This window comes from Aptenodytes patagonicus, chromosome 8 (assembly GCF_965638725.1).
Source record: "Aptenodytes patagonicus chromosome 8, bAptPat1.pri.cur, whole genome shotgun sequence".
Lineage (NCBI taxonomy): Eukaryota > Metazoa > Chordata > Aves > Sphenisciformes > Spheniscidae > Aptenodytes > Aptenodytes patagonicus.
The window spans coordinates 11,670,765-11,733,100 of record NC_134956.1 but is presented as its reverse complement, the minus strand read 5'-3'; the positions used below and the strand labels follow the sequence as shown (position 1 = coordinate 11,733,100).

General features: G+C 45.6%; 1 protein-coding gene and 2 long non-coding RNA genes across 3 annotated transcripts in view; all 3 read left to right on the top strand.

Annotated features, from left to right (window-relative positions):
- Window positions 1-1,772: 1,772 nt before the first annotated feature.
- LOC143163936 (uncharacterized) lies at window positions 1,773-35,700 on the top strand. Its single transcript, XM_076345862.1, has 4 exons — window positions 1,773-1,782; window positions 21,925-22,003; window positions 33,939-34,315; window positions 35,459-35,700. The coding sequence occupies exons 2-4, from the start codon at window positions 21,988-21,990 to the stop codon at window positions 35,549-35,551; spliced, it is 486 nt and encodes a 161-aa protein (XP_076201977.1). The 5' UTR covers window positions 1,773-1,782; window positions 21,925-21,987; the 3' UTR covers window positions 35,552-35,700.
- Window positions 35,701-40,844: 5,144 nt separating this feature from the next.
- On the top strand, window positions 40,845-49,094 carry LOC143163934 (uncharacterized). The gene is made up of 3 exons (XR_012995997.1): window positions 40,845-40,902; window positions 42,244-42,302; window positions 48,741-49,094. It is a non-coding gene; the product is annotated as an uncharacterized LOC143163934 (long non-coding RNA).
- Window positions 49,095-54,049: 4,955 nt separating this feature from the next.
- The window catches only part of LOC143163933 (uncharacterized), an 8,647-nt gene continuing 360 nt past the window's right edge, over window positions 54,050-62,336 (top strand). Inside the window, exons 1-2 of the long non-coding RNA XR_012995996.1 lie at window positions 54,050-54,158; window positions 61,791-62,115. This is a non-coding gene — a long non-coding RNA (uncharacterized LOC143163933). The remainder of the gene's footprint in view (window positions 54,159-61,790; window positions 62,116-62,336) is intronic.

The following is a 62,336-nucleotide window of genomic DNA, read 5'->3' as shown; positions in this document are numbered from 1 at the left end:
TATTGTGTTCCTTGTACTTGGGTCTAGAACAGAACTCACCATGATTTCCCATCTCATGAGAATTTCTTAGGACAAGAAAAATAGCCAAAATCAAGTAATCTCCTAAATCAGGATAGAAATATCTCTTCTCAAAAATCTTAAAACAAAATCGCCCTCCCCACCCCAAAACCTAAAGCCCCAGGCGACATATGATCTGAGCAATTGAAACATCTCATTTCAATTTTTACTATTTTTATTTTCAATTCTTGTCCAAGTGTAAATTAAACAGAACATTGAAATGAAGAGTGATGGCAAACAAAAACCTGAAACCTTTTCCCCATTTTCCCCCAAGTCAGAAATATCCGTCAGAATTAGCCCTTTCTTACACACGATGTTTTGCTTGAGATAATTTGGCATTTCAGGTCAGGGGGGTTATTTTTCATTAAAAAAGTTCTTGACATGGAATTCTGCAAGTGGAACTCCCTTCTTCTCCACCATCAGCTTATCTCTCTATTCCAATCCCTCCTTTAGATGTATTTCTTCCACGAGGCTTTTCAGTGCTTATCCACTGTGGAAAGAAATGCATTATTTAACAAGGCAAGAGCAAGAGAACAGTGTATGCCCTTCGTGTTTAACCATCAGCTGCTGGTATCTTGTTTGGGGAACCAGGGTTTCAAAGGAGCTCAAGCTCTTGAAAGTGCTTAGCAGAGTGGATGCTGGTGAGTGCTCAGTTCTTTTGAAAACCTGGTCATCACATTCCTAGTAGAAACTGTTGGTTTGAACCAGAATTTTTTTGAGGTTTTGCCCTGAAAAAAAAATGTTCTCTATGGAAACTCTGTGGCTTGTCAAATTTAGGGCCCAATTCTTTCAGTTGTTGACTGTCTTCCAGGCACACTGAAGTCTTGCAGGTGCTCTGAAGCTTACATTTGCAGAAGCCCCGTCTTCCATCCCTGTCACGTTGCCTGCTATGGCTCCGTCCCTGCGCAGCACAGGGATGTTCCGTTCACTGTGACTCTCGTGGGGTGATTTGTTATGGCTCTCCTCCATTCATCCTACTGGAGTCCCGGTGGGTTGCAGAGAAAAGTAGGTGTGTTAGCAAAGAGTCTCTTGCTTTCAGGGATGAACTGGACAAGGTACTGCTTCGCCCACTGCGCTTACTCTGGGGGAACATTTGCTGCTGGGTTGTTGCCGCTGCTGTAAAGTAACCTCTTGGGCATTTCATAAAGTATTTTTCATTCCTCGTACACCAGTTCAGCCATCAAATTAACAAATAAGGTTCTTGGAGGAGCCACCTGGGACCTATTGCAAAAGCTGGACGCCAGTAAAATCCAGTTGCGTGTTGCAAAAGGGAAAAGACCAATAAGGAAACAATAACAGAAAAGCTCTATTAAAAAGGCATATGGATACAATGTTGCTGGCCCAGTTAATGAACCTGTTATATTCAGTAGTGCAATAAAATCCAAAGTAATTGCAAATGAAACTTAATGCCTTGTAAAAGAGTTCAGCTCCTTTCTTCCATAGCTACAGCTTTTTGAAATAAAGGCCTGATCCAGCAGGAGGTGTATGTGTGCTGCACAGCTTAAACAGTGTTTTAGGAAACATCTGATTAGCTGTGGACAATGTTAAGGTTGTTTGAAATGTTCTGGCTTTTCTGGCCAGCCCAGCCTTCTGCAGGAGGATGTGGAACAGGGCAGCACGTGGAGAATTTGACCTCGACCCTGTGCGTGTGGGATCCTGCATATTCTGGTCTTCCCTGCAGGCACAGGAATCACTTCAGACTAGTGCAACCGGGAAGCTACTGAGGTGATGGTTACTTTTTTCCCCTTATTCTCAAACCCCTGTGTTTCACCATCGTTCTGACTAGAGTGATGGGCTCAAAAGCCCTGCAAAAGCAAGGCAGAGGCGTCCTTCTAACCTTGCCTCTGTGTGTATTTCTTCCGGGCTTTGGTCCATACTTTTTCCTGACTTGTTACAGCATGTGATTCCTGCCTGCTTCAAGCAAACCCCATTTGTTTGGGGAAAATAGACTCATGATTTTGCTCTCTCTTGCAGATTTTGGATAGTAACGGTTTCTTTAAGTCATAGGACTATATCCTGATTGTCTTTACTCAGCTCTCAAGTAAAACTTCCTTTATGTGAATAAGAAATATGTAGGAGGAGGGGATTTGCAGCACCAGCATTTTCTGGTGAGGAGAGTGATATTTTTTGGTTGTTTAGTGCCTGGTCTTTGGGAATTAAATAACTGCTTGAGAATTTTAGCTTCATTTCAAAGGTGTGTTTCTAGTCCTTATGTTTGTGTGAACTCCACCCCCCAAATGAAATCTGAAAGTGTGACTTGGTTATGCCTGAAAGACTCAGGATCCAGAAGGCAGAGAAAAATAACCCAAAGCTGACTGTTATTTTAAAAACAAACACCACCAGCCCCCTCCCCAAACTGATGGTACTTGAATTCCTGGGTTTGCACTGCTGATTTTGGGCCAAGGGAACTGAAGGCAGGTAGAAGCCTAACTTGCATTAGGTCAGAAGCAGGAACCTGGCAGTTTGCTTGAAAATGGCCTGAGCCTGGTGAACAAGCACCTGCAAAATAGGGTGAGCAAGGACAGAGTGAGTGCCGTGGAGGGAAATACCAGCCCTTAGAGAAAATCCGTCCTGCTTCGATCCATAAAACCTCATTTTTCAGGAGACAAGTGTCAGTCCTGCAGAGGGTGGTATCCCCTCCTCCTCCTTTACTAATCAGGTTTTCATTTAATTTGCAATGCTTTGTTTCCCCACATGAATTGACTATAGTTGGTAGATAAAGCTGTGAATGGCCCTTTTAAGTTCAAATGATGGTTCTAGCTGCACATTCCTCAGTCAAAAATGTGTAGTGTCCTTCTCTCCTGGCATGCGTTAGCAGAAATCATGGCGTGCAGTCTGAGAAATAGCCCCTGCTTGCTTTATTGTTGTTCTTTCCTTCCTCTGATGGCATGAGTCAGGCATACTGTCAGTCTCTGAACCGACAGCATCTCCATTTTGGCAGTTAGTTTGCTCATTTCATTGTTTGACTGAGCTGTGCCATGCTATAAGTGCCATGCTATAAGTGCCATGCTATAAGTGCCATGCTATAAGAAATTCTAGTGGGATTTCTAGAGAAACTTCCTTCCTCCTTTTCCCCCTCGAAAGGAAGCAACCTCCTGCAAACTCACCAGCCCACTTCTTTTCTTACAGGGCTAGGGCTGGCGTCCTTTATTAGCTTCCTGCATAACCATGGGTTTGACTTGGCTTCTCTCAAGGTTCTTGCTGAAATTGGTCTAACGCTTTATCCTCACATCCACCGACGCACATGAATTCCTCGGTGTCATAAGTTGGTTAAGATCCATGTAAGTCATGGCATCTCTCTGTCTTTGCCCCTTCATCCACCCCTGTGAAAAACGTGTGGCATTGTAAATGGAGGCAAATGCAAATATATACGAGGTGGGGAGCCTTAGTGATAAGGAACTAAGAGATGAGGGCAGTGAAGACATAGTCTGTGGAAGGCTGTTAGGGCTTTTCAATAATGAAATGCAAGACTGTCCCTTAAAGCTGGATGTGAAGTCTTCTGATGTCAATGGAGAGATTTGTATTGATTTCAGTGAACTTTGGATCCGTCCCTTCAAAAGCAGCAAGGAATATGGTCCTAATCAGATGACACGATTGTGGCGAAAAATAGGGCTTAGTGTCTATGCAGGACACTAAATGAGACCTCAGGTCTTTCAGAAGTGCTCAGTAGGAAAGTACAGATCCTGTACTCAGGGTATTACAGCAGGGGCCGGTGGAGGTTGTGTGCTTTGGAAACTCGTCTCCTTTGGTTAAATGAGAACACCATGTATTTTCAAATCTGGTTTCAGTTGTAGGTGTTGAATGCTTGAAAGTCTATTTCTGAACAAAATTTTAAAGACTGCCTCCCCTTCCATTTCAAAACTGAATTTTGCAAGGTGTTATGTTCCTTCAGCTTTTAGGGCTAGACGTATACATAGCCGAGGATCACTGTTGGGGAAATTAAAAAAAAACAAAACCAAAAAACCCAAAAAAGATTTCGATATTTAGATCAAGGATGTGAACGTTTGAGATCATTTTAGAAACGGCAGGCTAGCCAGCAATTTCACAACTAGATCTTGATTTGAACTCTGAAACCCCAACAAAGTTGGGGTATATGATCCCAAGACTGGGGTTGTCTAAACATGGAAATCACTCAGAACTCAAGTCAGCAAAAATGTATGTAAAGGCACTGAATAAATGCAGCGGTCATGGGTAGCTAATCTTCCCACCCCGGAGCTCTGGTATTCTCAGTACGCAACCATTATCATCTAAAATACTACCTGTCCCATTGCAGCCTGGATTTGGTCTCCTTGCCTGTGGATTAGACATAAGGAATATAAAACAAAATACATGCACAAAACCCTTGTGTTTCCTTTGCAAAATCAGGCTGTGCACATAGCTAATTCTTTTCATGTTAATCTACACTTACAACCCGATAACAAGCTAGAGCTTTCTTCTAACCAGGCTTGATTAAAATTGGAAGATTTCTTCCCAACAGGAGAACCCTTTCTGCTTTCATGCAGTAAACATGATTTTGTGCTTTCTGTATTTCCCTTTTTTATTTTTATTTCAGGATTTTTTTTTATTATTATTATTATTATGAATAAGCTAGTTTTAAATCAATTTCAACAGCTGGAATTAATTTTCCTGTTACTGACTCTTCACTTGGGCCTGTCACAGAGCGGGAGGCTTTCTATTAGCATAAACATAACTGAAAGCTCTGGAATTTGCATTAATGTACTTTTAACAAGTTGACAGTCTTTTGGCACACGCTCCTGAGATCTGAGAAGCAAGGGGAAAAAAAGACTGTATTATACCTTACACTGGCTGGATTGTAAGAAGCTGTCAGGTAAAACCTCAGGTTTCTTTTCCTACTACAAAAATATGGGACAAAATATCCACTCATAAGCAGGTGCATATATCTGACAACTTTGCAAAGTCCTTACTGCTTGCCTCCTAGCCTCTGAAAGAGCATGCTCGCAACTCAGGAGCAAGCTGTTTTATTGTTATTTAATGGATGTGGGACTCGCACAAGGGCTGGAGGTGCTGAGGTGCAAAATATTTTACAAAGTTTTTAAAGGGTCTCAGGAAATGTATATTTTAGTGACGGGGCTACGGGGCCTTTGAAAAGTCATCCAAACCCTGCTAAATAAGTCAGAAGGTGTGTCAAATAAACAGCTGGTCCTGCAAGCTCCTTATTACCACAAGGTAGGAGTTCAAGAGGGCTCAGCATGGCAGTTTTGCCAGCAGATAACAAAATCGTGACAACCCGAAGACTGAGACGATGGTTTTATACATCTCTGTTTAAACCAAATAATTAAAGTGATGGTCTTTCCATTTGCTTCCAGCTCCTAGGTGGCAAGTGAATTGTGGTTGAACCTGGCCTTCATTAGCCACAGGACCAGAACCCAATTTGTGGATAAACAGACGCTGATGTTCCCACCAAATGACATGGCTGTAGCAGCAAGGCCTTAAAGGAGGATGATTATTAGGAAAGCTGGTGTCAGTGACATTTGGCTGAACTCTGCTGGCTTTGCAGTCAGCGTGTAGAAGTAGCTGAGCTACTGCTGGGTCGGTGTGGGCAACCAATGGGCTAGTCTGTGCGCCACCGTCTGCTTGCAGGGATGTCTGCGTGAATGGGCTCTGCCATGGCTGGAAGGTAAGAGCTAACTGAGCCCCTGCACTGCAGGCATCAGCTGTACGGATAGCAAGCGGATAGCAAGCATTGGGTAGCTCTGGATCCCTCAGCTATGTAGATGTTCTGCCTGCATATCAGTGGGGTTGATGTGTGTATTTAAAGAATGAAATATGTTAAATATGTTTTCACCAATTACTTAGGATAAAGGTGTTACAGTACTTGCAAAAAATGTACAAGCCAACATCAAATTTGTGTGTATATTTATGTGTATGTGTTTCCAGTTATACTATAAAAGTAGGCAGGAGAAAATACTTGGGCTGCAGATCAGACTCATATCAGTTGCCATGGGAATAAAAGGGAATACAGAGAATTTAGGGAATCCTTTAAACTACAGGATTTTTTAAATTGAGTTCTTATTTGACTGTTTATTTAGGCCCTACATTAAGACGAAAATGTGTGTTTAGCCAGCTCCTCCTGCTGGATCCAGAACAACTATTAAAGCTTATTTCTGTAAAGATATTGCAGATCCTGGCCCCAGAACAGAGAAGAAACAGGCCTGGGAGAGCCGCTGTGCTTAGTGGCACTCGGCTCGATCTGCGGCTGGGGGCTCACACAGCCCCCTCGCAGCTTGGCAAATAGAGGCTGGCTTTATGCTTACGTGGTAAAGCTGCTGCCAGTGGTTTGGCAAGGCTGTGGTATTCATCTGCTCCAGGCTTTGTTCCTGGGTTTGCCTCTTGAGTTTGGAGAGGCTAAAATGGTACCCCTTTGTCTGGAAACTATCACCCGATCTGGCCAGCATGGGAGTGATGTGATGCTGCTTACAGTCAGTTGTATGGTAATAGTCTCACTGCTGGGAAGAGTCACTGAAAGGTCTGCTAGTTAATTAGCAGTGGGATTGTAAATAGCTAAAACCTGACTGAATTCCTCTGTCAACTCAGGACAGGATCCTCCTGCCACTCTTCTTCCTGCCTCCTTCACTCTTTGACCACAATCAGTTATTCTGGAGATAATTTTTCCTCTCACAGCTGCTGTTCCAGTCACTACCATGAAACTCACTGTGGCTGTTATTTGTTGCCTAGAGGAAAAGCAGCAACTCAGTGCTGTGAAAGAGCAGTATCCCCTCAGTCCCCTTCACATCCTTTGTAGTTTTTCCCTTTCCCAGGGAAAGGCCCCAGGGACGCTGGCTGAGAGCAGAGGCAGCCTGTCCAGCGCTGCTTGGCTCAGATGCTGCTGTCCTCTCTTGCTTCGACTGATGGAAGGCACTTGAGGTACATCTGCTTAGCTGTGACTGAATCACATATAAGTTTTCCTGAGCTAATCTGCCTGTGTACTTCTGGCTGCGTGGAGCTCACTGCAGGTTCCTCGTCCAACCAACAACCATGCGTTTGTGCACAACCCGTGTCAGACTGGATGGTATAGAGATACCTCGGTGATGTCTCGAGTTGCAGTCACTCACCAGTGCACAGGGCCAGATCAGTGGAGAGGGGAATGGGACACTTCTTCACTGAAGCCTCCAGACCCTACGATCGTGAAGCCAAGAAGCCTTCTAGAAGGTTTATCTCCTTCTTCTTAGGGCACTTCAAAGAGCCCCTGGAAGAAACCAGTTGTGTTGGTATGGGCAGTGCATCAGTGCTGCAAATGGGTGAGAGCTTCACCCATCTGACAACTGTGTGTCCTCCTTTGATAAAAAGGAGACATTTCTCCTCTCTCACAAAAACATTTTTCCCTACCTGCTAGCCCAACCCCTTCCAATCGCATGAGCCCAGAAATTGTCCCAAATGCAGGAGTGGTGAAAGGATAACAGCAATGTTGGAAGCAGGGGTCAGCAACTGTGCTTGCAGTGAGGAAAGCTGTCCAAAGCCGAGGGCCTAGCGCCTACACCAGCGTTGACTTCATCAGCATCAACGGAGGGCGTTGCATGAGCCAACATGGACAGCATCAGGCCTCTGGTCAGGGTTCATGTGTGTGAGCGGTGGGCAGAGGAGCTGTGGGCTGGGAGAGCTTTGCAATGATGGGAAGAAGAGTGTGGGAGGGGAAAAGGGAAGAGTAGTTTGGTTTAGAGATACTGTCCGCAGCGCTGATTCACTGGGCTAATCGGATCTTGGTGGCGTTTTCCCTCCAGTATCTGCTCTGGGCGTCTGTCACTGTTTTTGAGAATTTATCTTTCTCATCAGAGCTTGGGTTTTTTGTTGGTTTTTTATCCTCTCTTCATTCAATGCCTGTTAGAGGAAAACATTTAAAAACAAAATGTCCTTTTGTCAGAGATCTGTTCAGTAGGCCTGAGCTGTGATAAAGTTTCTTCTCATGTGGATTGCCAAGGAATGTTGGGTGCTCATGGGCAGCCGCCCACCAGGACTACCTACAGCCTCTGCTGTGAATTTTTCCTTTTTTGGTAGGAGTTCTCAGTTACCCCCAGTCTCAAAACAGTACTTCAGGGCCATTTCCTTTTTTCTGCAGCAAAGGCTGCGGTATAGTCATTTTTTGTTGAAGCATGCCCTATGGCATGGATCCTGTGGGTGAGGATCTGGGGCCTTTCCTTAAGTCACCCTGTTTCAGGCAAGCTTGAGAAATGGCGGGCTGTGATTTAAACTGGCAGTCCTAATGGGCCACGATGGAGAGGATCACTGTCTTGCCTAGTAGGTCCTTGTTCATATCCTCCCACAGAAAAAGCCTAACGAAAAATACTTGAGAAGCTTTTATTATAGTTCAGGTTCTGGTACTGTTACTGGAGGGGTTTGAGCAACTCTCGTGGAGCTCCACCCTGTCCCATGCAATCTGGCCTGCACAGATTGAGGTGAATCCACAAACGAAGTGGAGCTCGTGATGACCAGCATGCCAAACCTCCAACCTCTGCAGCATGGAAAAAGGGGTTCAAGTATTAGTTATCTGGCAGCTGAAACCTCCCCTCCAACCCCTGTTGTATCTGTTGAGCACAGCATGAGACAGGGGGCTTTTTGGGGGAACGTCTGATAAAAGAACCTTAGCTGTGCAAAGCTCTGTCGGTGAGACCTCTCTGTAAATATCATCTCTTGTTAATTCAGCCTTGCATGCTTACAGACAGACATTTGTGTTGATTATTTGTGTTTTCTGGAGGAGAGATTTTTAAATATGGAAATGAATGGAGATATTTGCACAACCGGTTAGCATCCATTTCATATTATTATTGAATACGTGTATTACGGAAGTGCCTAGAGACCTTAGATTATAGTAGGGCTTCGCTGAACAAGGTACAGAATATGCCTAGGGGAGATACGCCTTGCTACAAATAGCCTGAGGCAGTTGGGCAGAGGGAGGGCAAGCACAAGGGGTAAGGTGACCTGCTCAGGGCTGTGTGCAGGAAGGTGGGAGCGGAGCTGGGCCAGCCTGCAGGTCTTCTGGCTCTGCCTAGTCCTTAAACACTGCTGTTCCCCCAAGCTTATGTGGGCAAATGACAAATAAGAATAGCCATGTAAGGAAGCCATGATATTGCTATAACTCTCTCGGCGGTGTTTTTATCATTCTTCTCATGACGTGTCTGCCCTTAGACCCTGAGCTTTTGAGGGGAGAGGTGCTGGTTTTCTTGAGAATAAAGCATGATGCTAATTTTACACTTTTTCTGCATTCGAAGTGCCAGAGACAATAAGAAAAGTTCTTGTTATTTAAATAATATCAAAATTCAAAGAGTGGTCTCAAAAGCATGTATATTAGTTTATAGGTCTGTATAAAACAATATATTTGCTTGTCTAAATTTGAGAACTTGGGATGAGGCAATGAAAGGAGATCAAATACAAGTGGAGACACAGGCTGTTCTGACCTGTTTTAGGACACTTTGGTTGAGGATTTGGGTGTGAGTGAGAATCTGAATCCTCCTTCGCTGGAGCTGATGTTTTGTGCATTTGAATTTCTACCATCTTGAACATGGGGAACCTCAGGAGATCAGCTGAAGGTTATAGCCATCATAACTGCATCCCAAATTGGGCTGGTGTGGGACCAACCCCAACCTGTTTCTTGCAGACAGGTTCTGACCTAAAGAGTTAAGTCATTATTTCCAGACACCAAAAATGTAGAAATGGCAGTTGACAGCTGTGTCCCACTATCATGGCGTGACACTTGTGATGCCTCTGTTCTTGCTGAGTAACACCATAACCCAAAAGGCTCATACTAGTTTTCAGAGGCTACTCTTGGAGTCAAATGTGATTTCTTTGCATGCCTTGTCCTGTCTAAGCTACTGCTGTCATCCTTCCTACTCACTGGTGCCTCTGGCCTGATCTCTTATGTCCCAGAATCAAGTATCTCTGCATTTGTTCTTTTTGTCCTTTAGTGAAGGATTTCCAATAGCATTCAGGATTGGCCAAACTCTGCTCCTACCAAAACCAAAAAGTGTTTTTCCACTGCCTTCACTGGGAGCTGTTAGAGCAGAGCTTGGTGCTGTTGGAAATCGCATGCCAGCTGATGGAGCAGGTGGGGAAGGGGCTCAAAGGATCTGGCATGTTTCACGGCAGAAGCAGTATTTTGGAGGGCTATTGAGAAAACTGTCATGAAAGGCATTTTTTCTGTGATGGGGTAGGTTATCTTGCTTAGGAGTGTTGTGGCAGGTGTAGAACACAGAGCCCAATGCTACTGGAAGAAGTGGAGGAGTCAGTGGGGATATGTGGGAGCATTTGTTCCTGAAAGGAGCTTACGTGTTTCCTTCTGCCTGGTTTATGGTATCACTTATTCCTCTGACTGACTTTTTTTAACCCTTCAGACTGTATTGATTCTTCTCTTAACACTGCAACGTCCTTTTTCTTGAATACTCGTTCCCACAAGTCTTAAAGCTGCACCAGCCCTACAGGGACTGGAATAATCATTGCAATGCACAGGACATGTGCCAAGCCCGTATTTGCTGGAACTGGCAGTAGGCCACAACCAAGAGCTTTCTCCCATCTCAGGGTGAGCACCTCGTGCTGATGCAGCTGGCACACTGGCAGCAGGACCCTAAATTGAGCTTTGAGTGCATGGGGAGGCATTTGAGTGCAGAGGGAGCCCAGGTTTACGTGGCTTCAAGGAAACCTGTCCGCAGCCTCTGCTTCATTGTCATCACCCAAAACTTCAGAACCTTCCTGTGATACTGGGATGGCCATTTGTTACAGTTATCACAACGGTAAAATTGCCATGGGTAAAAACATCCCATTGTCCAGAAATACAAGACAATAGCATCGGCAGAGAGGGCCCATCCTCCACACCCCCCTTCCCCTCGCAACTCCTCCACACTCAGGAAGTGGCAAGGCTGTACTGTGCGGCCAAAAACAAGGCAGAAAAACTCTAGTGAAAAAGGGAGTTAGAGCTGATCGGTAAGCCAGGCATGGGCGCTGAACATCTCTCAAGAGATAAGTCTCTGACGCTTGATTCTTTTCAGTCCTTTTGGAGACAGTGATAAGGAGGCGGCAGTTGCTTTGTCAGGGTTGCTCATGCTCTTTTGTGCAGCGTGTTCAGTCACTGAACTTGTTCAGATAAGACAAACATCTAAACTCCATTTCCGGAGACACATACCAGTCTTTGCACTCAGGCGATGGTTATACCAGGGGTGGGCTACTAGAGACAGGACTGATGTTGAACGCCTGTGAGAAGGATGCTCCGTAGCAGCAGGTGGTTCTGTGTCTCCTTTGCTTCCCCAGAGCTCCAAAACTGGAGCCCAGACTTTCCAAGCAGTCCAAAGTCCTGGGGTATTTGGCAAAGGTGGCCACAAGCATCCCAGCAGTGGAGGGGGGAGTACTTCTGAAAAACTGACCAAAATTCTGGGTGCTTTGGGCTGAACAAAGCTGGGCCCTCCCAAAATCCAGTTGCATCCAGACTGGTGTGTATCTCTTTCACAGGATTTGCGAGTCCTCAGCCATCAGGAGGAAACTTGTAGTTAGCGAGTGCTTCAGTCACTGCTGAAAGGCAGCCACAAGGAAATAGAAACATGATTGATTAAAGCAAACAACGTCTGGACACAATTGTTTAGGACAGCGCAGGAAAATAACATAGGCAACTGGAAATCTGCAGAGAATTTCATAAGGTGTCAGGATGTGATAAATGCCCGAGGTAGAAATCAGTCCCGGTGTTACGTAGCACCCCTGCTGCAAGAAGTGCTGGGACAGCTCTTGTAACTGCAGTCGGCTAGAGTTTCTTTCTAAAATCTTATGCAAAATGAGAGATTTGCTTTGGGGACCAGTCCTGACTAGCAGGAAGAAACGCTCCCTGTCCAGTTGCCCTAATTTTTTCAGCTTCTATGCTTTCTGTAGAGGGCTCTCGAATAACTACTCATCTTGCTTTTACCTGTGAGCTCTGAGAAGTCTTTGCCTGCGTTGGTATGGGCAGATATACATCAAATGGCTAGAGCTGTCCCTGCTTCAGCAGGAGAAGCAGACTCAAAGCGGTCATGCTGTCTGGGCAGCGAGGGTTAGGGGAAGCTGAGTCTGTGGGTGTTATATTTTCTATTTTGAGAGTCAACATGAAATGGCTGAGACACAGCTTGTGTAGAGACCTGTGCGTTTCAGAGGCATTGTAATGTGTCTGAATATTGTATGATTTCTGGCATCTCCCAGTCTGGCAAGAACTAATCAAGCTTTTGCCTTCTCCTGGCCAGCTAGGGAAGTAAATACATCTAACAAACCTTCACACTCCAGAAGAGACTCAATTCCTCAGTATGGGGACGATTCCTCAAGTTGAACAGTGGCAACCTGAAAAATGATTGTCTTGTTCTCCTGGCCTGGGATGAAGCACATCCTTGCTGCGTGCTACCCACCATGAGCGACCTTCTGAAGTCCCTTATCCCCATAAAAGCTCCATTCTATAACTCATGGTATTAGTCTGCAGGTCTGCGCCCAGCTAGTGGGAGGCTGATCCAGTTAGCCTTGGAGGAGATGAGAAAATATGTCAATATTGGCAGGGAGGGACTGCAGGAAGAAAGTGGCATCATTTGACTTCTGTGGGAGGGACTTCTTGGTGGTTTTGTTTTTCAAACAAAACTTAAACTTAGTTACACAGTGGTGTTGGGTTAAACTTAGTTACACAGTGGTGTTGCATCCCTGCTTCCTAACTCAGGACTAGCCCCTTGCAATCTCCTGAGGCCTGGGCTTGGTAGAGCTGAGTCTACAGCCTAAGGAGCAAAAGGAGCCGTGCACTGCTTCTGAGGAGATCTCTCATGAAACTGCCATCTCACACAGGGTCAGTTTATACACCAGGATACCAGTAGCAGACTGGTGTTGGCTTGTCCTAAACTGGGTGCCTAATTTTGCTGATGTTCTACGCTGAAAATGGATGTACTTTAGATGCCTCCTAGGAGTCCTGGAGGGAGAGGGACTGCTGAAACATTGAGAACTGGCTTCATTATTCTGTCTGAACCTCCTCTGAGATCCCTATGTGAAGGGATTTAACAGAAAAGTCTTCTTTCCCCTCCTCAGATTTCAACTAAAAGCCACCAAGAGAGCTGGGGATCTTCAGCACTCGAAGGATTTGGTCCCCATTGAGAGTACTGTCGCCACTATGTCCCTGGGGGATGTTCCTCCCTGTGATCCTGCACAGTGCTCAGCTTAACCCTCATGTGAGCAGCAGTTGCATCACTTAGGCGTCTAATCCCATTTATAACCCGAGATACCAGTTATAAGATGCCAATAAATTTTACAAAACCCTATAATGGAAAGGCCTATTATTAGACCATCTAGGATGCAGTTCTGTCAGTGCAGGGTTAGTCAATTAACTGGGATCCAAGTCATTAGTATGGCAGGGGTTTTTTGTTAATTGCTACTACCAGAGCAATGATTTAAAGCGTTTCTGAATTTCAGTGACATTTCCATTCACTGCCAGTTGCCCAGGGTCAAATATTGGGCCTAAGGCATGTGATGGTGTCATCCTGCTGTGAACTGCAACAGAAAATCCTGGCCTGAGAGATGCTCTTTCTGGGAGGAATGGATGCACACAGACCTCCTCTCCTTTCTCATGCTGCATTGGATTCTCTTTTACAGGTCACTTAGAAGTGCTGTGTAATGGTGTGGATTTCCCAGCTTTTCCCAGGCTGTTTTCTCCAGGGGCTAGGGGCAGTTTTGGCCAGCGGTGACCTAGTTGTGGTGCCAGGGACCAAGTGAATTCATGACCTCGTGCTTCACAATTTTTTCCTGTGTTCTGCTGATGTGCTGTGGAAACTGGAGTAACACATTCTGCCTGCAGGCAAAACCACCGAGTCCCGCTGTCCTACAGCAGCGTTTCCCAGATGGAAATGCTTCTCCTGCTTTATCTGAATATACCTGTCTGTGCCTGAGGTGGGGTGCACCAATTTCCCTCCCCCCGCCCCCCCCCCCAGTCCATTCTGGTGCCCTCTGCTTCCCCCAAGCTTTCATCTCCTTCTTGCTCTTCCCCAGACCAGCTGCCTGCCCTTTCGGAAAGACTGCCTGTGCCCTTCTTGTGGGAGGCAGCTGCCTGCATCAGGGAACTCCAAGAGCTGCCCAAGTCCTGAGCAGTGAAACTTTGTTGTTTCAAAGTCACATTGACCTGAGTGCTGCAGCAAACGTGTATAGCGTCTGCTGCCGTTGTTTCGCATGAGGGAGCTGCAGTCAAATATTAAAAAGGCAGCAAGAGCATTAAATTATTCGGCAACGGAACATTGTCATTCCTCCATAAAACTATTTTGACCTGTAGTTTTCTATGGAGTCCATTGCTCTTAAATGTGCAGTGAGAAAGGAAATTAAAAATTAATCTTTATTTCCATCTCAGAAGAAAACCTTAATTCTCTGCATTGAAATTATACTCGTAATCCAGGGTAATAAATTATAGTTTTTAATTGCAGCTAGTCACAGCCAATCAAATGGGAATGTCTCTTTCTTTTGCTTGCTTTAACTTTGCTATGCAGAAGAACTCATGGAGTGCTGGAAAAAATTCATGTAAATTGACCCAGGCTCTTAACATCGTGTAGAATAAGCCCAGGACGTATTACAACAGTAAGGCTCTGCTCCTGTCTGGCACCCTTGAGCCAATGACCTGAAAGTACCTCGTGGGCACCAATTGCACCATACAAGCACAGGGAAATGGGTAAATTTGACCCCGTTTCCACGTGGAGAAGGTGTGGTGTAGCACCTTGTTCAAGGTTATGTAGTAAGTCAACGTTGAACGAGGAGCAAAATCTTGATTCTGGTTCACCTGCTTTTGACTACCAGATGACACTCCTCCTCTGAGCAGGGAATAGGAGCCAGGATGCCCTGCTCTGGCCCACTGACCAACTTGGCTGACCTTCAAGCATCTGAGCTCTGACGTCGTACCTCTTCTGACAAAAAGGACGGCTGGTTAAAGCAAATACTTGTTTATGGTCAGTGTCTGGTGCAAGTAACCTCTGTGTTCTTTCACATTACAGTGTGTTGCAGATGAATGAAGTGTTTCTTGGGATTTGACATTGCTGTATTGCATATGACAAAAGCTGCCTTGGAAATGGGCTTACTGAGGTATGGCATGCTTTAGCACAGCCAAGGAGGTGTCTCTGTTCCCGAATAACTGATGCTCTGCATGTGCCAGCTCTTTCCATTGCTCTCTCACAATGTTTATCTGAGTACTGGCATACTCGCCATACTGCTAGATCGTCCTGGCTGGCTGTGATCTCACCACTTGCGTAGTGGCACTTAACTAGGTTTGTTGCCTCTAAGAGCAGCCCATAAGGTGTTCAAATACCTGTGCAGTGGAGTACCTGAAATGTTTATGGAGCACCTTTCTCCAAGCAACCCAGCCTTGGCATTTTTTTTACCCTGTCATATCCCAGACAATGAGATAGACCTGTGCTAACAGGGAGGATTTTAAAGGTGTCTTAGCACTTCCAAGCTCAGCTAAGAAAAGAGAGAGCCGACAGGAATGCAGTCCTCAGTTGGAGGGAGAAATAATGGTGGTTGGAGTCTACTATTCTGATATCTCCTAGTTTTTTTCCTTTTTTCTTAATTGTACCAGTATGTGGAAGAGTGGACAACAGAGAAAAAGGAAGGAGAAGTGGCTAAAATATCAGACACAGCTGTGGGAATGAAATGAGGTCCACCTCATTTAAAAAGCCTTCCACGGTCATTATCAATATAATCACAGTGAAGGTGTTTGTTACTAACCAGGATTAGCCTGGCATGTCTATAGTCATTGATCTGAAAAAGACTGTAAAATCTCTGCAGTCAGGGTCTTCAGTCTGTGACCATTCCTCCTCGTGAACTCAGTACTATTAGTTGCAATGAGAACAGTGTTGTGAAATCCTTACCCCAGGATGCATAAAAAAGTACAGAAAAAAAAAATCTAAAAACATTTTTGCCCAAGAGCACTTATGTTCTTGATGAGTAGTCCCTACATTCCAGACAGGAGGTTTTATGGGGTCTTACTCTGCACTTGTTAATACTGGCTGTTTCTAGAGAGCTTTAGGGGGACAAAAGGAAGCATTAGCATGGGCAAAACATCCCTTTGCCATTGTGACAGATTCACGCCCTCAGAAATTCTGCTGCCCACCCCACATCACTGGAGGTGAGCTGCTGTGCTCATCAGCCGTGCTGCTGTCTAGGGAGGATCTCTGACCCCTGTGCTGGCAGGGCAAGGGGCCACATGTGTGCCCTGCAAAGGGCCCTAGTGCAATTAGGGAACCCAAATGATGCAAGCCCTTCACCAGGTGACTGTCTTTCCTGGTCGGCTGATCAGCAGCTCCACATTAGCAGGGCACACGTGTGCTCCAGCAGTTGTGCGAAAAGGCTGGTTTACCCGTGTGAAATTTCACAAGGGAACACGAGCGGTCTGGGTGGGAACGACTGTCCTCCTGCGTGCCGTGGGGAGTACTCATTCATGTGCTCTGCTGCCTCAGCCCCTTTCTTGGAGCATTTAAACATGAGTAAAAGCTGCATAGCTTTTGCACTCTTTCGCTGTTTTCCCTCCTAAGCCAGTCCCTTACAGTTCTTGGTCGTTTTTTATTCTATCTTCATTTCCCACTTTCTCTTAGTTTCCTATAAATAACGCAGTGGTAAAACAACTGTTGGGCCTCTTCTCCTAGTTGTTGAAACTGCAGAACAGCATACTTGGATTGCTGCTGAGGTAAGTAACAAATATAGTCTCTTATGGCTCATGAAAGTGATTCTTAAATTTTGAATGAGACAACTTTGTGATGCAGAAAGCAGAGACTGCCAGTTACATGCTCACCCGAAACCGCTGTTTCCCAACAGGGAGCAATCAGGGAGAACAGGAGAACACCCAGCGGACTATAACTTGTATGTGTATACAGACAAGGCTCCTTCTGGAAATTAAGTGGTTTATCTAAAGTTATCAGACTGCTGACTACTCTTTAAAAGAGGTACTTCAGGGCTGGGGAAATAACTGCAGTTCTATATGTCAAATCCAAAGGAAGAATGATCCTGGAATTTATTATCCTGTATGCGTAATTTTTGTATTTAGCAAAATATTGAAACGAGGATTTATGAACTAAACAAACATGTTTCCGGAAGATGATGGCAGCTGTATGCCTTTAGCAGTAGTGGCAGCATGGTGAATATATCTCATCAGAAAATCTTTTATTTTATAGGACAATAAAATTAGTGAATGAAAGCAAAAAGAGAGGTATAATGGATCTGGATTTTAACAGGCATATGAATCAGTATCTCATGAGATCTTGCCTGAAAAAAAATGTAATTGTATTCGACTGAGCAAGGACATGCAGAGAATAAGGGAAAGAGAATAGGGGAAAAGAATAGGAGGGGTAATCTTGTGACCATGGTTGGAGATTTGACTAAGAGGGGTTGGCCTGGTTTTCAGGGCCTCAGCCAGTGGGTTTAATTCCTTTCTCTGCCAAGGACTTCACAAGGGCACATCAGTTCTTTTCTGTGGATCTTGGTTTGCCATCATTAAATGAAGAACAGTACTATTGCCCTTCTTGCTTGTGAGAATGCTGGCATTTAAAATAGAGAGGTTCTACGAACCATGGAGACCATGGTTCTGACCAACGTCAGATTTTTCCACCCCGCCATATGAGCAATTATAAGAAATTATCCATTTCTGATCATTTCATCCTTCATGCACAAGGGGGGCAAACTCTGGTTCCTATTGGAATAGTAGCATTTCATACACGTTTTCCATCGGTGCAGTTATTGACGCAAGCTGAGGAAACAAGAAAAATAAGGCAAAAGGTCTTTGTGACTGTGGGACAACCCCTTCCCCACAAGTAAGTGTTATATATCTGTTACAGGAAACTGATTATTTTTTTTTTTCTTTCATTTGACTAGGAAGAGGAAAAGATTTATCTGGTGTTTGGAAAGTTCCTGTAATGACAGCAGGAGAGAAAAAATGTCTTTTCTTTTTTCCTCCATCCTGGAAATATGTAAGAGCAGCTCTTCAATGGGGCTACACAGTGATTGCCTTCTCTGTCCCCCTGCAACCTGGGGGCACTGCTGTTCCTGGGCCCAGGAGCGTTTGCTTTTGCCCGCTCCCCTGAACACGTGTGCTAGCCAGAGAGATTGTCTCTAACGTCAGCTGAGCGGCTCTTCCTCACGCGCTCTTCTGTATCAAACACTTCCCACCTTGAAAACTTCCTTGGTTAACTGCTCATTTCAAAATCATTATTAATGTATTTGCACAGGGATTTTGGAATTTAATTAGCCTCTTTTGAACTGCTCTTAGTGTGTTTGTCTAGAGAAACAGAAAATCCCTTCATGACTTGTTTGCTTTCTTCACTCGTTGGTTTTCACTGGAAGGGAAAGATACCGATGAGTTTTTTTGCAGGGTTACATCCTCCTGATGCGACTGGTGCTGCATCTGAGGATAAGCCATGGGGCTCTGTGAAGGAAGCTGCTGCTTCTGTGGTGCATCAAGGCCTCTCTTGTCCAGGGGAGGGTGCGTGAGCATTGGCACAGGCTGGGCTGCTGAGCACAGCAGGACTCGGTCAACTGGTGATAAGGATCTGTGCAATGTCCAAGCACACGGCTCGCTCTTACTCCTGACCCAGACATGTTTGCACCGTGACAGCTGTGCTGGCTGAACTGGACTCCCGTTTCCCTCTTCATTAGTTTCCCTTGGGAAATTCACATCCCTGACTGTGATCTGAATGTATCCCACTTCCAGCGGACAGAGGCCAATTGGCACAACATTATTTCCATCTCACTTCTTGAAAGTGCGTGTTCAGGGCAGCGGTTCTGCTACACCGCGTCCAGAGCGCGTTGCAGGCTGTGCGTGTACATGCGTGCAGACCTGCAGGCTCTTGGTTTTCATTTGAAGGCTGTTTTAAGTTGTTTTTTTTCCTTTTGTCCGATCCTGCTTTGAAAACAAAGGCTGGGCAGAGCAGGACAGGGGTTTCTGGTGTTCCCTGCCACCGCGGAGGCATGCACATGCGCTCTCTTTCTTTCTCACAAACCACAGTGGTTATGACCACTGCCTCTGGTACTGTTGTATTGGTCCCAAATTGAGGAAGGATGACTAACTTAATCACTTGATAGTTTTGATTTCTAAAATTAAACAGCCTGCCATATGTGCAACACTGTTACTATATTTATGCCAGCAGTTAGCAGACAGCATCGGCTGAGTTAGAGGGGCTTCGCAGCTGCAGCTTGTGCCTGTGCTGCTGTTGTGTGTAAACAGATGTTTCTTCGCCTTTTTCCTAGACGTTTCTCTGTAAAACCAAAAGCACTTGTGCTCATAGAGCTTTCTGGACAAACTCTCAGCCATTGCTTTGTAAATGTGTCCTGATGCTCCTTGGTGCGCCTCCGCTCCAAAGAACGGGTGGAAGAGTTGAAGGACTGGATCAAACCCAGGAGACAGTGCAGCAAGCCAGCACTGAAGGCTCCAGCCCCAGTGCTAAAGCAGCTGCTCTCTGAAGCATCAGGGAGAGCAGGCGAGCTGCAGAACGGGGCTTCCCTGGAGAAACGGTGGGTGCTCTCCCCAAATTCAAGTCACTTTGAGAGCCGTGCGTGGCCCCAGGGGACACGTGGCAGCACGCTGTCCCAGGCTGCCTGAGCTGTTTGGTGAATAAGGGGATGAGATGCCTTTCTTCCACCATTTGCTTTGTAGGAGCTCAGTTAGCACCATGCAGGTTTATTTGGATTCTAGGAGAGAGGAAATAAGAGAAATAAGCAGTGGATAAAAGCCAAGGTGAAAAGTACTGAAGTGGAAGGAGCGGAGCCTCATTCTTTGGAGGAGGACAGACTGAGGGATGAGATGTTAGTTATTATTTCAGTTCAGGCAACATTCCTCTGTGATCTTAGACACGTTACTTAACTTTGTTTTCTAGCAGGAAATCTGGCTTGCCTGGCAGAAGGATTAAGAGGTGGAACGAATATTTAGCACTAACTAACTAAGAGTGTTTGGGTGAAACTGAAATATTTTGACATATTAGATCTGATGTTACCAACTAACTTGGTGACTTATACTTGCTTTTGTTTGGTGTTGAGCAAGTGTTACTGCAAAGCATTAGCAGAAGTGTGTTTTGGTAGGGTTGCATGTGCTTGTTGAGTAGGTGGCAGGAGAGGGTTTGTTTTTCATTTGCTTAGGCTTTTTATTTAAAACAATTGGAATCCTTGGGGATTTCTTTCTTGCAGAATAGAGCTATATGGATCTGGCCAAGTGTATGTAATGGAAGCAGAGAGTACCTCTGTCCCTTAGGACAATGTCAAATTGAGAAACTCACATCAATTACATCAGAAAAAAACAAATCATAGTGTGCAGCAGGCACAGAAACTTGTCTCTCCTCTAAGGATGCATGAATGATCCTAGGGTACAGGGACACCTCAGAGCACCCAGGGGTGACCCATACACTTCATAACCCTGTGCACTAACCTGTCACTTGTCCCTGCGACTTCTGGACATCATCTTCCGTACCTGAACATCATTCTAGTGTCTATAAACTGTCTATAGCTAGTTCTTGTTTGTCTCTTAAAGTTGCATGAGACTTGCATGCACGGACCAGTTTTCATTCTGGAATTTCCCCACAACATGCAAGTTCTTTCAAATTTCATTGACATATAGGGGCAAAATGAAACACCAACAGGTTGCTTTTTCAAAATCTTCTCTCTGGTATTTTTTTTGTGGGGGTGGGGGGTGTTTTCAATCCACTTCCTTCTGCTCCTTGTCTATTGGGAGCCAAGGAGGAGGCCTGTTGGACTGTTTGCTGTTGTTTATTAAGCTTGCTTCCTTTACGAAGATTTTCAAGCCCACTGTGGCCAAGGCAGGGAAATGCCTTCCTATGCTCCACCTCTGCTCAGAGGGCAGGAGTCTGGCATACAAAAACAAACAAGCAAACCTTTGGAATAATCCTTTCTTAAAGAGAGACAGACCAGACTCACAGCATTTGAAGTTTTCTTCCGAAACCAGGGATCAGCACTTCCATGGATTCACAGAACTGCTTTTGTACCTTAAAACAGCATTTAGCTTTGCAGGCAAAAGGAGCCTTTATGATTACTGTTTTGCCTGTGGATAGTTCCAGGTAAATTACTTATACTTCTCAGGTCTTTGGAAAGCATGGAGCACTGGGAGGGAAGGAGGGATGCTTCTGTGCCAAAGGCAGCATGGGCAGCAGGCAAGTGAGCTGGCTCCTCTCTCTGGCTTCTCACCTTGGGTAGCTCAGCCTCCCTGCTCAGTTTCTGCATCTGGACAGTACTGTTTACCACTGTTTTTGGTAACGATACATGATAAATTATTAGCATTTGGAAAAGGCTTGTATTTATTTGCAGAGAGCTGCTCTGGGGATGCAAGGGTGACTAAGTTTTGGGATTTTTTTTCCCCTCATTTAGTTAACTAACTTTGAGTCCATACTTGGACTCATATTTTAAATGGTAAAACTGCAGTGTCAAGGAACTTGCTGTTTATGCCAGTAGGGCATTTGGCCCTCTCCTTTTTGCTGTGCTCTCTCTGCCTCCCATCTGAAAGGCAATGCGGGATGTATTGATCCTAGCTTTTAGGACTTGTTCTATTTATGAACCCAGATCGCAGTATAAAGGTGCAAACACCATTTGAAAAGGGAAGATCTATATTAGAATGACAAAGAGAATAAATAAAAGCAGCCTCCCCTCTCTAATGGTCTGCCTGGCCACCGTTACTGGAGAGAATGCCCCAGTGCTGTCTACCTGAATGATGCTTTAAAGTCTCCATCATCGGGGGATTTTCTTGAGCACAGTATTGATTTTTGTTACTACGTTAAGCTTTTAGCTTTGCAAATGGTTTTCTTTGAAATCATTAATATTGCGATGCATAGCATGAGGGGTGAAATAGCTCTGCTGCTGTTGCGTAGGTACTGTCTGTGATCACTTCCTTTTTCCCTTCCTCTGTTGAAGCCCCATTCAGCTGATGCACCTGGAGGAGGGCGAGGAGAAAAAGAAGTAAAGTTGCAAGCTAGAATGGCCTCTGAACTGGGTAAGGAAGACCAATTTTTCAAGAAATTGAAGCCAATGGTTTAAGCTTTCTTAGTGGTTTTGAGTCTGGGGTGGGGGAGTCAGAGCACAGCCTAGGGCTGTGGTTGGGGTCCTCTGGGTGGTTGCGTGGAATGGACGCGGGGAGGCTGTAACAGCTCAGTGGGGGCTGAGAGCTGTCATCAGCATGTTTATTTCTGCTTGAACAAGGAATCTTAGATAAACTCAGTTATTGGGTAAACTCAGACTTTCCCACCTCAAGACTGAAGATAGTTAAGAATAAGTGGTGACAAGGCAGGATTGGAGGGCTGTTACTAGCATTGGACTGAGGTTTAGACCAGGTCCCAGGTTTGTTACTGTTAGAGAGATTAACACAGCTGAATCGGTAAATCCAGATGGTTACGGTTGTTTCAAATCTATCCAGCTCCCTGTTTGACGGGAACTGCTTGCAGACAGGAGCATGTTACTGCAGACGCAGCAGCTATGCTGTTTGAAGCAGCTCATTCCCTCCATCCCCTGTTTCCTCCCTCTGTCAGTCTTCCTTCTCCATGCCCTGCTTCCTAGCCTGGCTTCCTGCTTTCAGGGCTGTCCCTCACCCCAGAGGAGTGGGAGGAATACTGCAACGTGGGTGGATGCTGCAAAACTGTCATCCTCTGCCAAAGATTGCAGAGACACCCACCGGGATACCCAGGCAGGGTGGGGATTATCCACAGTGGGAATGGTCTCCTCTTGCAGTTGTGTTGTGGGGGGAGGATGTTAGTACCAGCTCTTTTGCTCTGGAGGAAAGAAGGGGAGGGGGGCTGGCTTGCCTCTTGGCTGTTTCTCAACCCCTGTGCGGCATCACTGCTGTCTCTAAACAACTTTGTCCTAGGAGCTTGAAGGGCTTTAGAAATTCCTGTGTGCCAGTCTTCCTGCTGCTTCCCAGTGGAAGGATATGGGCCTTCTCCATTCTCCATGGACAAACTGAGGTCTCACTTGTGCCAGGCAACCATCTAGCAGCGCGCATCTCACCTTCACATAGTTATGCTTGACTCTAGACATTATTTAGTGTAATGGGCCACAACCCCCCATCCAACAGTACTGCTCCCTTTGCCAAACCATCTAAAAGCCAGTTTACGAAGGACTTCAAGTTTCTAGGTGTTAGCCACTGGCTGGGGCAGGACCCAATCCCATGCTGTTCCTGCCTATCCACAGTTGCAGGAAGTCCTAAGGCTGCCTAAGGCATTCCCTTCAGATTGCGTGCAACACCCCCTTCCCCTTTGCTGCACAGCAGTTGATAAAGTCCCCTATGCTTTACTACAAGGGGTGAAGCAATGATACAGTAGGACAAAAATAATCTTCCAGGTCCAGAAATAAATCACTGCTTTCCCAGGCTGTTATTAGTCATTTTTGGATCAGTTTGGCTCCCTGGTCCTCAGAGTCTACGTGCATGAGCCCAGTGACCTGGGTCCTTCAGGTCTAATAATATTGTTTCATTCAGGACAGGGCAAGGAGCTTTTTGCCCTTAACAATCCTGACTTCACTGCTGAGGTGAGTTCCTGGGAGACATGGAGGTCTGTCTCTCCTGTTACAGAAAGGAGAGAGATGTTGTGATGTGGTCACAGAAATGACAGGTGCCAAAGGTCTGGTGGCTTCTGTGTCATCTGGCCCTCACAGTTACTTTAGTGTCAGTCCTTCATGGGAAGGAGGGCTGGAAGGGACCTGGAGAAATTGTCTAGTCCCTTCCACTGCCCCAAGATTGAGTCAGTTCACTCAAAGATTTGTTTTGGTGCAGCATAGCACAGTATGGGCTCTGCTTCTCTGACCAGCTCTGCCTGTCATACTCCCACCAGACCCCGTTGGACAACCCTCTGCAATGCAAGTGGATGCTGCTCAGGTAGGAGCTGCCGTGCCCTCTTCTCTCTGCACTGCACAGTCATTTTGAAGAATGCTACAAAGCCAGTGCCCAGTTTATTTGCAGCAGCAGTTAAAGGCAACCTATCCCATTGCTCTGGAGACATGATGTTTAGTCTTCTGTGTTGTCATCCTTCACCTAAAACAGTAATTCACACACACAGATTGTGTGTGTAAAGCTGAAGCATTAGTAAAAGCTCTATTTGTGTTTTGATTTAGTTTTTAATCATAGAATCATTAAGGTCATTAAGGTTGGAAAAGACCTCTAAGATCATCGAGTCCAACCGTCGACCCAACACCACCATGCCCACTAAACCATGTCCCTAAGCGCCATATCTATGCGTCTTTTAAATACCTCCAGGGATGGTGACTCAACCACTTCCCTGGGCAGCCTGTTCCAATGTTTAACCACTCTTTCAGTAAAGAAATTTTTCCTCATGTCCGATCTAAACCTCCCCTGGCACAACTTGAGGCCATTTATAGAATCATAGAATCAGATTTATAATATTTTGTTCTCTATTGTGTCTCCATCCAGACAGCTCAAATAGGAGGCATCACTCTCATCACTAGAAAGAGTTTCCCAGGTTTGCTGACAGCATGTGTGCTTGGGGAAGTGACGAGCCTCCTACCTTAGCAAGCGGCAGAGAAAATTTTTCTTTTCTGCGGTCTTCCCCCCTCCCCCAGTCCACTAGTGTGTCAAAACCTTGAGTTTTGTGTAAAGTTGTTAAATAAGCTTCTAGGCAAAATAAAAGATCAAAAGGGGTCTAATTAGCTGTAGTCTGCTTAGGAATTGTGGATGTTCACCTAGTTTTATAAATTGACACTTTTAACATTAGAACTCAAAGCAAAAAACGATGTAATTATTCCCTTTTTTTGAAGCTTAGGTTTAATGTCTTTATTGAAAATTGGGTACTTCTATGGCATCTCAAGATGCTTTATTCTATCAAATCTGGAGCAAGTCATTTTTCATTTTGGATTGTAATGTGGTATAAATGATAAGGGCCTGATTCAGAAAGCCTCCCCCCGCCACTGGCAGCCTGATGAGAAAGCTTCATAGTCACATCACAATAACCCTGAAGATAATCTATGGTCTGAGTCTTTGTGAAGCTGCTCACTTTAATACAGGAGGAAAAAGTGAGATTTTGAGCTCTAAGTTAGGATGCCCAAACCTAGCTTGTCATCACAGGATTTTTAGTTCTTTTTATATCTTTTACCAGATATAGCATGCCAAGGCAAAAGTATATTTTTCCTACGACCTTTCTGTTCTGCGATCGTGTCTCTGGGAGTACTTCGGGTCCAATTTAAATCTTGGAGAAGGTAGCAGGTAGTTGAAAGGAGAACATTTGGTGGTTAAAGCAAAGGAGGAATGAGAGATAGGTAGATGAGTTTTGTTAAAATTTTTCAATTTTATTCTGAAATGACCTGATCATGTGTCTTGTTTCTCGGTCTCTGATTATTTGGACATACCATGTATGATTCACTTTCACGTGTTAAACTTCACTAAATTTAACCTCAATAACCTAGAGTAGCATGGATAGATGAGGGGAGGGTCATCATGAAGTCATGTTAGAGCTGGATGAGTTAAGAATTTTATTTATACCGTGGCAGGGCACACAGGCTCCATTTAGAACCAGAGGTTGATGGTGCTGGCATTTTACTAATTCATAGGAAGTCCTGGTGCCTGCCCTAAAGACCTTACCACCCATAAAGACAAATGGCAAATACAGGATTTGTGTGAGGGTGACTCCAGAAAAGGGTCAGTCCCTCAGTGAACTTTAAACTTTTTTTGGATGTTTATCTAAAAGTTCATGCAAATGGAGGTGGGTTTCTTTGATCTGAGATTCTCATGAGAACTGTCTTTTGTAATTTTAACTGCTCCCTGTCTTGCGTCAGAAATACCGTGAGTGGGGTCTCCCCAAGGATTTGGCACAGCCCAGATTTTAGCTGGGCTGGAAGGGAAGTGGGGCAAGATTTATGCATCAGAACAGGGCTTGCAGTAAAGAAATTTTTACTGGCATCTTTTATATTGTCCTAATTCGAAAGCTTCAATTCTTGATGATCGTGCTGGGCATAGGTTCAAGGTTCGTTTGCACTTGGCTCAGCTCAGATGCTGGAGGAAACTTCTGTGATGGGAGACAGATCCTTTTCCTTCAAAAACATAATTTCTCAGTAGATGGTAGGATCGGATTAGAGCTTCCTTTAAGAATCCAGTAGGGATTTGCTTGAATTTTTCCAACTCTGCTTCTCTGATGCAGTGTGGTGATTAGAGAAGAGCTTTTCGGGTGTCCCTGTGAGAGTCTGAGAGCGGTCTGGCTACTTGCTTCTGTGGGTTTTTCAGTAATTAGAGCTCACTGAATGAAAAGCTCGGTGCATCCATATATTATTGATTCATAAAGGTTTTCCTGAGAGAATGGGTGTTCATTCTTTATTACTCCTAAATTATTTTATTGGCTAACAAGTAAACAGACATTGCTTTCTAACCCCGAGACAGCTGCTTTCTGGAAAAGGTTCAATTATTCTTTCTTTGTGCATACCCTATATGGACTTTGCTGCCATACAGCGTATGTATGGTCCAAGGCCTTTTCCTATTTGCTACTTAGCAAGATGCCCAGTGGCTTCGGTGGGAAGAGACAGAGCCCAAAAGCGGCTCTGAGAGAGCCACTGCAGTTTGACGCAATGAGCGGCTGACTCAATTTAGTGGCTGATGTAACATAAGGCTGCTTTTGTTAAGGAGTTAATGAAGGGGAAGTTTTGGTCCCTCTGTCCCACCCAGAGCAAGACGAGATGGATGTTCTCTCTGGCCGTACATTGGGTCGACAATTCGACCTCCAGTGAACAGACAAATGTTGTGGAGCTACTCCGTGCTATTGGACTTGTTGCTGGGAGGGTTTATGTCATGCAGAGCATCACTCCTGGGAAGCTGAGCTTGGACAGCACAGAGCAGCTTGCATCTGGCTTTCATACTGCCGTAATGGTCATTAAATAACACTTTAATGTCTTAGAGCTCAATGTTTTTGTTTAAGTATTAAATAAAGATTTTCTTTTAAGGGAATTTAAGTTAATCATCTGGGTGCGTGGCTGACTTAAGTAGGAGCACTGAAAGTCTGCAAAATTCCCAAAATGCACCAGAGAATGAAAGTCATGACAATTTCATAAATTATACAAGATGAAATAACTGGACTAATAGGTTTGTGATCTGTAACTGAGGGACATGAATGTGTGCACGTTAGAGGCAGGAAACCAACACTTCCACCAGAATACACAGCTGCTATCTTAGGTGAAGTGAATACACTCTTTGGTTTTTGCTTCATCTTTCCTAGGTTGCTTATACCAACCTGCCTACTCTCAGTGCTTCATTTAGAAGTATGTGATTTTTCCCTTTTTTCTCACTCCTCAGGAACATGCAAGTCTTGTAAATTCCAATTATCGTTTAACCCTTTAGAAAGTCACCTAAGTTGGTCAATACACCGTACGGCTCCCCCTCGAATCTGCTGTATTGCCTCTAGATAATGCTTTAGTCCCAATCCAAAAATTCCCAGAGTGCACATCACCAGTTAGGTAATAGAGAAACTCTTATCTGAACACAGACTTATAACTACACATTAAAGAGTTGGATTAGACAGGTTATTATATGTATTATTACTAGGTTTTGACTACCTACAAACTAGGGCATTAATCATGTAATTATGTAACTTATGATTACCTAAAAATGCTCCCTCTTCAAATGGCCGTTGCAAATCTGACCTTTCCTCTGCTGAAGTGACCTGTCAGCTGCTCATTGTGATTCATTAAATATGTTGCAACTGAGTTATAATCATCACTAGTTTTACAGAATGCATCCAAAACCAAGGATAACCTTTTTTGTTTTCACTGAAATGAGCTGTCATGGGTGTTGATGCGTGTCTCCCTCACCCAGAGGAGTCTTGATCCTAAAGCTCACTTCCAATGTTTTTGGTTCTTGAGAGTTTCTTAGGAGTTTTCGAGAATAAGAAAGCCTCTTGAGAGCAACATATCAGCATACAGAAAACAGAAATTTGTAAAATAATATTAATTTCTATAATTTCTTGGTTTTTATAAACTTAATTTCAGATTACTTTCTTTTGACCATTTTGCTTTCAGAAGCATTCATCAGAGCACTGGGTTTTCACTTCCTTTCAACTGACAAATTTTGGAATCAGACAAGATACCTCAGACAAGATTACTGCTGGACAGGGCTTATAGGTAGAGATGTCTTTTAGTAGACAAACTAGTATGGCTGGAGAGCTTAGACAAACTTTGAGGCATATGAGCCCTTCAAGTCTGAAACAGAAGGTTTCAATGCTAAGCACATGCTGAATAAGCAGCTGCTTGGGGTTTAGTTAGATACGTGTCAATTAGACCATCTCAGTGGAGTGGAAGATAGTGAGTACAGGTATCTCTAGGTCATAACAGCGACTACAAAATATTGCTAGGTTATTTGTAAGCATCGTCTGGGACACAGATGAAGGGTGGCAGAATTTTATGAGGAAGAGTCTTTCTGTGTCTTAGGTGTGGGAAAGATGTGTTTCTCTTGAATGATCTAGTAGCAACAGATGAACGTGAAAGTTCCTGTTTTATGCTTAGGAGTGTGTCCCCTCCAGAAATTACTCAAATGTGCTTCAAATTTTCTTCCCTTTTAATCTCTGCAGGCTTTTGCAGGAAGCTCGGAAAACGGCCCTTACATTTACAGCCTTTTCTGCTCTGACACAGGCAGAGTAGTCTTCAACACGGAGGCTGAAACCCTGTCCCTGGGGTAGCGAGTCCATGGAGAAGGTCACATATGACTGACAGTGCTGAGCTAGTGAGATCTGCTGTTCTGGTTTTGTCAATGATTACCCTGGTCTGACAAAGGTTCTACCATGAGCATTGTGGTAACTTCTTAAAGTTGATTGGGAGCTATTAAAGAGTGATAAAAATCAGATATTTCTGACCATGGTGATCAAAGGAGGAATTCAGTGATACTACAATAGGTGCTTGGAGTTCTCCGGGCATTGCCATCAGTATTGTTTAATGACCCAAGTGCTATGGCTATGTTGGGTAAATAGCAGCTTTGGCAGGTATATAGAAAAGAAGTTCTTAGGAGACAGGGGTTTCAGAGCGACAACATAACTCACTTGCAAACTGTCCGCTTTCCTTGAACACTGGTGGTTGTCATATTGTGACTGTCAGCCAGGAGGTTGACCCCACTTCCAGAATCCTGATTTATTCAGAAACCTGCATATTTCCTCTCTCGGGTTTCAAACATGTTGCTTGTGGTCTAAAGGCAACAGTTCCACCAGCTGAGCTGTTGAAGGTTTCTTTCTGGCTGAGGTTACAGACACATATTAAAAGCTGGTGTCAGCTGAACTTTGCCTAATAGGATTCTGAAATTTTCCTTCTCCTTTAAGAATGAGGGTAATTTAATGCTCCTACCCTACTCATAGGAATATGCTGGTTCGGGAGCACAAATCCTCCACTCTGCCACGCTGAAAGATTTTAGCAGCCTGTGCTAAAGTTGGGAGGCTCGGTGCATGAAAAGCGTTACGCCAAGAGCTTGGTGAGGGTAGCCACCAAGTCCTCTGGCAACCCAGAACGTTTTTTCCCCATGTTGTCTTTCACCCAAAACTTGTGGGCATCCTCACGCTGCTTGGTGTGTGGAGCAGTGGCTGGGGGGAAGTTGGCTTGCTGCATCTCAGGGCTTTCATGCCTGAATCCCCCAAATTGCCTGAACCCGCCACACGTTGGAACTGTATGAATCTCCTTGTTCCTGCTGACCAACAACCAGCAATTTCCTGGGCATCGAGTACATGTGTGTGTAGTATTGAGTCATTTCTTTGGGGCTATTGTTTAAGTCTTCAAACCATGGAAGGAAACCGGGAGCCTGTTTAGATGTCACTAAAGGTCACTGGCTATTTTTATAGATTACATTAAAGAAAACCAAAACTGCACAAAAAGAATATTCAGATTGTGAAGTCAGGACTTTGGAAAATATTTTTGCTGCCAAATTATCACAAATCGCTACAGAGCATGTGCAAACTGATTTTTCAGGGGCTCATAGCTTGGCCAAAGGTGCGTTACTCTCCCTGTAAAAAATTATTCCCTGGCACCGTTGTGACCTTCCTGCCAAATTTTAAAGCAGTGCTCCAAACTATAGCACTGAGACTGTTCAACCAAACGCTTGCAAGAGATATCCGTTGTTTGGGTTTTTTTTTTTAACTTGGGTAAAAAGTTTTCCTGTAGTGGATGAACTGCATTAGCTGAAATTTTCACCCCGAATTCCAGCCGGGGCAGACAACCAGCATGGAAAGCTTTAATTCAAAAGATTAAAGTCTGGCAAAACTCTAAGCAACCGGAGTCTTATAATAGTGAGTTTTGTACAATGTGGTCAGCCTATCAAAGGGAAATAATTTTCTCTGTCTGTTTTGGTTTTGATGTCATTCCATCAAACATTTAATTGGGAGACACAGCATTAGCTTCAAACTCATTTTGAAGCAATGAACATTAGTCAGACATAAACAAATGGGCTGGGGGCAAACTACATGAGTGCCAAGTGGTGGGAGAGATTTTAACAAGGGGCTTTGCAAACCACTTCCCTGAATGAACGAAATTGCTGCAGAGCAGAAAACAGACCTCAGCCTGGGCTCTGACGGAAGGAAGCAGGGCTTGTACAGCAAATGGGAGGCACCTAAATTGCCCAGTCTTGAGCAAGGTATGCGAGGACTCAGAAAAAGCAGGTCAGGTTGGGAATGCTCTTAGTGTGCAGACCTTGCATTGGAGTGATCCGGGCAGGGAGGTGGTGGACTTCGACAATGTGGTGCAACTGAGTGGTGGCTTGATCCAAAAGCCTGCCAGCCTGGTCTCTTGGGGACAGCAGGGGTAATCTTCTGATGGTTTAGAGGCAATTTATGAGGTTAAATTGGAGGTTATGAGGTTAAATTGGTTCCCATGCAAATGTGGGTCAAAATGCTAATAGGTACATATACAAAAACTGTGTGGGCAGCAAGCTGCTTGAAAAATCGTACTTGCAGTGACCAGACCTCAGACAGCATAAAATAAGGAGTAACGTTTGCCTAATTCCCAGTCATCACCACTGCAGAGTATTACGGATGAGGGACCGCAGGCCAGAGAGGCAGGTGGGACTTACTCAAGGTCATATCTCAAGTCAGAGCAGAGCTGAAGGTTCATTCCCAGGTCCGTGGTCTCACTGCTGGAACAGGCTGCCCAGAATTACTGGAAATACGTTTGTTTTTAATCTTGGCACTGTTCTTCTTGCTGAGGTGCCTGGAATTTATCTCCAAAATATTTTGGAGGGGAAATGTGATCATAAAGCTAGAGCTTTGGGCTATGCATGCTTCTTTCCAGGCTCCTAACATCTTTGAAAGGGGTAAGTGTTACTAACTTGCCTCCTTTGTTTTTTGACAAGGAGAGTAATTTAAAAAAAAAAAAAAAAAAAAAAAATTAATCCTTTACACTGAGTTCATGTCAGCTTTAGCTTAACTCAGCACACATTGCAGGAACTTCGGGAGGCGTTTTATGTTTGTTAAAATAGATTTGGGTCTTTTATTGTTTTTATGACTATATCAGTAACTGGGGCGAGAGCCTTGTCATGACTGGCACGTGCAGTGGGTAGAAGTCCTGCCCTCGGTGGCATAAGTGAGAGAAAGCTGCTCAGCCCTGGGATGAGGTTTGCTGAGCAAACAGTGTGCCCAGCCTCCAGCAGAAGGGCTGAGCCTTCAGTTCCTGTCCAGCTCCTTACACAAAACCCGTGCTTCCTCTCCTGTATCTCTGGAGCCTCGTAAGACCCTTCCTCTTCCCAGCATATCGAATTGCAGCTGTCTCAAGCTGACTGGCAGCGAATTGCCGCCCCTGAGTCTGCCCTTGTGTTTTCCCAAGCAGAAGGAAGAGGCTGAAAGTTCCCGGTTTCTGCGGTCCCTGGCCGACTGTCCCAGCGAGCTCATATCTGCCCTGTTGAGAGACATCTGTGCCCGTCTCGGCAGGGGGAGAGCATGAATGCGGCTGAGGAGCGCCGGTGTCAGGCAGGCATCGTGCCTGCCTTTACCAGGCTGATGGGAACAGACAGGGACAAAGGTAAAGCTTGTGGCATGAAAAGGCTGCTTGTTGCAGCGTTTCATGGCCAGTGAGCGTGACCAGCCTTCAGGGCTAATTACCAAAGGAGAGAGAAGTATGTTCTTGTCAGCAGACCTACAGGGTTACTATTTAATGAAGCAGATATGCAGGTAGCTTGTTCAATGGCATGAGCAAGTGACTGACTTGTGTCCACGAGGATGTAGGTGTGCGTGGTGGGGTGCTTCAGGTGGCTTTCGACCCCTGGTCTTCTTTCTAAGTGTAGTTGGGCACAAGTCGTCTTCTCTTACCAGTGGCGATCTGCAGCCTGCTTTCATCTTCTCCGTTTTTTCCTCTACCTTCTCAGCTCTCCTTTTCCCTTTTTTCTCTACCATTTTTCCCCCTTTTCCTACCCCAGTACCTCTTGTTTATTCTATCCTGTCCTTTCATAGCTTTCCACCTTATTTTTCCTCCTCTTTTTCAAGTACTGATGCTAAACGGCATTGAACAGCAGTGCCATCACTATTTCATCAGGCCTGCCCCAGTTCCCTGCTAGTGGTTTGTGAAGCATGTGTGAGCCGGGAACAGCCAGTGTCCTCCGTGTGCTTGCATCAGGGTCCCCTGCCGATCACAGTTGCTCAGCACATCTGACAAGTGTTTCTTGTCCTTTTCTTGGGACTACCCATGGTTGTGTGCAGGTGTGCCAAACCCTGGTGTTGTGCTGGTGGGGTTACAGCGAGTGTGAGGACACCTCCGTGCTACAGGAATCCTTTTGTATTGCTGTGCAGTCATATGCCCAAAAGTTAGTTGTGTGTTAATCCAGTGCCTGTGCTGATGTCTGTGGAAGAAATGGGACAAAACACAGCGGAATTAATAAAATGGTGATTCTTTTGCCCAAACCAGTGCGTATGGGCAGACCCAATGGCTCTTTCTGACTCTTAAACTCATACTCTGAATTCATACAATTTACTCCATCCAGTATCACCTCTCAGGCTTGTCCTGACTTCTAGACTGGAGTAGGCATTACTAAGGAGGAGTAGCATCTATGGTGTGACTTCTCTCAAAGTTTGTTATGGGAACTACTCATTTACTTCACTGCAACTTATGTTTTGACCTGACAGCAGAGCTACGTTTGACAGGGGAACTTTCTAATGCAAAAGTTGATTAATATATATATTACTGTTATGGGTCTCCTCTAACAATGTCCCTTGTGCATTTACCAGAAATGATAATTTGATTGTCAAAATTTCACCTGAGCTGATGGTCCTCCCATGGTATTGGGAGGAACATTCCAATTGAAAACTTAGTGTAGTGTGACAGCAGAGATTTTGAAGCACGACAGCCTAGGTGTGTATGAGGAGCACAGGCTGCAGGAGGGAGGATGTTGCAGGTCAGAAGTGAGATGCATTGGCGGAAACTTTGGGAGAAGACACACCATGTCTGTCTGACTCGAGCCTGCTATTCCCTGCCTGTAGGGATGTCCCTCAGATTCTTTTTGCAGGAGGTTCACCAGGGTATGATGGTTTGAAAAAACACATTTGACTTGTATATTCCCTGGAATTCATGCTGTTTTCTCTGTAGAGAAAACATTTTTTTTTTTTCCCTGGGATATTAAGCAAACAGATCTTGGGAAAGAGCCAGCCTTCCTTTTATTCTCCTCTTTGTCTCTGAATGCTACATAAACCACCTGATATGAGGCACTGAAGATGTTTTGGTATACAGTTGTGTGCTTGGCCTCAGTTCAGGCTGCGAAAGTGGCTGCCACCCACAGGAGAACATGAGGCTGGGATGCGAGAGTCAAAGCTGTGCTACTGCACGGATGCTCTGGGTCCCAGCCTCTTGCTCTGTGTCTCTACAGAAAAGACAGGCTGTTGAAAAGCAGCCCTTGCCAGCTCCAGGACCTGTCACCAGTCCACTTGCAGTGATGCTAGGAAATTCACTTGTTTATAGTTGTGCTGCTTCACGCTCTCCATTTCTACCAACAGGATCCGGGCCAGCTCTCCGAATCTGCAGGCCTGTGCTGTCCCCTGGAAAGGGTCCTCCTGCTACATTGGCCGCTGGTGACCTTGCAGGGGACATGGAACCGCTGGCTGTCACAGCACCAGAGGGAGCAGAGAAGGATGCAACAGCATCACGAGCCAAGGCAGAAGGAGCAGAAAAAGCAGCGGCAACAGGGGAGGTGGAAAGCCCAGAGGGAGCAGATCCGGGTGGAAAGGTGGTCACCCCTGAAGAAGCAGCGGCGATAGTGGTGGAAGCATCAGAAAACCCAGAGGCAGAAAGAGTTACTGAAGCATTTGCCCGGGCAGCAGAAAGGATTGCACTATCAGAAGTAGCCAAGGTGTTGCAATCAGCAATAGCTGAGGTAGAGACCCTAGCGGCCTCGGGTCCCTACTGGGGTGAAGGGGCTGTGGGTGCACGCTCCCCTTGGCTAGGCTCACAGATACCCAATGGCATGGGAGGCTGCAGCTCCAGCACCGAAGCTAAACCTGGCCTTTCAGCCTTGCCCTCTGAATGCCTCAGGTGGATGGGACCATATTTCTGCTTAGCCTCAAGCTATGTGAGAGATCTTTATTTTGGAAAAATTGAAAGCAATCAAAAAAAAAAAAAAAATCCCTGAAATTCCTGCTGAGAGTTTGTGTGCTTTTCCCATCTGGTTTCCCTCTGTCTTTTCAATGAGGTTTTTTTCATGATAGCGGGCACTTTATCACGCCTGGTATAGTTAAGGATACGAAGCACTCTCCATTACGGCCCCGCTGGCCACGTGCTCATCCTGTTCTAAAGCATTCATATTTGGGGATCAAAAAAGGTCCATGCGTGGTGTTTACTCAGCTGAGAATTTTTATTTGACGTTTGAGCAATTATGCCTTGTGTTGTTTGTGAGTTTGCTGAGGGTGATAAACGTACTTTTCCCATTTGAAAAACCCGTCTTTTAGCATTGACGATGTGGTGACAGATTTTCAGCAGGGCTGAGAGTCGGATTTGCCAGGGCTCAGTGCCCACTCTGAGCACCAGATTTTCAGATGTGTTCGGCACCCAGCAGCTCCCCGTTGGGTGTGAGGCCCTTGGACATGTTTGTTCCCATGTGTGGAGCTTGTTTGAAAAGCTGCCTGCCTGCAGCACCACCAAGCATCCACCTTCTGCTCATAGGAAAATCTGGATCTCATCTCCCCGAGCTCTGATTTAATTTTGGTTTGCAGAGTCAGCTTGCTGCTATCACTGTTTCCTGGGCCCCAGAGCTGTCCTGAGTACCTGGCGTTTCTGTAGGATGTCTTCTTTTAACTTATCCCACAGTTTGGGCAAGTAGCTTCACTCAGGAAGGGCTCTTCAATGTGTGTTTTGAGTTTCGGTGTGTTTTTATGTCTTGTGGAGATCAGCTGGATTTAGGCACATGCCAAAACAATTCTCTAAATCAGCCTGTGAATAGGGACCTTTATTTTTAAATATCAGCAGCTTACTTTCTAGTGACTTTTCCAATGCTCATGTATTTATTCTCTTGACTTTTCAGCTCAAAGAGAAGAGGAGGAGCACGTGGCTAAAGCCGAGGAACGCCACTCAGCAGGAGGAGGACGACTGGGTGAAAGAGGGAGAGGTGAAATGAAGTGAAGGAGAGGTGGTGTTCTGGGTCATACCTAAGCAGGGGCTGGTACCCTGACACTGTGAGCGCTCCTGGAACACAATAGGGCTGCCAATTACATCTCTTTTGTGACTGCCCATACTATTAAAAATAAAGATATGCCATATTCCGCACACAGTAGTGTTCATGGTCTTTCAAAGGCCCTTGTCTCCTGGTTTTGTGAAATGGCAGCTCTGCACCTCCTCCTCAAAGATGAGGAGAGCAAAGTGTGCTGTTCATGTTGGAAAACATGCTGCTGGCATGAAATTATATAAAAAAGAAATACTCTAAATTTGGGATCAAGTTTTCATGCCTGTAGGCCAAGAGATGGTCCATGGGATCACAGCTAGTATGAATTAGTTTCACATCCTAACTGAGCAGGTGCATTTATCCAGCTTGCTCCAGCTCTGAAGTTGTTTCTTGCCTAGATGGGAATGGTAGGTATGATCTTTTTTCTTTTTTTTTTTTTTCCTAATTCTGCTTATTCATCTGGAGCAGGGAATGGGAAAGGTCTCTCCATCCAGATTGATAATGGTGAAATACAGGACAGAAGTCGTCCAAAAGAAATTCGAGAAAAGGGAAATAACATCTTCAGAACAGTGGTGGACTTGTCAGCATGAGTGACGTTCCCCAGGCAGTGCAGATTGATCATTAAAACAGGCTTCTGATTTTTGAGAGGAAGAAACATTCTTTGTTGTAAGATTGTTTTCTCAGCCTGTGAGGTATAGGTAAGTCTGTGCTGTAGTAAGAGTTGGATGATGGGGCAGTCACCATAAGAGGTAAATGGTGATAAAGCGTTACAGAGAGTATGGGATTAGAACAAAGCCAGTCTTGGTGTGTGTCTCCTGGGTTTTCCTATGAAGGATCATCACAACTCGGAAGCGCCTGATACCTTCAGCAAATGTCTGCTTCATTAATTCCTTCCAAATACTTCATGGTTTGCTGCTCCGAGCTTGCATTTAGCAGCCTGGGGAGATGGGGTCAAATCTGTAGTTGGATAGAAAATTTCTGAACCAAATGCAGGTGGTAGCGCCAGTGCCTGTGTGTGATTTGTTGCTGCACCCCAGGTGGGGTGTCGAGGCAGTGCCACCAAGTACTCCAGGTGAAACAGAAAACAGCACCCTGACCACAGATGGTCATTAGCGAACCTGTAGCACTTTTGGAAAGAGTAAAGATTGCAGCCCTGGATTCTGCCCCAAAAATCCATGTGAGTATTGACAACCCATCTCTAAACTCCTGTGTAGTTGCAGCTGGATGTGATATTCTCCGTATACTTTACTTCCAGCTTCCAGTGGTGTTTCTGTGGGAAACACAGCATTTGTTTTAGTGCACCCCAGAAGTGGCAGCATATTTGTAACAGCTACGGCATCGTGTGGAGCTGTTCTCTGCATGAAATGGGGTCTGTTGGGACAGAGCCCTGATATAAGGGGAGGGGAGGGTGTCGGGGATCTGCTGCTATCCTGCGCTGAGCTGGCTGGCGATGAAGATCTCTCTCCATCTCCCTCTCGGGAAACATGTCCTTGTATTGCAGCAAAGTCAAGGGGTTTCAGTGCCAGGCTTGGGTCTTTGCACCTCTGCAGCACACCCAGCACCCGGTGCATCTCCGCTGGCTTCTCTCTCCGTGTAGTGACAGGCTGGGGAGGAGAGAGGAGGGGAGAACAGCAGCGTCTGATTAAAACTCAGCCCCCCTGGCCCTAGATCTGAGGAGACAGAGCCCGCCCTCCCTTCCCTTACAATAATTTTATTTTATTACAAAAAGAGCCCATATTAAAAAAGCTCATGATTATGTTTTCTGTTCACCAAGACTTTTCCTGTATTCGACCTTTGGATAACCTCCAAGGCTTGCAAACATTTGAAAGGAGTAAAGGAGCTCGTTTTATTGCAGGGCCTCAGCATACATTCTTTCCAGCCTATCTTTAACATCAGTTGACAAGAATTATATAATTGCAGTCTGTGATCCCTTTAAGGCTAAAATGTATTCGTTTTCCCTCAAAGAACACTTCAGGTTTCAGAGTTAAATGTATACTTTTTTTTTTTTCCATCTGGGTTATTCTGTAAAAAGCCGTTTTCTCTCAAACTGGCAAGTTCCACTCTACCAAGTTGCGTGGATTTATTTTTTACTGCGGTTTTAAACTCACATGTTAACAAGTAGAAGAAATAGCCTCCAAATCCCAACCCGTGTTTCCCATTCCATTGGAAAATTAGTGGGTTACAGAGAACACGCAGGGGGAATTATACTCCTTAGGTAGAATCAAATAAAATTTCAACATACTGATTTAATCAAATTAGTGTCTAATGCTAATTGATAGGCAGTCTGGAGACGGACAGGTAGCTGGATTGGATTTGATCTTGCATTTCAGAGGCATGACGTAATCTGCTGGGTCAGGAAGGAATTTCTGGTTTCCTATCAGAATGGCATCTGCCACCATGTTTTAGGAAGCCATGGACATCGGATACTTGGATAGGAGCTGGGGAACGATGCCAAAAACGGAGTCTGAAGATATTACCTGGAATTTAAAAAATGAGTTAGCTGTTGCCACAATGACGTTCTGTTTGCATATGTTCCTCGCTATTCAGGTTTTCACTGGTGTTTGTGCTTCTGGAGAGTAAAAAAAGCACACAAACGCGTGAGTATTCCTGGAAGCTTTTCACGACAGTTGTGTCTGTGTGTCGGGGCCAGCGGCGCTTGGATCCTGTGCTCGGAGGAAACAGAAGTGATGCCACCGCGGTGCTCTGAGCACATCTGCAGTGCTCCTCGAGAATGGAGCGAGAAGTTCAAAGAAACTGCAAAAAACCTCACCTCTCCGAGTATTTCTGGACAATGAAAAATGGAGGGAGCAGCAGCCTGGTCATGGGTATTTGCATGTAAGAAGGGAAGTTAAATTTGTCTGGTAAATTGGCTATTAGGAGTGATTTAGCTGGTTGAAGCTGGAGAGGAGACTGGGCTCAATGGGCCAATTGTCTGCCCTGGGTGCAGCAAAGGGGGCTGGGTGGGGTTGAAGTCAAAAGGTCTGGGGGGCTGTTCTCAATTTTGCCATGGACTTACCCAGACCTCAGTTTTCTTACCTGAAAAGAGGAGGACAGTGGCGGCTGGCGTGCCTGCCTTCATGCTCTTTTATCTAAGCACTTGAGGAAGTGCAAACTTTTATTCCAAATAATGTATGCCAGTAAAAATGGGTCCCTTCTTCAAATATTTAGTTAATCTAACACTGATTGCCCCCCTTCCCTAAGGGGAGGAGGAGGCAGGGGCAGCATTCCTGGTTTTATAGAGGGGCAGGTTTGAAAGGGCTGTAAATGCATGTCGCGGGGGTTGGATACAATAACCAAAGAGAGAGGAGCCAGTAACAGAATCCTTTTAATGAACTACAAGCCCACAGTTTATAAACTTGGACACAGATTACGCTCCTGCCTAGTGTATAAAAATAACCGCATTTGGATGCCTTTGTGGCCAAAGGATCTTATAACCTGTTAAGTTTTTGTTGCCTGTTTTTCTAACGTAGGCAGGACCTGTGTAATACCCTGCGTTGCACTGAAAGGGAAAATCTCCGGTCTGTTAAGCTGTTCCCTGCCTTTGGTAGCCTCTCTGTATCAGGATTCACATTCTTGTTTCCGTTTCAAACAGGAGACTAGTTTACAAGGCAAGTTCCTCCTTGGAGATCACAAGAGGCTTGCTTTCCCCTTTCTTTTTCTGAGAGGAAGGATTAGGTCACCAGTAATACCGTTTGCTTTTTATTTTTTTCTCCTTTGGCTAATCTGCTCTCCAAGATGTCCATGTTACAAGAGAAATAAAAGGCTTTAAGTGAGCGCGGGATTTTTTTTCCCCTCACCTCAGCACTCCAGCCGAGAAGGGTGATTTACAGAAATCGCCGCATGGAAAAGCCTTAAAACAGAATTTCAGATGCTTGTAAGACAAAGCAGAAAGATAGCAGAGCGGCAGGTGCCATCTCCTTACCTCACAGGGTCGTGTTCTGCCTGTTCTTAAGGAGTTTGGTGGGTGGCGATTACAAATACGTCTGCACCGTATCCGGGTGTATTGTACGTGCAGTTACAGCTTTGTGTAGCTTGTGTAGTCCCTCACCTGCAATCAGGAAGCTTATCATTATTCAGAGACCTTTATTTTCTGTTATCTTTGTGCATTTTATGTGGTGCAAGCATTAATGGTACCACATTTTAGGATGTGCTTTTTGAGTCTGGCACCCTTCCCAGTAATGGCATGCAGTGTGCTGTACATTGCTTGGCTTCACCTCAGAGGAGGACGCACGCTAATGCCGATTCCTCTCTGCGGAGAGTTTTGGGACTTTCTAATCAAAATGACTTCGGTCAAAGCATGCTGAGCACGAACAGATTATTGCTTTAGTGAAATCTACATTATTCTTGTTCAAATACCAAGGACTGGTACTAGTTTGTGGTAAGGCATAAAGATTTTGCAGCAATAAGTTTGAATCTGCATTGGGTAGTTTGTACCTAGCACAGGTACAGCTTGTTCATACTGGTCACGTTATATTTGGCAAACTATCTTTAAAGGGCCAGGTCTGTCTTGATTTAAATCAGCACAGCTCTGCTGAACTCCATGCCAGTCCCCGCCAACCAAAGTTCTGGCTCTCAAATATTTTCAGGTGTTTTTTTCAGTCCTTTCTTTCCAAAGAGTTTTAAAAATGCAATTAAATGGACAGTAATACTCAGCAGTTACGCACAAAAAGCTGTTTATCTAAGGATATCAAAGTACTTGACAAAGGTGGGTAATTCTCACCGTGCCCTTTTTTTGCAGGGTGGGATGCTGGCACGCAGACACAGCGAGCGGTTTATCTGAGTAACAGAGTCAGTAGCAGAGGTAGTAATTAAAACTTCGGTCTCATGACACCCAACTCTGTACTGTAACCACTAGACAAACTGCCTCCCGGAACCGTATCTCATCTCTATCTCCCTACATATGCACAATAAAGCCTTTGTAGTATACGCTGTACACTTGCTATTGATAGTTGTATCAGCTGAAAGATAATGCTTGCTCTTCTAACTGGCTGCGAGTGTGCTCCATACAACCTCAATTATCTGAACATAATGGGGGAGAGGGGGAGAATTTTGGGTAATCGAGGTTTCAAATAATTGAAGGAGTTTTTGGTGTAATTAACAGACATGGTGGGGAGACAGCATGTTTTGGAGAGCAGCTTCGGATAACTGGTGTCAAACTGTGCAGTCGGTTAATAACCAACATGCTGCTGTTTGGGATATGTTTTTGGTTTTCTTTTTTCTGAAAGGAGGTGTGTCTCTTCCTTGCTTTGTTTCAGGGAAGAAAAAGGACAAATGCATTTCAGACGTGTTGCTGGTATCCCTTTAAGGTTGGTGAAGACTAACAGCTGTCCTGTTGCTTAATGGAAAGCCTCTTATAGACGTGGGTAGTTTAAAAATACCGATCGATAGACATTACGCAGCCTGGACAGCAGCAGGGTGTGGGCTATGTGGGTGGCTCTGAATGTCTGCAGAGAAGTAGGACCAGAGATCATCTGAAAAATAATTTCCCCTGCATATGCCATAAACTCTAGGATTTCAAGTATGACCCAGCTGTTAATGAGCTCCATACAGGCAAACAAATGTATGGTTACTGTAGAGACGCATTCATTTATGAAGATAAAACATGATCTGCAGGACCTGGTAACTGCTCACATAGTGACTTTACACTGAAAGCTGACCTCCCTGTGATGGAAATCTTTACTAGTGTGACTTTATAATAAATTTCACCGTGCCATCTAGGCAAGCTTCACATCACTGCCTACTTTCTCTACAAGCTAATTTGTTTCTAAAAGCAACAGAATAAAAAGATGGGATAAAGTTTGCAAAGTATAGCACGAAGCGTTACTGACCCTGTTCAGCTTTCATCGCACCATACGCTCTCACCACAACTTGCTTTTTAAAACCAGCTCTGTCCTCTGCCTCACACCAGACGCAGAAATTAAGAGCAGCCTTTGCTCTTGAAGCTGTTACGAACTAACAGATGGGTGCAGGTAAAGCTGAAAGACCTTCAGGAAGGGATTAACTCAGTTTGGTTTTTATGAAATACAGTGTTAGGCAGAGGATGGCTATTCAGCATTGACCAGCCACACAGTTCATCCTGAAGCATTAATCTGTTCTGAGACCGTGGCAGTTACGTGCCCCCCATTGGAGAAGCACACGCGCACGTTCAGATTAGTACCAAAACCACAGTTTGGTTTATTTTTCTCAGCTATTACCTGAGGGACAGGATACGTTGACATCTGGGAGCTGATGTCTGACTTCTTTTCTGAAAAGATCAGTCCAATCTGAGTTGCTTTAAATTATAATCTTAACTTTTTCCCTCTAAGTTTACAGTGCCTGGTCTCATCAGCTACTTTAAATGCCTGAAAAATAAATATGTTTTCTTGTGTGCTTCAGTGCTTACCCCAATATGCATGTTTGTGCAGAGAGAACATGCATATTTATTATCTTTAATACAGTCTGGATGTACACACATATATATAATTCTCTTTCTATTTAGACACCAATCTGTATATGTGTATTTATGAGGGCTTCAGTGGAAACAGGACTGACCCCAACATTTTATGCATTGTTAGGAGGAGCAACAGTTCACCCTTTAAAATGACTATATTTGGAAATCTGATTCTAAACTCACGCTGGTTTAACTTAATTTTGTGGCTTTTCTCCAGATTTTCATAACCGGTGGAAGTGAGGACAGGATCAAGAGGAACATTTGTGCTCCTTGAAGGTGAGCGTCCGTGTAGACACGCTTGCGTGTTAGCTGCTGTAAGGGACCGGGTAAGCGCACAGCTTTCAGCCCCAGCGCGAGAAACTGACTGCACCAAAGCGCAGTGCTTTTACAGTTCGATTTTTGTGCCTTTTCTCTTGCTAAGCTCTTTTTTCTACCACTTTGGTTGTCGCAAGTCCCATCTATCTTTTTTTTTTTTTTTTTTAATATCTGGTCAGCTGCTTTTGTGGGAATCTTGCGCTCCCTTTTCTTTTCCCAGATTGTCTCGATCCCTTTTTGGGATCATTTTGTAGCACATAAAGTAGTGAGATAAAGCACAAAAGGGCCCGTGATAAAGCCCGGAGTTTTGTTTAACAGTTCAGATAGTGAAAGTTTACAAGAGCCGTACTGGGAAAGCTATGCTGTGAATAGAGCTATTATTGCCATTATCACATTGTTTAGACTGGTGGGCCAAAACACAGGCATTTCATATTTGTTTAACAGCTTCATCGAGCTGCGTATTTGTATTGTCCTTTGGGCCGTGTTGTCAGAGGGCTGCAAATGACATAAGAAGAAGTACCAGCGGTTCCTTGGGGGATCTGGCCGTCCGAGAAGTCGTTCGCTATCAAATAGCAGAGCCCAGGCAGAGGGGCGGATTCGGCTTTCCCGAACGGGCAGGCAGCCGCCTGCTGGGGCGCCGGGGCCGATAGAGGGCAGCAACCTCCTGCCGCTGGGGGCTGCCTGCGCGGGCGGCGGGCGGGCAGCGCTCCCCGGGCAGCGGGCGGCGGGCGGGCAGCGCTCCCCGGGCAGCGGGCAGGGCTCCGCGGGCAGGGCTCCCCGGGCAGCGGGCAGGGCTCCGCGGGCAGCGGGCAGCGAGCGGGCAGGGCTCCGCGGGCAGCGCTCCCCGGGCAGCGGGCAGGGCTCCGCGGGCAGGGCTCCGCGGGCAGCGGGCAGCGAGCGGGCAGGGCTCCGCGGGCAGCGGCCCGCCGCCGGCAGGTTTTACTGCTCAAACCCTTTCCCCCTGCGTTAGAGAATCGAAGTCCTGCTTATCTGTCGTCTTTATGCTAACAGACCGCTGCAATAAGGGGGGGGGGGGGAGTCGGGGTGTTTTGGTTTTTTTGTTTGTGTGTGTACAATTGCAGATGTATAGCGGGGAGGCTTCTGGCATGGTTTCCTAGATAACTTTCCCCATAATTTCAAAACAAAACCCCAAACGCCTAGAAACAATATCATGTTGCTTCCGCAAAAATACCCCCTGAAGACCATCCAAGTAAATGTGTGTATATAAGTTCCTGTAAAAGCAGCTTTTTATTTGTGTGTAGGTACGTATGAAACCCAAGATGATATATCGCGTTGTGCTTAGATCTTTGTTTCAAGATACAGCTATGGGTAGATTACACGATTGTCTTTTAGTTGTTATTTCAGCACTTCTTACTCTCCTATTTTCAGTACATGCACATTCAGTATTTAAAGTCCACGAGTATTACTTTTTCCAACTCTCTCTTTGCCTGCTAACAAGATCCTTTAAAAAACAAAACAAAACAAAACCCGTGCGAATCCCATGTGAATTTGTTACTCCCATGTCGGTAGCATCAGTGCCCAGCTCTGAACTTCACGAGCGCGAGGGCGAGCTGCTTGCTCCGGCGAGTTTGCAATCAAACCCCATGCTGCACAAGCACGCCAGGCGAGCAGCAGAAAGCACGGAGCAAATGGTTACAAACGAGCGCTGCTCCTCGGTTCCACAATTTTTCTGTTTGTCTTAAATGCACTTTATTGCACCTTTTCTGCAGTTCGTTCTGAGGACAGCCACACTAATAATCCTTATCCGACATAGAGGAATCCCCCTCCTGGCTCTCAGCTTGAAGCCCCGGCTGGCATTCTGCTGCTCTGATTGTTGACTTTGATATTTTTTAATTGTTATTCCATATTAGCTCTTGTTCAAGTTGCTGGTGCAGCTTACCTCCCACCACAAAATGAGACTGAGTAACAGTTGCTATAATCGAGCCTCAGTGTTTTCCGTCGCTATTATTTTCAGGGCTTGTGATTTCAGGAGAATATACGGCTTGTCATTTCAGCGGGGCTCTCAAACTGCGCGACAGCCGTGAATTCGAAGTGAAGAACCCATGAGAGAGCCTGTGTGTGCATGTGTGGCGCTGGGGGTGTTAGATATGGGCAGATTCTTTAATACACTGAAAACATTATTTTTGATCGTTGGTGCTCTGGAAGTTTTTTGTGCTGTTTTTCGATCATGGCTTCAACTATTCCCCAAACCGAAAGTAGTTGCTTTTCCTATATTTTGACAGCAGCTTCTAATAAATGGAAGCCCTTCCCGGTGTTTAGAAAATCAGTGCATTGAATACATGCTGAGTAGCAAGCACGATTCCTTTTGAAGTTCTCCTGTATTGTGAAGTATCAATGTTTTATATGTTAAAAACGGTACGTGCAATTCCTCGCGACTATTACGTTCACTTTAAACAATGAAGTCTTTGCTTGGGAACGGTCCTGTGTTCGTTAGAGAATAGGTGCAGCACTGGCCCCAATCAATAAATGAAGTTTGCTTGTGGTAGGACTGATGAAGCTATTGGATAAGAGGGGAGTCCGTGTAAGTATTTGATGATTTTTCTGGGGTTTTTATTTGCTTGTTTTCAGGCAAAAGAGTGTCACTTAGAGTAAGTAAGTAATCTTTTTTTTCTTTTTTCTTTAAAAAAAAAAAAAAATTTAACTGTGCAAACAACACTGCAAACTTAGCGCTGAACCTTGATCTTACAGGATTAGTTCCCATCAACTTCACTGACTCTGTTCACAGGAGTAAAGGCCACAGGAGAAATCCCACATGGGAAAACATATTCTTTGCCCTGGAAACCTCGTTATCTTATATGATCCAGGTATAAACAGTTGGTTCATTCCTAATGCACAAAGGGCGAACTCCTGCCTTTCTTACTCTGGCAGGGTTTTGCCAGGGCAAATTTACTCCTGGCTTACGCCTTCTGTATCCTCAGTGGGAGCAAAATTCAGCCCTTTAGCTCTAATGGGAGCCTGTCTGATCTAGTCCTTTATTGCCAAGTGGTATCAGGCAGGGAGCTGAGCACAGAAACGTGACTACCCCCGAGCTGCTATTTGTTGCACTGCATTATCTGTAGTATCCCTGTTATTCTAGAAACTTTTTTTCCCTGCCTGGAACATTTTGCTGCAGCAAATGAAGAAGGGGGGGGGGGGGGGAATTGAAGAGACCTTCATTTGGTGGCATAGAAAATTTGCATAAAATATCGCTCTAAGCATTGAAGGATCTTATTACATAGGGTTTTGATGATAATCTTTGTTGAAATAATATTTAACACATGCTGCACTTTTAATTAAGTATCTGAATAATCTCAAATTAATACCAGAGGTTTAAAAATAAGTTTTCATTTTAGTGAACTGTAACATAATAGCGAGCTGCATGGCAACCCCCTCCTTTACCCTTTGATTTAATTAAATGCCCTTCTGTGTGCTTCTTCTCACTTCAGAAATGCACATAAAGAAATTAGACCCGGACGTTTTATTTAGGATTTTGCCATTTTCCTTTTCCCTATGTCTTTACTTATTTATTTGCCCTGCTTCCTCTAGGGCTTTGATTAAGGTGTTTCTTTGGGGATCGGCTCGTCTGGGGCTTCGCAAACAGGCCTGCGTGTTTGAAAAGGGCAATTACGGCGTGTCACGTTTGTGTCCGTGTTTCGGTGCTGTGGTGCTGACACACAGGTCCCTGTTTGGAAGCAGCAGGCTGTGGCGGGGAAGTGTTGGGTCATGTATGGTGTGTGGGGTGGGGAGGATGCCCACGGGTGCCCGTTAAATCCTGGGGCAGCTCGCACGGCGCGGTGACACGCTGGAGTGTGTTATGCTCCTGCAGTTTGATTATAAGGTAAAAAGGGGCTTAACAGCGTAATGGTTTCAGAGAGCAATCAAACCATTGCAAATAAATTCACGTTTATTCTATTTATTTTTTCAAATTAAAAAGGCCTGATCCAGCCAATTTGTTTGCCTTCCAGTTAGGTGTGTTTGACAATCACTGCTTCATTATTCCATCTTAAGAAATTCCATTAACCAAAGGAGGAAAAAAAAAGACCTCACTCAGATCCATGTCAGCGAAATTGTTTTGCCGAAGCCACCTCGCTCGGCGAGCGCCCGTGTGGGCTGGGGGGAGGCTGTTTACCGGCTTTATGAAAACATATTCGCAATTTGGGAGCACGAGGATGTGAAGCAGGCTGGCTTTGAAGGCGTTCTGTTAGATTTCCCCCTTTATCCCTTACCATCTATCATTGTAAAGGAGACATATATAACCACTGCACTTTGTATATTAAGGGGACCTGCCTGCTTTTTCCCTTTGCCGAGATAATGACGCTGAGGGTTGTTGACTGCTGTTATCTCTGATGACAGCCTTATCTGCATGGCTCTGATTCCAGCTCCCCCGGAGTCGGAGATATCCAGTCCTTCGGAAACTGACCACTGCTCCCATTACAGCTGGGCAGGCTGGAAAGCAAATATTCAGGGGCAGCAGAGTTCTTAACCGGTTGTGCTGTTTGCTGTGTTCCCCCCTCCTTCCCACAATACAAAGTATTGAAGGGAAATACTGGGGGTGAGGAGAAGTGAGAACCTCAAAATAAGGTCAGATAAAAGGCAAACGCCCCCAGCCCTACCCAAACAGCCTCTGCTGGGGACAAAAAAAAGGGGATAACCAATTGTTGAATGGTGTTGGTGCGTGTCTCAGCTTCTCCGCACGATGAGGACCCCTCAATAATGGACCTAGGAATGATATTTACACAGTGGAGGGACCGTTACACCCTCCTGGCTGCACAGAGTAAGAATCCGGGAGTTTATTTTAATTCCTCTAAACATAATAATCTGCAGTTAATTGGCTAACGTTCACCGTGCCTCCAAGGTGCACAGCGCTGCCGTGGTTTGGCACGCCGCATTCCTGTCCCTCGGAGATCTCAAAGCAAATTCCAAATATTTATTAATTTAGACTCTTAACGCTCTTGAGAAACAGTCTTGTTTTACTGCTGCATAAAGTGAGATACAGAGATAGTGTGTGCGCTTGGCTGGGATCCCCCCAAGCCGGGAGTGCAGTCAGCCGTGAAGCCCAGATCTCCTAACGCCTAGCTGGCACCCTGCTCATCGTGCCCATCCAGTTGCCCGAGTTTTATCACTACAACTCTTAAAAATAGACATCTGAACCCATTTTCCACAATGTGGGTTTCTGCAAATCCCACTGTATTAAAAGCACCTCTCAGGGTGGAAAAGCTCCTGGGTAATTCCACCTTAAAGCAGCACTGAGCAAGAGCTTGCGGAGAAAACTGCGGGAGAGCCAGGAGCTGCACGAGTCAGGGCTGGATGCGGAGCCCTGCCCCGTATTCTGCCTCATCTGCCCTGCGAGATCATCTGCCCTTTCTCAAATATAAGGGGCTACTAGGAGCTTTTTTCTCCTTGTCATATCTTATAATATATGCTTCAATCTGGACGCTCAGACCAATTTCATTGATAGATGGTCCAGCCTGTCTTTACCACGTTGCACCTCTTATGTCAGTTCCCTGCAGTCTGGGCTTGCCTAAGCTGCAGTTCGAGGCTACCAAGGTTAACTACAAAGCGAGCGTTACTGGAAATACACATCGCTGAAGTATGCTGATGCTTTTTTTTCCCCATTTTAAAAATGTGTTTTACTGGAAACGGCAGCGGGAGGGGAAGATACTGAGTTTGCCCTGAAAGCTTAAAGGGATGTTTATTTTTCCAGTGCTTCAGAAGGCGGCAAAACCAGACTTTTTTTAGTACTGAAGAACAATTATTGATTAAAAAACAGAATTTGTACTGAAAAATCACTCTGAATTTCACTATGAATTTTTTTGGTTGAAAAGGCAGCGATATATAACTGAAATGTTTCTGTTCAAAAAGTGTTTTTTGTTTGAAAAGCCATTTTTGTCATGCAAGAAGTTTTTCCCCCACTCCCAGTCGGGTTTTGTGCAGTGTAATGTGTGACCACCGAGGGCTTCTTCTGCACTTTTCTTGTGGCTAACTTGCAGGACTGTTTTCCTGAGACATATAAAACAGTACTGATCTACTATGAATGTTCAATTAAGATTGTAGGAAATCTGTTCAGGATATTATTAAATCAGCAGAAAATTCAGTTGCAGATCACAGTGTGGAATGTTCTTACGCACACCGTTTGAAGAGGAGCTTGGGTATTAATAACTCATCGGTTTTTTCCCCTCCAGTGCTTCCAGCTGGTCTAGTAAAAGTGAATACCTTACCCTGTGGATCTTGCTTTGCTGTTGTAGGTGAGGACGGAATAGGTCAAGTGCATAACGCTTATTTCCCAAAGTTATGAGGGACTGGAAGGGATTAGGATGGGAAGCATTGCCCCATCTCACTGTGGCAAAATTGGGATTACAAACTCGGATATAACATTTCCTTTTATCTGGGTCTGTCTAGGGCTCTGGCTCAAACCCACTGGCTTGGGGGCTTCGGAGACTGACCCCGGGAGGGGCCCTGGCCACCGGTGTCCTGGCTGCTGGCTCCTTGCTCACGTCACCGAAGGCGCATCCTTCCCCATCGAAGTCTCATCGGTGACAGCATCACTGAGAGCAGAGCCGCACAGCAGTGCCTGCCTGAGCTGAGCTACCCTACCCTGTAACCAGCACGTAAACCCCGTGCCTAGAGCTAGACTCTACCTCTGCTGGAATTTTAACCCCAGCTCACAGACAGAACAGCAATTTCATCGTTCGAGTGCACCGTTACGCAGCCCTGGTGTTGGTAAGGGTGGTTCAATTCCTGCATTTGCAGGATGGAAACTTTTTCCCTGACAGTTTCTCATTGCAATTCCTCCACCCAGCACATGCCATCCTTGACCACGAACACGGTCATTTTTCTGTATCGTTTTCAGCCACGCAGCACAGCACCACTGCGGCACCGTGGGCTCCTTTCCCACGCCACAGCCTCACGATGGGAGGACGTTTCCCTGTGCATTCAGGATGGAGGTGGGAGTGGGTTTTGTGCATTGGCAAGACTTATCTGCAGCTGTGGGAACGTGGTCTGCCAGAAGCCCGCATCTCCTGAGCATTAATTGCACAGCCCTGTGTGTTCCTCTGTTCCCAGCTGTAAAACGGAGATACCCTTCTTAACCCACGCCATCTCTTTAGTTCACCACAGCTCGCAAAGTGCTTCTGGATCCACAGATGGGAGGCACTGGAGAAGTGACAAAGATGATTAATAAGGAGGTTATTAACAAATGCCACAGGTCAAATTCTGCACTGGTTCCCAAGTTAGTGCTTGACACGGAGGTCAGTGTCATGAACGACTCCCCATGTGGCTGGGAGCTGGAGTTGACGCTTGGATGTAAAGCCAGGATAGGCAAAAATTAGGTTAAATAGATTTGACCTGCACCTGATAGGAATGTTTCTGAGGGAATGAGGTGTTTTCCATGGTATTACAGAAGTATAAAACCATCTCCCCAGGTGAGTTATGAGTGGTCCCACAGACTGGTGTAGTTGTTTTGCAAGCCGGTTTGTCTAAAATTTTGTGATTTGAGGGGCTGTTGACACATTTAAACAAAATCTCTGAATCTCTGATGGTCTCAGACAGGCAGCGAAGTGCGTACTTGCTGTGGGAGAAAAAAGCACTGCTCTTCTGAAGCATGGTTTCCATTTAAACTTTCGGAGGGCTCCTAGCCCTGGCCTGCCTGTGTTTATCTGTGCCGAGTGTGAATGGGAATTGGAAAAGGGGAAAGAGAGAATGGCTGCTTTTTAAAAAGCTAATTTAAAAGCAGGCGCAGTCTTCTGTAAAGATGATTCTGATTGTCCAGAGCTCTTTTAAAGGGACAAGGTTAAATGCATTTGTATTGAGAATGTGGGATTAGACACACGCACAAAATGAATAACATCTTCTTTATTTATTTCATACTTAAACGGCCAAGAGCGTAAGTCAGTCAATTCCTGATGATTTGGACATGCAAGGGGATTTTCTGTATTGTTTTTTTATTTCATAAAACTCTTTATCTCTGGCTTTGTATATTAGCTATTTCTACATTGCCACCAACCTTCTTCTGACCACTATCCTTGTGTAACCAAAAGGGGAAAATACGCATTGACTGTAAAAGACACAATCGGTTGGAAGCTACAGGTAAAATACTTGTGAGCCTCCTTCCATGTGCCCTGATTTAATAGTATAAAGCTGCCTCGGATGGGAAAGGCTGATATTCATACTGCTATTCCGTACAAGATCTGAAATGACCGAGGGTTTAAAACAACTCTGAGAAGCACGGAATCACAGTATTATTTACAAAGTGCTGATGTTTTGGCAAAAAAACATGAACAGACCAAGTTCAAATTGATTGCAGTCTACATTCAACGCTGTGTCTGGAGCAGGACTGCCTTTTCTTGTATATTTTTACTGTGTGATTTTAATCTTGGCTGTGTCTGTTCATTGCTGTTGTAAAAAGGAAGAAATAATAATAATTTGAAGAAAAAGCCTGGGGAAGTGGGAGTTTCTTTTTTGTCAGCTTTATAGCCAGGGAAACTGAGGTATGGAGTGGTCCTGGAGGTTCACGGGTGAAGAAAGCTGGCAAAGTGGTGGAGGAGTCTGGGAGAGAGCCTGGGTCTCCCATGGCACTGGCAGGAGATGTTCCCGGTGCACAGGTATCACGGTAGAGCAGCCCAAAGGATCTTCAGTTGACGGAGTTTGCCCACACACATCAGCAGCACTTTTGGCCCAGGGAGCTAAGGGCTGGAAGAAGACAGTGTGCCTTATGAGTTAAGATTTGGTAGCTTGGTGTCTGGTGAAGCAGGACACAGAGAGGCCGACTCTTCATTTCTCAGTAAAAAATGGCTGGCAGCAACTCAGCCAAAAACTCCCTTTGGATAAACACAGCCAAAAACTCCAACGGCTCTCCATGTGGGCTCTGCGAAAGGGAACTCTGGTCTCAAACTGCACACCAGTGTCCAGAAAGAGATTTCCAATCAGTGGAGTCTCTTCCTTAAAAAAAAAAAAAAAAAAAGAAAAAAGAAAAAAATTAAAATATATAAATTAATTCCAGCTTGTCACAGACCGTCTGCCTTGTCTCAGCTGTCTGGCTTTACCTTCCCACCTTTATTTTGGTAGTGTCATCTCTCTAGATACTATCTTACCTTTCTGGAGCAAACGCAGTCTCTTGCTTATGTAGATGGGGCCAGGATCTCTGCTGCAGAAAAGCGGTGTGTCACTGTGTGAGTTCAAATGAGCTGTGTTGAGTCATGCCAGCTGAGGATCCCGCTGGCTGGATTTATTGCTGAGAAAAGACCAAAAGTGAATACCCAGCACAAGGGAGGTTGTGTCTTATGTGCCCCATAGGCTTAATTAGCATACAGATTTTTATTCGCTGCTACTTCTTAAAACCAAAACCACTAACGAGCAAATTATGTAAAGGAGAAGAAGGGCAGCAATGCTGTGTTCATGGCTTATTACTGTTTATATAGCACCAAAATTGAGTAAGGCACTCTAAAGGCATTTAACAGGCATGATGGCATGAAATACTGACCCTAATTAAGCCAGATGGAGCTTTGGTGTTGATTTTAGTGGAGTCAGGATTGCCCTTTCCCAAGAAGTTCCTGTTTTAAGGGTAATTCTTGCCTTGAACAGAGTTTCAGCAGGCAGCAGGATGGGTTTGGATCTGCTGGGCAAGGTCTTGACCTGGAGGAGCCCTAAACGGTGAGAATGAGCCCTAAACGCTGCAGAGCTGTGCTGCCTGGGGATGCCCCTCTTTAGTGAGGGCACGTCCCAATGGACCTATAACTAATCAGACTTGCTGGTTAAACACTTGTTATTCATACTGTTGGAAATATCATAACAAAAATAGCCTTCTACAACCAGGACTTAAATTTTCTGTACATTCCTACTTACTTCTTTGTTCCAGGTTTAATCTTGGCAAAGAATATTCCAGGATTCCTGTTCAGAAGAGAATGGACTATGCTTTCCCCAAATCTTCAGGCTGAGTCACTGAAAATGTGTTATTTCCTTACTGTGATGTTGTCCAAGATTTAGAGGTCGCAATCCAGCACATCAGCCAAAACAATGACCTTGGCTTGCAAGCGAGAAGGTTTTTCAAAGGCTGATTGAATTGTTGGAGGTTTTTGCTTGCTTTCTGTGTTTGAAACTAGTAGGATACTTAAAAATTACATTTTCAGGCTTTCCCCAAAGCTACGAAGGCCAGATACTCATTTTTCCAGCTGAAGATTTTGGGACTATTTGTGCTGCTCACCTTAAGACCATCTGTCTTAGGTACCTGAGTGGTGAAGCTCCTCTTCCTCATTTCTATATGCTCCTCTGGAAGGAGCATTTAGAGATCAACCGCCCAAAGTTAGGCACCCAGGTCACAGTGTGTGTGAGCACCCCTCACCTTCAGTTTCATCTCATCAGTTGCCTCTGGGAGCTAAACCTGAAGCTGCAGGAAAACAGTTGTATATTATAAGCTTCATGACAACAACAGAAAAGCTGGCAGCACTGCGAGCTTGCGCTCTCAAGCCAGCTATGAAAACCTAGGTGTGGGAGAGAGGGCCCAGCAGAGCTGTTTCCTGAAACATGGAAAATACTGTGGCAAGTGTTCTAGGACTGGAAATTTGATTTTTACACCAGCCCCTTTGGCTGCGTTCTTGCTCTTGTCTGGTTCCCATGTCTGTCTGTGCCAACGTGTTTCACTGGCATTTACTGTTTGTGCCAAGTGGTTTTGACATGGGTGAGTATTCACCCCTTCCCCCAAAATTGAGAGGGAGTTCTGCTTATCCAGCCAAGAAGCCATTTCATGTGCCTGTGTTGCCCCCGATCACATATAAGCTCTACAGCAATAGCCACAGTATGAGTGAGAACAGGGAATAGCCTTAAATAAACTTGAAGGAATCACAGTTCACCCATAGATGCTCCATAGCTATAAAAGTTGGTGAGAGTTGTTGCAGCAATTACTCCTTCCAAGCTATTCGATCTACTCTTCTACTTCATGACCACAGTGAACGTACTCACTGGTTTCTGAGGTTGCAGATCTGTTACTGTGGGCTGCTGCCTTCTGCGCTCATGTGGCTGAGTGCTACAGATCAAACTAACTCTTGAAGTGGGATCTGGATGCAAATCCAGAGTGGCCCTAGAACACCAGGGCACAATAACAACATTGCCAAAATGACCAGCAGGCTGGTAGAGGTATTTCTCTTTTTGCAAAGCTGTTTGTCTAAAGACTCTGGTTTATATGAAAGGAGGTTGTAGCGAGGTAGGTGTCAGTCTCTTTTCCCAAGTAACAAGTGATAGGAGAGGAAATGGCCTCAAGTTGCGTCAGGGGAGGTTTAAGTTGGATATTGGGAAAAATTTCTTCACCGAAAGGGTTATCAAGCATTGGAACAGGCTGCCCAGGGAAGTGGTTGAGTCGCCATCCCTGGAGGTATTTAAAAGACAAGTAGATGTGGTGCTTAGGGACACGGTTTAGTGGTGGACTTGGCAGCGTTAGGTTAACGGTTGGACTTGATGATCTTAAAGGTCTTTTCCAACCTAAATGATTCTATATCTCTCGTATACTTCACTCAAGCTGTTCTCTTGCATCTACAGGTTTATCTGCTGGAGTCCCGTCTTATGCTCAGCAAGAGCTGTTGAGTGGGATTGGGAAGGACCTAATGGCTAAGTTTTACAGTGCTCAAATCCCTCCTTCGTTGTTTTAACATCTATGTAACATTTCTTTCTGCTTTCCCCTTCCAGAATTGAAAGGCCGTTTCACGGAGCGCAGTGACCTGCCCTGGAGGCTCTCCCTGGCCTGTGGTTTCATGCTCTGCAATCTCACCCAAGACAACTGCGTTTGGGGTTTTCCTTCCAGCCTGTCTTCCAGAGAGCGCTTCAGAGAGGGTACGTTTCTGTAGTGCAGGACTGAGCCTGGGGAGCACTGCAGAGCATGTGTGGGAAGGTGTCCTGTGCAAAGACTGCCCCTATGCACTGCTCCCCAGCCCCACACTGGCAGTTCATGGTGTGTTGTATTTGCATAATGTACATAAATTGAAATAGGTCTTAAACAATTATATTGGCATTAGTGTGTCTTTTTCCCCAGCCAAGCAGCAAAGGCACCATGTCTCCTGTTGCGGAGCATGCCAACACTTTAAATATGCTCCTGCCAACATCCTACGTAAAACATGCCTTATCCAGCCCTCCCCTGTCCTTCTGGAGGTTGCAGTCCTGGAATCCCATCTTGTTCTTCAGTTATCCAGGGAGTTCATTACTTGCTCTCAGGTACAGTTGACATACTAAGACAGGATGTGTCTCAGAGCCTTTCTGCTCTGAGGACTTCTGCTTTGTTGCAAATGATACATGATCAGCCTGTGCTTCCTTGGAGCATCGCGTAGTGGGCAGAGCAATGCATTTGATCTCACTGTGTTGTTTTCACGGTAAGTCACTGTCTGAGATTGTGGGATCTGCTCTCCTTTCCACTATGAGTGGGCCTGAGCATGCACTGTGATGAATCCTGGCAGAGACCCCCCCATGCCTTTAGCACCACGTTGCCCAGGTCAGCCCAGCATGTGGTGTTTGAGAGGTGACAGTGCAACTTGCTGAACGCCACAAAACATTTTAGTCCATTAATCATTTTGGTTTGAAGAGCTGATGTTCCTACAAGGAATAGCTGTGGGGGAGGTAAAGCTGCAAAGTGGATGGGGCACCTTCAAAGAGGTGAACCTCTCTTCTGTCTCCAGGACTTCCACACTTCAGTAGGAGAACTTGACAGATCTCCTGGTCTTTTTGGGTTTGTAGTTGCACAACTGAGTTCATTTGATTGAGAACCTTCCATACACCATCTTAAGCCCTGCTTATTTTGACTTTCTTAAATCAGCAAGGTACCTACATACCATAGAGGAGGGGGGGGGGACTACACTGATAAATCTGGAGTGCCTCCATGGGGCTTAGAACATATTTCACAGAGCTGGTTTCCAAAATACTGAAACCAAGCGGAAGGAGAAAGGTTTTCATGTGAACATTAGGAAAAGCATTAGGAAAGTATCTGGGTATGCGATGCAACCAGGACTCATTGCTAGTCCAAGAAGTGGAGAGCACTGCCTTGGTTTGGTGGCACTGCCTTGGTTTCATGGTGCACGTACAGGCTCCATCCCAGCTCAGCTGGACCAAGCCAAGCAGTCCAGGTGAGCATGAGTCAGGGTAACAAAGGCAGCGAGCCTGTGTGCAAGGGCACGAAGCCACTCCTTGCCAAGGGGTTCAAGGCCGGGGCTCTGCTCCTGCTACTGTCCTTGTGGCATGGACACATCTCTGTTGTTCCCTGCAGCAAGGGCGTCATCATGGGGGTGAATTGCAGTGTGTGGAAGCTTGTAAATTCTGCTTGGTGGCTTGAGGACTGACTGGAGGGCTTTGGGAGAAGGCTTTCTCCCTCTCAATGGGCTTTCACTTCCCAGCAGGGAGAGAGCAGAGCAGCGGGGCATTAACCAAGGGGGTTTAGAGGATTGGGAAGGACCTGAAAGGGGGAGGATTTGGTGGCAGTTCCTCTGGGCGAGGAACGTGGTGTTGAATGCTTGTACGCTCCTCATTGTATCGGGAGGATAAAGTGGGGCGGCTGGAGGGACTCGGGGCTGGGGGTCCGGTCGGCACCAGCGTGGAAGGAGCCCAGCCCCAGCGGGAGCCCTGCCAGCCTGAATAGCCAGCCCGGCTGCCTCGCAGGCCTCCCCAGCACACGTCCCTCCTCACTTTGAAGCCCCCGGTGCTGCGAGAGGGGTGCTTTCTCTGGCTCTTGTTTGCTGATGATCCCTAAATTAAGAAATGCAAATCTATTCAGGGCAGATTCCTTTTCCAAAGGCAACTTGCCTCAGTTGCTAATTCCCCGCGTGGCTTCTATACAGACCCCTCGCAAACACCTGCAGCTTATTTTTTTTTCTCTCCCCCTTTTTCCAGGGAGGGGGTGGTGATGGGGAGTTTATTGAAAATCTTTGTTTTCTCTGGTGCGATGAAACTTGCTTTGCTCTTTTGCCTCCTTTTCTTTCCCCTTTTCACAGAATAAATACAGCTGATCCATCTCCAGCCCCTCTGCACGTGCCAGAAGAATAAATCGTCCGCCTCGCCCCCAGCCCCCTCCTTTAATTCTTTCCCCTGCTGCTGTGTTTGCTTATTCTCCCTGCAGCTGTAGTGCTGGTCGCAAGCGTGAGTTGACCTATTGCTGGTTTGTTTGGCACTGGCTCTGCAGAGCCACCCCCCCAAAAAGAGACTTTGAAATCAACTGTTAGAGCCCTCACTAGGCTTCTTTTTTTACTCCCCCCCCGCCCCTTCTTATTATCATAGCACTTGCCTTTTGTTGCCAGTGCAAATACAAACACACGCGCGTGCGAGTGTGCAGAGCAGAGCGGAGAGGAGCACAGCCCCTGAAATATTGCACTGTCCAAAGTCCACGGGTTAAAACAAACATCAACACTGCGTCAAATAGTTTGCCCGTAAGAGTCTTTTGTTATGAAGATAAGCTTGTTATCTCTTTCATTCAGATTTTAATCTGACAGGTCATTTGCATAGTGCCAGCCGACTTCAGGGTGTGCATTAGATCCACTTTGCATTTAAATCCTCTGTCACTCAGGCAAATAAAAAAGGGAGAGGAGGTGGGGGGGGCAGCAAAGAACCTCTTTCAGATCCTCCCAGTTATTGCTATTACTTTTTGTGTTGATTGTTGGTGCAACTGATGGCAGAAAAGTTGTCCTGGCTCTTGGGGCTCTGCTTGTTTTTGGGGCAGCCAGGATGTTCCCAGGCCATGAGCTGCATGGTCAGGGTCTTCTCAAAGAGCCTGTTGTGAGCCCTGGGCCCCTTCCTTACCCAAATCCCTCTTCAAACCCTGCTAGTGCAGACTCTTTCCCCAAACTGACCTCTGTTGCTAGCTAAAACCCAGACCTGCTCAGTGCTTGGTCCTGCCCTCAGTCAAGTTAAGCCTGCCCTGGGCTTGCATGAGAAGGGATCAAGCCCTTGGTAATAACAGGCTAAGGAACAATGAACGTCCTGGCCACAATGCAGCTAACAAGTCACCTATTTAGCAACTTCCATGTAAACCTGTCTCTTCCCTTAGTTATTCCACTTGTCTTATGTGTCTCTATATATCTTTTCTTCTCTACCTGAAGCCTGATCTTGCACCCTTACTCCTTGAGCCTCGTCACACATGCTGGAGGGATCCCAGGGGCAAGGCTGCTCATGCAGGTAATGGAGATACATTGTGTGACTGTGAAGGAGAGGAGCTGTGGGACACAAGTCACCTGTGGCGTAAACGCAGGTTGATGGGGTTGTGTTGCACTGTGGGCGCAGAGAGCTACACCAGTTTCTGGTGTCTGTAAGGTACTGTAGGCACAAAACTCAACCAAACAAAAAACCCCACTTGGTGAAGGTATTATCAAAACGCATGGCTACTGTGGATCTGTGGTTCTTGATACCACCCTGCAGCCTTGCACCTGCCCTTTCCAACCCCGTTACAGGACAGGAGAAGGAGGGGGCTTGACTAGCGATGGTCCAAGACCATTGATGGCATGATCTGGGGTCCTGGCTCCCTGCAGGGAAGTTGCATTTGTCTGTGAGGGCACAAAATCGGGAATTTCAACTTCTGGATCTGATTCCTCCCATATCGTCTATGTTTGGACATATTGCCCATGCTCACTTTTCTCTTCATGAGACCGGCACAGATAGCATCGAGATTTCTGTGTTTCTTGGAGTGCCGAGCCCAGGCTCCAGCCTCTCCGGTTTTGGGAGAGCTGCTACCAGGCTGTCCCCACCGGCCAGCCACGGAGCACCGGGTCCTGCCTGCTCCTGCCAGCACCTCCCTCCACTCACAGTGTTTCCTGCACCTCCTCTGAGATGCTGAAACAATGAACTGGGGACAAGATTAAACCTGGTGCAATTCTTCTCCTGTGCACAGAGGTGTAACCATGGCTCTGCTGAAGACCACAGGAATTACCTTGGGGTAAGTGAAAGGTGAAACTACGAGTCTCCTTCCTGAAATACAATGGAGAGCCCGTGAGATAAGGCCACAGTCCCCCTACAGAGAGAGGGATGGCGTCCCTGGGGATTGTGTCCCAAACCACAGCAAGCGGAGCCACGGGAGAACGTTTCCTTCATCCCCAATGGGGTTAAAGATTGGATCTGGTGCAATTAGTGTATCCAAAAGCAGGGCAGTGAATAGTTGCAGGGCATTTATTCAGCTCTAATGTGACAAGTTCAATTCTTCTGTTTAGAGCTAGTAATTTTCTTACATATATTAATTATTTGAAATAATTCTCTGAATAACATCTAGAAATAATTCAGGCAATATATCTTGATAATGAACCCGTTGCTACTCAATGGTTGAAATCTCAGCTGTGCTGGTGACTTTGGCTTGGGTGAACATTCACACGGCATTGTTTCTTCTCTTAAATACTAGTACGTGACTTTCAGAACCAGATTCTGGTCTGAATTGCCGTGTTTGTGAGGTCTCTATTATTTGCTATTTCTGTAAATGTTCCTGACAGTAAATGCCTTTGTTAGAATATTATTGGTAAAGCAAACATAAAAAGCGTGTGAATGAAGGCAGACTGAATTTGAGCCACTTATTTGAATGGATAGTTGGCGGGGGGGGGGGCAAGTTTCTGAGATACATAGCCACCTCTAAGCCTTCAATGAAGCTGCTGGGAGAAGGGTTTCTCTTCCCACCTGACATCAGATTCAATTTCTTCTTTTCCAATTTCTTGTCAAGATTTCTCGGGGCATTAAGGGAAAAAAAAGGTGGGTGATTTTTTTCTTGCAACTCATAGTAGCAAACCTTAATAAGTAAAATCCTATATAATGCCACAGTATTGTAAAAGCAGCAGTGTTCCCAGTCCTCTTGCACTCTGTGATAGACTGCTTTTGCTCCGTGGTGTTTGCAGTGGGGCAGTAGTGTCCCCAAGTACAGTGTGTGGTACGGGCAGGAGAGGGGTGTGCTCCTCGTGCCGGAACTGTCATCTTTGGAGATGACTGGGACAAGGCAATTGAGATGTCCAATACGTGCTGGGGCTCTCACGTGAGTCTGTGCTTTCAGTTATTTAACATCCAGTGGCGCTGCCAGTATTACCGAGACTAAGACGGCACAGAGCAGTGTCCAGCGATGGCTGGACGAGCGAAGAGCGTGCCTTGCTGATGCTCTCCTGCAACGAGGAGCTGCAGCGGAGCCGTCACCAGCCAGCAGCAGTGAGAGCTGGCCAGGCGCTGCGCATATGACTACGCTGCCGGAGCAGGGCCAGCCACCGCTCGACTCCCTGCTCCAGCCAGCCAGCCCCATAGGCTCACAAGCATGAGAGTTTTGGAGGCATTTTCTGCCCAAAATCCAAACTGTTTGGCCAAGGATGGAGCGGAAGGGAAAGGCAGACAGGCCCATATGCAAATAGGGAAGAGCTCCTTTTGCAATCTAGCTTGTCGCTCATGCCCTAAAACTGACAACACTTAAGACCCCTGGACTAAGGGCAATGAATGCAAAATGAGAGCTCTGCAAAATCCCTTGATTCCAGGCCAGCTCTCTTGCTTTGCTTTGCTGCTCCTCGGCATCAGTCTTTTCAGCCAAGTGAGCAAGTCAATGGCTAGCATCATTGCCAAAAAATCTTCCTAGCTGTTTTCCATATAGCTAATGAGAATGCAGATGTCTGGGTTTCCAGGTTTGCTTACAACCTCCGCTGCTTCCTTTCTATGCATGGTACCTAGGTGCCCTTCCTCTTGCCGTGAGATCTAAATACATCACACTGGCTGGTGGGGTTGTCCTCATGTTGCCAATGAGAAACAGAGTGTTTTGGGTGGAACACCAAAGGAGGAACCAAAGTCTGTCAAACACCTGGTCTGCACTATCTTTCTACATGCCAGACCTGGAAGTTAAAGACAGACCAGTTTAGAATTAGAAAAGCAGCCAAGAAGCAGGTCTTTGCAAGTTAGATACTACACCAGAGCCAAAGTCACACACATCATCCCTACTGTGTACCGCAACCAGCCCATGGTTGGGCAGTGTAGGGCTTCTTTACTGGGCTCTTGGGAGTTTTCCTCCTTCTTACTGGCACTCATGGCTCTTCTCTTCTATACTTGCCACAATAGTATTGCTTTTCTAACCCCCTAAAAAGGTTTCTCATCAGGCTTGCAATGTGGTACCGCTTACAGCTTTGATCCCTGCAGAAATGGAGCAGTAACTCTGTTTGCACCTTTTGCTGTGCTTCTCTATTGAAGAGCAGAGCCTCTCTTGACCAAAACCTCCTGTCACAGCTCTGCCTGTGTTATTCCTTGGGTATGGTGTCATGCACCATTATAAAACCAGCCCTGGGTGCTTTCCAGCTAGCTGAGCCTGGACAGAGTCCAGGCAGTGTCCCCAGCCCTGGCTTTCAGGGACACGTTCCTTGCCTGGCTCCCTTTCTGGGGATGTTGGATCAGAGATGAGAGCTCAGTAGCTTATGGGCATCCTCTGTCCTGATGGGCACTCTGGACACTTTGGGGACCATGGGGACAATTCAATAAAGGGACACAGTGTCTGCATAGGAATTTTTTCCACACAGACACATGCGCTTCATCCCTAGACAATGCACGAGCGCCGCAGAGCGAGGCGAATCTGCCGCCTCCTGAGCATTGTCCTTTTCTCTGCTCTCCCGTCTGGTGTATGTCTCCAGATTTGCCTCCAGCCTTTAAGGGAGCCCGGGTTCCTCTGGCTGACCCTTCCCACCCTGGCCACCAAAGGGCTTCCTCTGCCCCAAGAACACGTCCCTTTTAAAAGCAGCCTGACATCTTTCCTTTGTTCCTGGCTTTGCACTAGGATTTTCCATGATGCAATCCCGTATGGGGTTACTGGCAAAGAGCTGTTAAAAGTCAGTAGCTGTGCCTGGAGCAAACCCATTGTTCTGCCAGCACAGAGCCCTTCAATGCCGCTGACTCCTGCGTGGCCTCGCTCCTGCTCCCCCAGCACCGCCGGCGAGAGGGACGTCCTAATCCGTACAGAGGGATACGGCCATAAACCCAAGGCATAGCACAAAGAGCAGTGCGTGGTTAGACGCAGACATGGTCCCCGGACCGTCACACCAACCAGTAGCACCAGGCTCGGCCATGGTTGTGGACAGGGCTGTGACTCACCAGATGCATCTCACTTTTCCTGGGGAAGTTCACAGGCTGCTGCTCCAGCCGAGAAGGGTTATTTTGGAGTGGAAAGTGAGAAGCTGTAGCTTTTATCCTTTTGGAGGAGCAATTTGCAAGGAAAACAATGCAGGATTCTCTGGAATAAGGAGTATTAGCTGCATCATCTTTTAAAAATAATTTAGTCAAGTGAATGTTGGCCGGGGATTAGCACCTTTGCAGGCACTTGGGCTGCAGTGAGGGGATGTTTGCTGAGATTTATTGATGTTGGGGATTGTTACAAATGCATAGGTGACATCTAATGCCAAAACAGCTCTCAGGCTCGCTAATGGGATAAGTCAAAGGCTCTGTGAAGTTTTCAGCAGCATAGCCATTAACCCCAAGATTACAATATCCTTTGTGTTTTTCCAGGATGTTCTGCCAAGATTTCGCCTTAAGCAGGGGAAAGATGAAAAATGCAGGGCCAGAGAGTCTCTTACAGCTGAAAACCACTGTCTGCTGTCTTGTTCCCTGGGACAGAGAAGAGCCCGTGTATAATCAGCACACAGCAGGGAAACGTCTCTACTGTGCAGCACAGTCATTTTCTTCAGTGTTGGACAAGTGGAAAAAGGAAAAAAAAAAATCACAGAGAATGGTCCTGTCTGGGGAGATGCAGTCTTATATCCCCCACCCTCCTCTGCTTCTGATGCTTGGATGTATGGGACTGCTAAATTCAAACTTCAAAAGGGCTTTCTAGGTAGTTACTTTGGATACCTTTATTTCATCCAAGCAGGTCTTCTTAATGGGAATTATTTTTTGTGGTAGTAATGAGGTTTTCATCTCTACTCTTAACTAAAGGTTGCACACCCAAAATGAGACAGGCTGCAGATGAATTCCAGTAGTAGTTGTTCAGGACTGGTGATTGCAAAAATCCCTCAGCTAAAACATTTGTAGCAAACAAACAAATACAGTTTTAGT

Coding starts and splice junctions, on each gene's coding strand:
- LOC143163936 (XM_076345862.1), top strand. Junction 34,316..35,458: donor TGCAATCAGCAATAGCTGAG/GTAGAGACCCTA, acceptor TTGACTTTTCAG/CTCAAAGAGAAGAGGAGGAG.